The sequence below is a fragment of the Ostrea edulis genome, chromosome 7 (assembly GCF_947568905.1).
Source record: "Ostrea edulis chromosome 7, xbOstEdul1.1, whole genome shotgun sequence".
NCBI lineage: Eukaryota > Metazoa > Mollusca > Bivalvia > Ostreida > Ostreidae > Ostrea > Ostrea edulis.
In genome coordinates, this window is record NC_079170.1 from 36,623,540 (window position 1) to 36,680,990 (window position 57,451).

The 57,451-nt window shown below is 35.9% G+C and overlaps 2 protein-coding genes and 1 long non-coding RNA gene across 6 annotated transcripts; 1 reads left to right on the top strand and 2 right to left on the bottom strand.

Moving 5' to 3' along the window:
* Positions 1 to 10,844: 10,844 nt before the first annotated feature.
* LOC125654184 (cerebellin-2-like) lies at positions 10,845 to 16,187 on the bottom strand. Its single transcript, XM_048883988.2, has 2 exons — positions 12,485 to 16,187; positions 10,845 to 11,353 (listed from the first exon to the last, which is right to left on the bottom strand). The coding sequence occupies exons 1-2, from the start codon at positions 12,657 to 12,659 to the stop codon at positions 10,935 to 10,937; spliced, it is 594 nt and encodes a 197-aa protein (XP_048739945.2). The 5' UTR covers positions 12,660 to 16,187; the 3' UTR covers positions 10,845 to 10,934.
* Positions 16,188 to 18,590: 2,403 nt separating this feature from the next.
* On the top strand, positions 18,591 to 20,493 carry LOC130048076 (uncharacterized). Its single transcript, XR_008796909.1, has 2 exons — positions 18,591 to 18,677; positions 20,287 to 20,493. It is a non-coding gene; the product is annotated as an uncharacterized LOC130048076 (long non-coding RNA).
* A 5,124-nt stretch (positions 20,494 to 25,617) lies between these two features.
* On the bottom strand, positions 25,618 to 51,754 carry LOC130048077 (uncharacterized). 4 transcript variants are annotated; one of them, XM_056144207.1, is made up of 7 exons: positions 51,560 to 51,739; positions 44,730 to 44,817; positions 42,979 to 43,227; positions 41,929 to 42,156; positions 39,287 to 39,522; positions 35,168 to 35,357; positions 31,195 to 34,795 (listed from the first exon to the last, which is right to left on the bottom strand). In XM_056144207.1, exons 3-7 carry the CDS (start codon positions 43,181 to 43,183, stop codon positions 31,620 to 31,622), a joined length of 4,035 nt encoding a protein of 1,344 aa, XP_056000182.1. In that variant the 5' UTR covers positions 43,184 to 43,227; positions 44,730 to 44,817; positions 51,560 to 51,739; the 3' UTR covers positions 31,195 to 31,619. The 4 variants fall into 4 exon arrangements, with proteins under 4 accessions (XP_056000184.1, XP_056000182.1, XP_056000181.1 ...); XM_056144206.1 differs by having other exon boundaries at positions 44,734 to 44,817; positions 51,560 to 51,738; XM_056144209.1 differs by lacking the exons at positions 31,195 to 34,795; positions 35,168 to 35,357 and adding an exon at positions 25,618 to 29,716 and having other exon boundaries at positions 44,734 to 44,817; positions 51,560 to 51,754.
* Positions 51,755 to 57,451: the final 5,697 nt, after the last annotated feature.

The following is a 57,451-nucleotide window of genomic DNA, read 5'->3' on the forward strand; positions in this document are numbered from 1 at the left end:
TTTAAATATATAGCTTTGGATACTGTTTTGTAAATGCTGTAATTTTTTATTTCAAATTATGTAACAGATTTTTTTTTTTAATTTTCTTACCTGTGAAATAATTTTGTAGACTTATATTGTGTACTGCAATCAGCTTTGATTTTTTGTTGGTAAGTAAGTAATCTTATAGAACTATTTACAACAACCCCCCTTAATTCTTAAAAATTAACTAAACAAATTCGGTTATTTTTTTTTAAATTCCTTGATAAAATTTGTGAAAGGTTGTGAGAATGTAAGTCATCAGAGCACAGTATTATCTTTCCCCTGCATTTTATTTCAGGTTTCAATCAATTTAATTAACATTAGTGACATTGACAGACCTAATAGCTGACTTCAGGTTTATAGTTCATTATTCAGACATTGGGTCATCGGTTTATTGTTGGAGGTTTGCACAGTAAGTTTTCAGTGGTCATTGTTGGACATTTGTTTTTCTCAGATTCAGTTTAAACCCCATTTCTTGGTATTTTGAGTACACCCATTTTGTAGCTTGTTGTACATAACACATAAATACGTTGGGATCGCGTCTACGAATTTTACAATCGGGATCGGAATTCGTTTGATCAAAAATAAAACGGAAGTTGATTTGTTTTGAAGTTTCTCAGAAGAAAGTTTGACGGTTTTGATTCAGTTTTTTTTTCAACTATGTAAGTAATACAGGTATACATCATAACTTAAAAAGTTATAGTAGCGTTACCAGAAACACGTCGACCTGTCTGTTTGTGTATGAATAAATAATAAGCCACAGAAACTTCGACATTTTGTACATCTGTCAACTTCGTGTTTGTGTTGTTTATTTCATTCGTCAGAAAAGGGCTGAATATTACTAAATAGATATGTGAAGATAATATAATAAGGTCTCATTGCTATTATATTTCAACTTTGATTTGATTTTAGATATTTCCAGTTTTTGGATTGCATTACTCAGTACTATACATACAATTTACTTCGATTAAAGAAAAAAACAAAAACACCGGAAGTGACCGTTTGTTTACAGGAAAACACATTGTCTACAAGGAATTATTTGTTTACATTGCTCATTCCACTGCTATGATTGATTTTTTTTTTTAGATTGTGCTTGTTTTTCACATTCTAGTGTACATTGTATATAGTATTATGAGTCGCTTGTCATTGTCCTTTGATTTGTGTACATATCTTGTTCCAGTTCATTTTCATTACTATATTCTATATTTTTAATGTCACATCAGATTGTCTTTGTCACTTTGACTGTGATACAGCAAGGATAATGGAGTTGTCCGAGAGTGAGATCAGCAATATTGCTGATGCTTTCAAAGAACTGAATGTAAAACCAAATCTAGAATCATCAGAGAGTTTTATTTCCTGGATGTCAGATTATCATAAATCTGTTTTGCTTCAGCATGTGCCTAAATTATCATTGTTTTCAGGCAGTGCAAATGGTGCAACTTTATTTCAGTTATGGCAATATGAAGTTCAATGCTTACTTCAAGAAAAACATCCTACATCATGTATTCTACAAGCCATAAGACAATCTCTCAAAGGAAAAGCTAGTAGAATTGTGATGAACCTCGGAGTAGGAGCGACAATTGCCGACATTTTGAGAAAATTAGATAGTGTTTACGGATTTGTCGACAGGGTCGAAGATATACTTGCCGAATTTTATTCAGCAAGGCAGTATTCAGACGAGGATATTACTGCTTGGAGTTGTAGACTGGAGGCAATTATGAGCAAGGTGGAACAAATAAAGGAATTACAGATAGGCGAAAAGAATTCTATGCTGCATAATATGTTGTGGGTTGGATTACAGCCTACCCTTAAGAGAATCACAGGATATTTGTACGACAGTATCCATGGTTTTGATGATCTCCGAATAGCTCTTCGTAGGGTAGAACGAGAACATAAGGCAGATAAATTGGTTGATTCAGCAAATAGGAATGACATGAAAGGAAAACGAAAACCACGTGGTAGGAAGAAATATGAGCAAACGAGACAAACAAATAATGAAGTTTTTGTTTGTCAAATGTCAGCTGAATCTACATGTTCTGATCCTATGACAGAAAAAACTCATGGGGCTGATATAATCATGCATCAACATCCTACAACTACTTTGCCATCAGCATCATTAAATCATACTGGGCCTGTATGTTATCGATGTGGTCAACATGGTCATATAGCAGTAGGCTGCAGAGTTCTCATGGACCACAGCAAGAAGCCATTTCACACTACACAGTGTAAAGAGAGAGGGCACATTTACCAACAACATACAACTTCTTCAAAAACTTACAGTACCAAATCATCATTAGTTGGAGAAGGTAAAGAAGTATCTGTAAGGATCTTTGATAATGAAACTAGAGCACTGTTAGATACTGGTTCGACTGTTTCCACTATTAATGAATCATTCTACAAAGAATATTTTCCAGACATTCCATTGCAGTCCCTTGATTTTGCATTGAGTGTAGAATGTGCAGATGGACTTGAGTTACCATACCTTGGGTACATTGCTTTAGATTTACAGATAATAGGAGTTCCAGCTCTTCCTTTGATGAAGGAATGTCTATTTCTGGTGGTACCCGAGAGTTCTTACAACTCAAAAGTTCCAGCTCTTATAGGAACAAACTTGCTTTCTGTGATAATGCAGATGACAAAGGATGTGTATGGTGACCAGTTTTTGCAAAAGGCTAATATGTACACACCATGGAATTTATCCATGCGATGTTTATCTCTGCGGGAACGAGAACTCGTAAGAAATGGAAACAGACTTGCAGTCATTAAATCAGCAGAAAACAGGAAGATCACAATACCTGCAAACAGTGAAGTGGTTATTCAAGGATATTTAGACAAAAAGATTCCGTATGAGCCAGTGTGTGCGATGGTACAAGCCACTATTTCTTCTTTCATTCCAGATGACTTAGACATTTCCCCATTTCTAGTTTCATATGACTACAACAGGACTGGAATTGTTCCTATTCACATTACCAATGTAACAACAAGAACTGTTACAGTTCCACCAAAGGCCTTGTTATGTGAGCTACAACCTGTAACTGTTGAGGATGCTACTCAGCTGAGAGATAAGACATCCAGTGTGAATGTTTTAAATCAAATGAAGATAGAGGACAATATAAATCCATCAGAGTTACGAAAGGGATTACAGCTTATTAAGGCATATAGTGATGTCTTTTCACATAGTGAAGATGATATTGGACATACTACGAGAGTGAAACATCAGATTGAACTCACAAACTCTGTACCATTCAAGCAGCGACACCGAAAGATTCCCCTAAACATGATTGAAGAAGTGAGGAATCACCTACAGCAACTTTTTACCAATGTCGATAATCTTCTTGGGTAACAGTTGACTGTGTGTCACTGTGTTCCCCAGCATGTACATGTAATCTGGTTCTTGGTCTTGGTAGTGGTTTTCTAGTCTTTGGGATTGGTTGTTCTTCTGTCTGACTTGGTCTAAACTCTGAGATGTGTCCAATGGGAAACAAAAGGTTTCTATGAAGAACTCTTATCCTGCCAACACCATCTTCTCTCTTTACTCCATAAACAGGTATTCCTTCATTTGGTTGGCTAACTACAAGATAAGGATCTTCTTCCCATTTGTCAGCAAGTTTGTGTCGTCCATCAAAAGCTACAACTTTCACAAGTACTCTGTCACCTATTTCAAGGACTGCACCTCTGGCTCTTAAATCATAGTTGTCCTTTTGTCTCTGCTGTGATGATTTAGCAGCTTCTGATGCTAACTTGTATGATTTCCTCAGCCTCTCTCTATAATTGTCCACATACTTTGTAAGAGATGTTGCTTTCTGCATTTCTGTGTTTAACCCAAATGCAATGTCTATGGGTAAATGAGGTTCTCGTCCAAACATGAGAAAGTATGGTGATTGTTTCGTTGTCTCTTGCTTCATACAGTTGTATGCATGCACTATGGGTCCTATATGAGATTTCCAATCTGCCTTTCTTGATGGCTCCAAAGTTCCTAACATATTGATTAAAGTTCTGTTGAAGCGTTCACATAATCCGTTTCCCATAGGGTGATATGGAGTAGTACGGGATTTCGAAATACCAGATATAATACATAATTCCTTCAACAGTCTGCTTTCAAAATTTGGACCTTGATGCAAGGTGAAGATAACGAACAGTGATCAATCTCATAACTCCTACAAGCAATACAACATAGATAGTTGGGCAAACACGGACCCCTGGACACACCAGAGGCGGGATCAGGTGCCTAGGAGGAGTAAGCATCCCCTGTTGACCGGTCACACCCGCCGTGAGCCCCATATCCTGATCAGGTAAACGGAGTTATCCGCAGTCTAAATCAGTGTGCCAAGAACGGCTTAACAATCGGTATGAAACACGTCAGACAGCATTTGACCCAATGCGAGGTTGTATTGACGAACTAGATCGTTATAACGACCATAGAATTTGCGAAATGCTGACTTCAATCGAGACTGTTGAAATCCCTGTACCATCAACTTGTTTGTCAGTAGCTTACCTCGATTTAAAAACTGACTATACGCAGAACAAGCTCTTGCATATCGAATCAGTTGAGATATATAAACACCATATGCAGGTGATCTGAATGAATCCGTAGTGGAAGCCCATGGTGTATAACGAAATTATTAAAAAATGCTTCGGTTGTTGTTCTCGCAGTAGAATTTTTCGTTGGTACGGCAATGGCGTAACGAGTGAAATGGTCGGTAATCACCAACACATTTTCGTATCCTCCCTTACTTCTTTCAAGCGTCAGGAAATCCATACAAACTTGTTCTAATGGCTGTGTTGTTTGTATATTAATTAGCTCTGCTCGGTCTTGCGCAGGTGTTTTCCTTAATATGCATCTTCTACACTCCTTTATCCAATTATCCACATCCCGGTATTGTCCTGGCCAGAAGAAACGATCTCTAATCAGACTCAAGGTTTTCTCTCTTCCTGGGTGTCCCATGTTATTATGGACTGATTTCAATACAAATCCAACTAAGCTTGATGGTACTACTAGTTGATTCACTTTTCTCCCATCAACAGTTACTTCTCTGTATAATATGTTATTGATCAACCTCAGTCTGTCAAAATTTCTATGCAGGACTACATCAGCAAATGATCCAGATAAGTCAGTCTTCATAGGCTTATACTTGTCATATACAGACTGTATCCATGGACAAAGTTCTGAATCCTCTTGTTGAACTTTCCTTATATCAATCTCTGATATTGTGGAAATGTCCTCCAATGCTGATAATGGTTGCTCTGACATAGAAATGGTCTCTATGAACGGTGATATCTGTGATTTACTTATGGCCTTGACAGAAGCAGATGATATGGTGGCTAAATCCGAGACTGTTGGTAACAGTGACAGTGCATCCGCCTCAGCGTTGTTTCGGCCTGGTCTATATTTGATGTCGAAATCATATGATGACAATGCTGCCACCCATCTATGTCCTGTTGCATCTAACTTGGCATTACTAAGGATGTATGTTAAGGGGTTGTTATCTGTTAAGACAGTGAACTTCGTTCCATAGAGGTAATCCTTAAATTTCTCTGTAATGGACCATTTGAGCGCCAAAAATTCAAGCTTATGAGCAGGGTAGTTCCTTTCAGCAGGTGTTAAACCTCTGCTTGCATATCCGATGACTCTGTTCATTCCATCTTGTTCTTGATATAGGACAGCTCCTAATCCTCTGGAACTTGCGTCAGTATGAAGGTCGAATGGTAATGCCATGTTTGGATAACCAAGAATGGGAGGTGACATTAGATGTTGTCTCAGAGTGTCAAAAGCCTTTTGCTGTTCACTTTCCCACTTCCAATTAGATGGCTGGTTTTCTTTCCTTCGCTTCTTTGTAGACTGTGGACTTGGTGTCAAATCTGTAAGCGGTCTTGCAATTTTGGAAAAGTTTTTGATGAATTTCCTGTAGTATCCGATAAATCCTAAAAATTTTCTTACTTCTTCAGGTGATGTTGGAATTGGCCATGACTTGACTTTCTCAATTTTCTCAGGATCAGGTTTGATTCCTTGCTCTGAGATTATGTGCCCAACATATTTAACACTTAACTGGAAAAACTGGCATTTAGATGGAGATAATTTAAGTCCTGAATCTCTAATTCTCTGCAAAACCTTTTCTAATCTTTCTAAATGTTCCTCGAATGTTCTGGAAAATACGATGATGTCATCTAAATAAATCAAACAAATGCTAAGGTTTAAATCTGAAAAAATGTCTTCCATCAGTCTCTGATAAGTGGCAGGAGCATTAGCTAATCCAAAAGGCATCCTCTCATATTCATAAAACCCAAGTGGTCCTACTGTAAATGCCGTTCGTTCTTTGTGCTTCTCCTCAATCTCTATCTGGTGGTAGCCACTCTACATATCCAAAACCGTAAAGTATCGGTTTCCGTGTAGAGAATCTAAAATATCGTCAATTCTGGGGAGAGCATACGCATCTTTAACCGTCCTTTTATTCAGCTGTCGGTAGTCAATGCACATTCTTAACTCACCATTCTTCTTTCTTACCAGTACGACATTGCTAGCATGAGATACTGATGATGAAGATTTTGTTTATCTCATGATATGTTTTTAAAATAGAAAAACAAATAGAATCTCTAATCATAAAGCTTGAATTAACGCTTTGGAAATGGCGCGTAGGAATACCTATACATAACGATGAAAACAACAACGAAACTGGCTGTGCGTTCAGGTCAGGTAGGGTTACTGTGCAGAATTAAATGGATTATACACCAAATTAAAGGTGCAACCGTCAAAAGCTGAATTAGATATAAAGAAGAGAACAAGTGCTGGCTGGGTGCATGCTGCATTGCGTTCGAGGAGACGTTGAACACTGGTTGTATCGTAGGAACGGTGATCGAATGCGACTTGGTTCTATTTCATATTCAGAGTAAAAAGCTCAACACCTCTTCATGTAAAACTTCTACAGTACCAATTTTGATGCACCAGATGCGCATTTCGACAAATAATGTCTCTTCAGTGATGCTCAACCCAAATGTTTGAAATCCGAAATAACTATGAAGTTTTAAAGCTAAATATAGCCAAAAACAGCGTGCCAAAAAAGTGGAGCCAAATTCGTCCAAGGATAAGAGCTATGCATGAGGGAGATAATCCTTAATTTTGAAATGAATTTCTAAATTTTATAACAGCAATTAAATATACATCCGTATTTTCAAGCTAGTAACGAAGTACTTAGCTACTGGGCTGTAGAGACCCTTGGGGACTAACAGTCCACCAGCAGAGGCCTCGACCCAGGGGTCATAGTGTAAAACTTCTACGGTACCAATTTTGATGCACCAGATGCGCATTTCGACAAATAATGTCTCTTCAGTGATGCTCAACCCAAATGTTTGAAATCCGAAATAACTATGAAGTTTTAGAGCTAAATATAGCCAAAAACAGCGTGCCAAAAAAGTGGAGCCAAATTCGTCCGAGGATAACAGCTATGCATGAGGGAGATAATCCTTAATTTTGAAATGAATTTCTAAATTTTATAACAGCAATTAAATATGCATCCGTATTTTCAAGCTAGTAACGAAGTACTTAGCTACTGGGTTATAGAGACCCTCGGGGACTAACAGTCCACCAGCAGAGGCCTCGACCCAGGGGTCATAATGTAAAACTTCTACGATACCAATTTTGATGCACCAGATGCGCATTTCGACAAATAATGTCTCTTCAGTGATGCTCAACCCAAATGTTTGAAATCCGAAATAACTATGAAGTTTTAGAGCTAAATATAGCCAAAAACAGCGTGCCAAAAAGTGGAGCCAAATTCGTCCGAGGATAAGAGCTATGCATGAGGGAAATAATCCTTAATTTTGAAATGAATTTCTAAATTTTGTAACAGCAATTAAATATGTATCCGTATATTCAAGCTAGTAACGAAGTACTTAGCTACTGGGCTGTCGAGACCCTCGGGGACTAACAGTCCACCAGCAGAGGTCTCGACCCAGGGGTCATAATGTAAAACTTCTACGGTACCAATTTCATCTAAATTTCCCTCGTTGTACTAAGCCCCATATAACGCAGTTCAATTTTCTTAATATCTCTATGATTAAAAGTCGCTGCTTCCTCCGTCATGTTATCGAACTCGAAAAGCAGACGATACATACCAGGAACTCGTGTTTACCATCTGTCTACTTCTACAGGTCAGTGTCCTTCGCCATCAAGTTGACTAATCAGCCACGTCATCACTAGGCCTATGTGTGTTGTTTCTTTAAATTAATTTGTATCTTATTCATATCTTAGGTTGTGTTTATTTTTGGTAGCATCAAATGAATATATTTTGTTTACAATGCTTGTGTGGAATTTCTGTTCTATAAAAAGCGATAAAATTAGAACGGGGAAGACGCATTCCAGAGAGAAGTAGTCCCGCGTGCTTAGTGCAGATGCACTCCGAACGAATTGGGGTTGTTTTTTTTTACTAAGAAATCAAATTAATTTTTCATCCATTCAGCATCGTTGTTAAGTCATCACTTTAAAATTTATTAAATGAATAGAGTTTCAAAAATGAATGGAATTTGCAAAGTACGTAATAGGGAGAAAACAAAGAAAAGTTCAATAAAACATTGAAGTAAATGTTATAAATACGTAACGTTTCTGCTTTCACTCAAGAAACAAAATTATTCAGATAATTATAACACGTGCGAAACAGAGTTTGAGAATCAAATATGAATTAAAGTCGGAACAAGTCGTTGCATTTCGTACCTTCGTAGAGGCAAGAGACATTGTGCCTACCACCAACTGGGAAAAGTATCATTTCTCAACTGATGCCATTTCTTTCTGATGATCCCATCGCCATCTTAATGCAAAGTAGTTCTCGGGATTTACCTATGTCACAATGCCTGCCTGGAAAAATTTTGTTTGTGTTCAAACAAATTCTGGCGGAAGTTCGAGGGCGGTGATTTTCTAATGTATGAAAGGTGAAGATAACGAACAATAATCAATCTCATAACTCCTATAAGCAATACAAAATAGATAGTTGGGCAAACACGGACCCCTGAACACACCAGAGGTGGGATCAGGAACTTAGGAGGAGTAAGCATCCCCTGTCGACTGGTCACACCCGCCGTGAGCCCTACATGTATATCCTGATCAGGTAAACGGAGTTGTACGTAGTCAAAATCAGTGTGCCAAAAAAGGCCTAACAATCGGTATGAAACACGTCAGAAAACATTTGACTCAACGATAGGTTGTATTGACGAACTAGATCGTTATAAAAGCCATATATTTATTTAGGAATGATGTTAATGGTGGATGTGCGCAAGCGTGAGAGAAATATGATATCAGAAACCTCATTGGATATTAAAGTGTTTAGTCGTACTGAATGGTGATTTTGAGTTAAGCATTACCTTTAACTCCACTTCTATTGCTCTAAGCGGTTCTCCCTTCCCTATTTTCCGTCTGGCTGTCTTTTATCGCTGAATATGTCCCGCCAACAGCTTGTAATCCTGTTTACTTTCGAAATTCCGCGAGCAACGTCTCGTGAACATGAATATTTCAAAATGGGGCGTTCACTATCCGAATCGGAGAACACATTATTAAATAGGGAATTGGCTTCATTACTTTTTTTTTAGTCCGATGGAGTTCAATTGCATAATTTGCGTAAGGTATATAACTTATATAGCTTGATATGAAACAAATGCTTCTTATTCCTACGGTAAGATCCAAAGAATACGGCATATATATCATACCATTAATAAGATTTCTATAGAATAAATCTCTCTCTCTCTCTCTCTCTCTCTCTCTCTCTCTCTCTGTGTGTGTGTGTGTGTGTGTGTGTGTGTGTGTGTGTGTGTGTGTGTGTGTGTGTGTGCATGCTTGCGCGCGTGTGTGCATACGTGCGTTTTATAATTAATATCAAGTATAATTCCATATATCAATACATTTTCAAGGTTATTGCCTTGGATAATTTTACAAATTGTAATGATATTCCTTTCCTCGTGAATGCACTGCAGTCGTGAACAATACAGGTATGAATCTTGTTGCTTATTCTAACGGCTGGGAATTCCTACAGATACTACAGTAGAATGTAATTATCAGATTATATGAACTCCATTGCTGGTCCTGGGGCTCGAATGATTGTATATCATTTAACGTCTCGCTCGATATAGATTATCACTCATATAGAGACATCACCAATGACGGTGAAGGGCTACACAATGTATAGGTCTATGATCGGCTCTTATGAACAGAGAGGGATCTCTATCGTGCTATACCTGCTGTGACACGGTACCTTGGTTTTTTCACTCCCATCAAAAGGACCTCCCCATTAAGTCGTCGCCTATTACGATATGCAAGGGGTACCAAGAACGTATTCTAACTCGGATCCCCAAGGGACCCTGGAGCTCAAGCTTTGAACAGACTTTCATGCATTTTTATTCAAATTAAAGGACTTTTTCTAGTTCAACAGTTCTAGAACCCTTCCTTAGATATCATAAAGGTGACAAACTGCAAATGTTATTTTGTTACAGTTCTTGAGGAAGAATTTTTTTTAATTTTCCCGAATTGTTACTTTGTAACTCCCATTAAAATAAGAAACGATCCTTCATTTTTTGAAGAAAAAATATATTAATCTCATTACTAAGTGATACTTTGTGGCAAATACAATGTAAGTTTCATTGAAATTGGCCAATTGAAGTAAAACTAAAAACTGAGGAATGTGGAAAGCGCCACAAACGACCCCAACAACAACGACGACAGACGAAAAAGAACTTTTGACCAGGAAAGCTTATTTGAGGGTTTTGCTCAGGTAAGCTCAAATAGTTTGATTAGCTCTGTACTAAACAAACAAATCTTGAAGAGGAAGGGTGTAAAAACGAGTCCCTTGGAAAGCAATCTTTTTATTCAAACTTACACCAGAAATCGTTTGCACACAAACCATTACGATAAGGCATCGAAAAGGGAGTGTGTCCTTTTATCCCTCCTCCGAGAGTAAAAATCCGGAAAAATTGTTTCCGCTGTACTGAATTGCTACATTTCGTGAATGCGATGGATGTGATTTGATGTACACGAGGTCATTTTTCTTTAGAACAAGGGCGACCATGTTGCCACCGGTAGTGAAAGCACCGTTAACGGGTCCTGCCAGCGCTTCAGCCACAACAACATCATTCAGAAACAATAAGATACTAAGCCCATTGTTAGGTCGCACTTGAACGGAAAAGAAAAATCCGTATGTTCCAGAAGTAGGTGCAGTGAATATGCCATTGGTAGAATTGTACCCTCCTCCAATGTTAGACAGAACATTCTTCAAAACCATGGTTTGTTTTCCTCCTGTTATGGTTTGTTTAATGTCCGTCCCTGCTGTGACAGAGAAAGCCACATATTTTCTACTCACTGGAAGATAATAATTGTAGATTATTGGTAATATCCATATATAATTTGTCGTCTATGGTGATCAAACAAACATTTAGCATTATATGAATTGTGCAAATACACATAGCGGGGGTTCACATCGGAAATCGCGGCGCGGCCGAGATTAATAATGGTTTTCGAGGGATGAATAGTTTCCAATGTTACACTGAACTACATGCACAAATCGTTTTTTTTATACCATATGTAATACATTTATTATTAGTAATCTAGGACTTACAACGAAGCAAAGTACTGAGGTTTGAGGATTAAACGAAAATTAACGAGACGGAAAGTTATCACTGTGAAGTCATGATCGCGCTCCAATGATTACATATTTGAGACACGTAATTTGCTCTTAATCAGCCGAAAAATGATGGGGCGTACCATAAAGGTTCTGGGAAAATGTATCCGCCATTGCGGTATCTAAATTGATACCCTGTTGACCTCGCTTCTCTTGTGTTCGACAGGTCAGCGCTAATTTTAGATAGCCAGGATTCGGGTTGTATAATTATCTCACGCGTATAACGAGAGTTCATTTCAAATCAACAACTACGCCAAACTTCCGCCAGAGTTCGTTTGCTTACAAATTCATAGATGACGTAATGAGGCTTCGACGGGGAGTTTGCAACTACGCTAGCTATGACGTCACAGTCTACTACACTATATGATTCTATAAAGATACGAGAGGGACTCCAACCCATAACGTCTCAGTCGAGAAGTAAACGTTCTAACCACTGACCCACCGTAACCGTGAGCAACAGATGTACGTTCTTTATAATATAATGAAGACAATATATGCGTTTTAGATATACAGCGGATATTTTAGAACAGACTCAATCCTCGGGATGTTTATTGTTACAAACACGTCATCGGAAGAAAAATAAAAAGTGGGGGATGGGAGGGGTTAGAAATGACAGGTCTCTGGACATTCAACGTCTTATGAAAGTGGGAGAAAAACGAAGCTCTCGGAATCTCCACATTGACTATCATATATAAGCATTAAGTCATGTTTGTTTTTGTCTGCCCAAAAGATATTGAAATCAATAAGATTATGAAAATACATTTCAAGACATGCAAATCAAGTTGTTATAATTAACATTTTCCTGTACTTACTTTCATTTTTATGCCTCATCTGTTCACTTTCCAGTTTCAAAATCCTCTTCTCCAACTCGTAGCATTCTTCACGTAAATTATATAACGACTGAGCCATTGTTTGGGCAATAGATATGCACAACATGATGGCAGCTACATATCTCAAAAGGCCTGAAGAAGAAATCTTTACCAACATTTCTGGTCTCCGTCAGCTGTTTTGACTTGTCAGTGAGGCGTTGTATGCATTCACTGTTTGCCTCTGTTTTATGAATACTTTTGTTGCAAAATACACACAATAGTGTACAGATTATCACACTTTCTTCCTGTTTAACAAGTACATATGTAAGTAGTTCAAGTGTGGCTTTGACCATTTTATTTTTTTTTTCTAACAACATTGCAAAATCACTTCACATCAAAGAAAGTAGAGAAAAGTCTATTGAAAGAGTTAAACTAGCTAGATTTCTTATAGGGCCCCGATAGATTTATAGAAAATCTTTTTTTTTTTAAATTGACAATAAACACATGCCTGACATATTCAATTAATAATGAAAAGGTACCAACAAAGATAGGATAACCATGCTGGTTTTAAAGGAAAATCTTCATAGTTTGCAAAAAAGAGAAAACCAAGTGTAAAAGCCTAAAACAGGCCCCGGTCCTCTGTCTATAACGATATGTAATTGGTAATATGATTTGACTACCAACACGTATACGGTGGTGTTCAATAATTTATTTGCACAGCACATGTACAGTTTTAAAAAATATGCAAATGATGGTTCCGCCCACTGGTGTATCACCAGTTACTGTACACTTTTTATAAAAGGAAAAACGCCACTCCATTTTATTGAATTAAGAAACAATTCAATCACTTACAAGCAAGATAAAGGAGGCAAATTTTTCAATAAGTTTTATAAAAATGCTTATTGTCCTGCAAGCTATGTACAAATCAGCAAGCATGCATAAAAATATATGCATTCATCCATGTAATTACGCAACTATAAGAATCCTTATATATATTTTTCACATTTATACGAGATAGAAAATTAAAACAAACTCTTTTCAGGGTTAGCAGGGCCACACTAAATAATTTCAAAATGCAAATGTTCTTAAGTTCTGTTGATTCATTTTTATGTCCCAATGAATAAAATTGGGGTGGGGCATATTGTTTTTGTCATGTCTGCCTGAAACTTGCTCACGTGAGTAATAGCTAGGGCTTTCATATTTCATAACAAGCACCAGCAACAGTAAGCCACATATTACAATATTCTATTCTGGATGTAATTACTCTGTATAATGTTTAATAAACTTTTATAAGGAGAATATCTCTTAATATGTTGACGGTGCTACCGTTTGAGCGAGCGCAGCTTCATGCTTAGTTTTCTCCCAGGGTTTTATATTAAAAATCATTAAAACATGTATACATTTTAAATGTGATTGAAATATTTGTATGCTTTATATACATTTCATTTCTGCTGCCCTCACTGTGACGCGCGAAATGTTCTGAGCTGTATGCTCTCAGCAGTTGACTGTCTCTACTTTCCTTTTTTCTACTCTCAATCTTTTCAAGTTACTAATTGTATGATAAAAATACCCAAACCTTTCAAGTTTGTAAAATTGTGTAAACAGCACTGCCTTGGAACATAAAATGCATTTTAATATAATGATAATTTTAAATAAATCGATAAATTCAACTATTGGGCATGTAGGAACAAATATATCAAATTGTGTTTGTGAATTATAATTAGTTTCCAAGTACTCGAAAGTTTGAATTAAACTGTATTCGTTTTGTTATAGATAGGTGGTTTTAATATATGATATATAAATATCTTAGATTGCTTCGCACATCGCCAATATGTTTTATCGTCGTTTTTTCTCTTCATCGTGTAAGAAAATCCACAGTTGTCCACCAGCTTAGGCCGCAAACGTGTTGTGGCTCCCTCCACCACAGTGTATCGTGTTGCCACAGACCGAAGTGTCAATTTACTATAATGTTGTGGAAACGCAATAATATGGGTGATGTTAGCAAAATGAAAAATATGGGCCGAAGTGTCTCATACAAAAAAAACAAAAACAAAATAGGGCCGAAATGTCTTGGGCCGAAATGTCTTTGGGCCGAAGTGTCTCAAAAATTTGGGCCGAAGTGTCCAATTTTTGGGGCCGAAACGTCTGGGCAGAAGTGTCCAACTTTTGGGCCGAAACGTTCTACATATATGCGCGAATCACCCCCACCCCCACCCCACCACTATCACCACCATGCGATCCTATCTAATTTAAAAAAAAAATGAAATTCATATGATAATCACCTTGCAGCAATGGTATGCTCCAAAAGAGAAAATTAGAACATTTTTTATAATATTGTACATAATCCTAGTTGTAACACAATGATGAAATATTTCAGCATTCACAAATAATCATTTAATAAAATTGCAACATATTTAAGCCCCTATCCACTGTTGTTGTGAGGATACATTAATTTAGATTGATTCACAAAACTAGAATTAATTAATGGTTTTTAAGTCGTTAATAACAAGTGGCATGGTTGGTCATCATCCTTGGATTCCGGTTACGGAAGAGGACAAGCTCGTGATCCGATTGTGTTAGAGGTTTAGATTTAGCTCGGATTATTTCCCGCGCTCTAGTCATTAAAGCTCGGCTAGCTATAAATAACATACTTATGGTTCCAATGTTGCGTCTCTTTTTGATTATGCCTCGTCAAAAGTCACAACCTAAATACATATCAATCATCTTTACATGGACATGACTTACAAATCATCTACACATAGGTATGACTGACATGTATATCTACAAAATGTATATTATACCGTGGCTCTATCGTGGCCCTGAGGCTTACTGTTTAAACAAACTTGAAACTTTATTTCATAAGAAATTTGACACACAAAGGTGATTCAGAAGTTCTTGAGGAGGAAATTTTCAAGCATCCAACCCAATTGTACCTTCTTTTTTTTATTCATATAGGAAATGCCAATTGAAACAGTTATGACCCTTCATTTGGACATACGTGGATCTTCATTTCTAAAGAATGATTTAATGCAAGTTGGATTACAATACGGGATTTTCGAGATACGGATCCACTCTGACGTTTAACGCGCATTGAACGTAATTTGTAGGGCATGTCACTTCCGGATTACAATAACAACTAAGTAAACATGCATGTAATACTTCAATTGCTGTCAAATTCCTGTATTAAAATGTTATTTTTCAAAGAAAGGAATCACTACAACCATTTATAGGAAAACGCATTTCATTAAATCATGTGAGTAGGCGAGGAATATCTTGAGAATATCGGTAAAACTTCACGCTCTCAATTCAAGGATACGCGTCTAAGGGCACCTTTTTCATTCCATCTAATTTACATCCAGGTACTAAGCACCAATAGTGACTTGGATCGTCATCGTGGGACTGCACATAGCTTTTAACGGACTGTCTGCTAGCAAAACGCCAGCTGTAGCGATGTCAACTTTGCCCTACAATTACTTGCTATCAAGTTACCACGGTGTATAAACCTCAAATCTAATCGGTCGTTCCGGCACATCCCGAAAGTTCCGTATTGGTCCAGAGGTTCTGGAAACGAAATTGTAACAACAACAAACTCATTTAAGCTTCCGGCGAGTTAAAGTTGACTTGGTCAAGGGAAGTCAAACAGGACACATAATAGCTAAAACCTAGCTCTAACCGGCAAAATAGATCCCCTGTAAAGTAATCCCTTCATCCTTGCATGGAAAGTAGAAATCCGGAAAAACTGTTTCCAGTGTATTGAATTGGTACGTCATATGTAGTGAAAACACTGTGTGACTTGATGTACACAAGGTCATTCCTCCTCAGGACAAGGGTGACCATATTGCTACCGGTATTAATGCCATTATTACAGGGCTCCGCCAGCGCTTCAGCTACATTGTCACCATTTAAAATCAGAAAAACCCTAAACCCAGTCTTAGACAAATTTTCGATGGAAAAGAAAAATCCGTATGTTCCAGGAGTAGGTGCCGTGAATATGCCGGTGGTAGAATTGTACCCTCCTCCAATGTTAGACAGAACGTTCCTCAGAATCACTGTCTGTCCTCCCCCTGTTATGACTTGTTCAATCTCCGTCCCTGCTGTGACTGAGAAAGTCACATATTTTCTGTTCACTAAAAGACAAGTGTAAGCATTTTATGATATCTATATAATTCTACATCTTGAACATCATGATAAAACACAGAGTATGGTTTCTTTTAACGACATGTGTTTGCAAAAATTATACGCACAAAACTTTACTCTGTTATCGATTGCATGTATAATTATAAAAAAAAAAAAAAAAACAACAACAAAAAATACCCCCCCCCCCAAAAAAACAGGTCTATACTTGGACTCGTTAACACTACAATACAGACTGAATTCTGTGATTATGGATTTTGCCCATCACAGGCTCTTTGAACATTTAAACCAGTCACCCAACAACTTACTTTGCAGAACCACTCTGATTGTACGTACATATAGAATATATCAAAAGCTGGTTCCTCGTTGAAAAATAAATGTATTGCAGCCTTTGTTGATCAGTTTTAAGTGTGTTTCTACAACAGCTTTGATCTTTTATTTCGAAGTGAAGTACAAAACAATATCATTCTACAAAGTGTGATTACCCCGAGAAGAAGACAGCCAGTAAGTTCATAAAAGTATAGAAAAACAATTCTACTTTAAAGATTTTTTTTTCAATAGCCCTCCTAAGTTGGACTTTGAAAAAAATATGACCATTCGTTTGTGAAAATCAGTGGTATATGGCATTATGCGGGGTTGGCATTATAACAGGGTTGTTAACATGGGAGGAAATCTGTTCTTTAGGATTTTCCGGCAATAAGTAATGGTTATCTTCTAGCATCCGAGTAATATTTACATTATCAAATAGATGGACGGTCCTTCTGTCACGAATGCGCGGAGCGCACGAGTGAGAGAGGGACCGCCCATGTCTTTGATAATGTGAATTTTACGAGGATGCTAGAACATGACCAACTTGTCACATATTTCAAAGCTTCTCATTTTACCTTTATTGAACCATACATTCAATACAATGGTAGATTGCCATATACCATCGTCGGACGATGCATGTGTATATAAAATTTTATACGTTTTACCCGTAAAACATCAAAACTAACTTAACGAAAACTGATTATCTCTGTCAGTATCAATCCATCAATCACATATTGGCGTGCTTTATAAATTATTTTTCAGGAATTCAATTCTATACATGCATTTGTACAAATGTTTTAAGAAAACATGTATAACACAAATACTAAAATAGGAAAAGGATTAAAGACTTGCATTAGCAAACTTTATAAAATGAGAGAGAGAGAGAGAGAGAGAGAGAGAGAGAGAGAGAGAGAGACTATTTAACAATTACTGACTGAAAAAACCGGTCACAGGTATGTGTATATCTGTTACATAACACTTCCTGTCTACTTCAACGCCCCAGATATATATTTGCCAGAAGTGGAGTAAATCAAAAGTTGATTCTAAAAAATTCTAAAGAACGTTTAGTAAATTTGAAATCGCGCAACTTTTTTTCAAATCAACATCAAAACTTACGACTTTTCATCAATTTACACAACCATTCCTCACGAAAGATTAAAGACAAAAATGTTTTACATCATAGGCAGTTGTTTCTTCAACAAAAATAGGAAAGGTAAATATTCATATCTAGTTATCAGTCATCCAAAAACACCACTCTGATTCCACGCACAAGTACTCTGAATACACACATAAAAATATGAATAAAGTATTAAATAAGAAATAGATAAAAAAAAAAAAAGATAGATATTTTAAATAAAAAAAAGAAAAAGAATGAATAAATAAACAATGTGGATTGACTCCAAAATCAAAGAATGAAATGAAAGAATATAACTGTATACAGAAGTGCACTAGCAAACTATTCAAAACACATTCTTCTCAAAAGCTTGCTTCAAATAATTCCAAATTGTCAAAGAATACATAGCGTATGTTCAGTCGTCTGGCTTGCTTCGCATCACGAGACACGACTTAAAACTTCTATCTGTTTTACTTTTGAAGTCCATTCTAACATCATAGTCTGATCAGCAAACATTTTTCTAAGAATTGTTTCAAATAATCACAAGTTGTCAAATATTGAGCAAAAGGCTAAAATTGGAATTTTATTTATTAGACTTTGGTGGTCGACCCGCTAAAATCGGAGCGGTCTGAAGAAATGGTATGGATCTTTTATCCCAAGGTTTTTTAGATGCATGAATCCAGAATTTTTGATCGTACTCACCTTCACTTTCACGACATGGTCCGATCATTCTGCATTTATCGTACTCACCTTCATTCTCACGCCGCAGTCGTATCAGTTCATCTTCCAGTTTCAAAATCCTTTCTTCAAAATTGTAGTAATATTCGTGGGAATGGTATATAGACTGCGTCTTTGCTTTGTGAAAAGATATAGAAACCATGATAACGGTGGAATATATTAAAAAACGAGAAGAATAAATTTTAGCCATTATGTTCCCTGTCTGCTGGTTGTTTCAATCGAAATTGTTTGTCAATAGACAATTCATTTCTGTTTTATTGATATTTATGTTCCGAGAAATAAGAGCAACAGAAGATGGTTTATTGCACGATATCCTATTAGGTAATGAATCACTATATTGTATAAATGAATCACTTTATTGTATAAAAGTTTTTGTCTGTTAACAATTTTGCTGAAGCACTTTACATAGAGGAAAGGAGAACAAACAAATGGTGTACTGAAAACTTATAAAAGCATCCTGTTTATTCGCCCGTCTTTATAAGGAATGCATTATGGTATAGCAATGTCTGCATAGAACATTATTGTGCCAATTTTAGATATTTTTGCATAATATAGTTATCGACTACTTCGGCTTCTTATGTGTAGTCATTATTTGTTAGTTTCGAGTGTAAATTTATCGACTAGTTTTGAATTGTTATTCTTAAATAATCACTAAGTTGTTTTAAATCTATATTTAACAACAGAGCAGGTAAAATGTGGTTGGTTAGTTTGGCCAGGTATATATATATTCCGGGTGTTGGCCGGAATGTCAGGATGCGGATGTTAGGCTCCCCTGTTGAGTCCACCTCTCGGGAGGAGTTGCCTGTGTGGTTATTCTCCCCCATACTAAGTGATCGCTGGAGATGATGCTTGTGTGGATATATTTTTCCTTAGTGCTTTTCTTGTATTGAGACGATACCACTCAGTGTTTTTCATTTTTACAAATTGAAAAACGAAGGAATCAAATTCAGTACTCATGTCTTTGAATTCTATATACATAGAGTATGGGTAAAATATTTATAAAGTTATTCAATATTTTTGGGTTAACAATGGGTATTCATCAAAATTGGTACCGTATAAGTTTTACATTATGACCCCTGGGTCGAGGCCTCTGCTGGTGGACTGTTAGTCCCCGAGGGTCTCTACAGCCCAGTAGCTTAGTACTTCGTTACTAGCTTGAAAATACGGATGTATATTTAATTGCTGTTATAAAATTTTGAAATTCATTTCAAAATTAAGGATTATCTCCCTCGTGCATAGCTCTTATCCTTGGACGAATTTGGCTCCACTTTTTGGCACGCTGTTTTTGGCTATATTTAGCTCTAAAACTTCATAGTGATTTTGGATTTCAAACATTTCGGTTGAGCATCACTGAAGAGACATTATTTGTCGAAAGGCGCATCTGGTGCATTAAAATTGGTACCGTATAAGTTTTACATTCAATAGATTTGATATTTTAGTTACTATAGGAGGTTGTACAGTATTTTAGATAGGTGACCGTAAGATAGTTTTTAGAACATTTACATTGTAGACAATCAGTAGCACCCTATACATGTACAACTGTATATTGGCTGGGGAGACATTGTGGATTGACAGCATTTACTTGGGATTCGTGGATAGGATCTCGTACAACATTGTTGACATTTTAGCAATCAGATATAACCTATCATCGAATATCACGGATCCTTTCTTTCAATTTTATTGTACATTTTTGTAAATAAATTATTATTATGTGAAATGGCTGTGTTGTCCTTGATTAACAAACTTAATCCCTTTACTACAGTGGGGAAAATATGGAAAAAGAACCCAACACAATTGGTGGTTGATTGTGACATTTCGATGGCAGCCGTGGATTGACGTTTTGTTAAATTAATTGGTGGTGTTATAGTACCAGTAATTGTATAATTTTCTTGCACAGCAAAGAAAGCTTTTTAGATTAGATAGGGAAGCCTATGAAGGAATGTTTTGTTCTACCAGTAGCAATTTGTATGTTTCATTTTGTGTGAACTTTGAGCGTTTTTTTTTTTTTTTTTTTTTTTTTGCTCGTTGTTATTGAGATGTGGTTTATTTAGTTAGTAGACAAATGAAGGTTGAGAGACTCTGTAGCTAATGAGGAGAGAGATATATAAGTGAAATGAGCAAGCGGTAGAAAGAGAAGCGAGGAACATAGATAGATAGATAGATAGATAGATAGATAGATAGATAGACAGACAGACAGACAGGCAGGCAGGCAGGCAGGCAGACAGACAGACAGATAGATAGATAGATAGATTGATTGATTAATTGATTAAAATGAGTTAGAGAAGAATAAAAGAGACACAGAGTTACATACATTTCGAAACGCAGAGTTAGCTGTTGAAAATACTAGTTCGACAAATTAAGCTTCATGGCCTCAAGCTAAACTTCCAAAGTTACCTGTATCGGAAGAGAATAAAGATTGCATTGACTCATACTTGCTGAGATTCATGAGGTTTGTAAATGGGTGGATTCTATCTAGGCAATTCATCTCAGTGTTTTGTTGAAAGGTAAAGCACCTGAAATCTAGTCACACTTACCTGTGTCTGACACTATGAATTACGAAGATTTAAAGCTGGGTTTACCCAAGCGGTTCCAGTTGAGAGTGGAATGATTCTTTCTAAATTCCGCTCTTTTAAACCAGATCAAGATGAGAGCCCATCGCAATTGTTTGCCCATTTTTATAACTATGTTGAGAAGTGGTTGAATTTGGCAAAACGTCCAAGGACATATGAACGCCTCAAAGATTTGTTTTTGAGAGAACAATTCATGAAGAGTTGTACTCAATCGATCGTTTGGGATATTTCTAAAAGAAAGATATCCACAAACAATATAAAATATATCTAATCTTGCTGATCAATTTATAAAAACATGAAATTTCTTCCTTCTACAAAAACGTTCAAGATTTTTAGAAAATTAGCTGTACAGAAACCCAGCAAAATTTCAATAACCACTGCCAGATCCCAATATTTAAGCAAAAACATTGTTCAAAGCAGGAGAGAAGGTATAATGAATCGGGACATCTAGTAAAAAACAGTTATTCGAAGCAGACGGTACCACACCAAGGAGGCCTACAGACTTACAGAGGGGCAGTCATGGAGTGTCATGGGGCAATGTGAGTTAAATTGTATCATCTGTAACTTGTACTTTTTAGGCCGAAACAGAGGGTAACACCAAAACAAACAGAACTGTACCAACAGAGTGTTCCACTAACAATAATTTACAAATAGAATCAGCCTGTATTCCACATCACTACTTGACGGAAATGTACTGAGAGTGTCATTTTCTGCTGATATTTGCGGATAATTACTGCTACCGTGCTGTTGGTGCTGATAAGTTCTGATACTTACTGGCAGTGTTGCTGTTGGGACTGATAATTTTTGTTGGTTATCAGAAGTGCTGATATTTACTGTGGTTTGTACTGTGAGTTCTGATATTTACTGATAAGTGCTGAGGAAGGTACTTTCGGAACTGCAAAGTGCTGAAAAATGCTGTGGCTATCGGTGACCCTGCAGGAGGTGTGAAAATATGCCTTAGGCTAACTACACATGATAAGGATGGATTTATAAAAAAAAAATTCAAAACTGTTTTCCTGATGTGTATATTGTTCTTAAGCTTACTGAGACGATTACAACGATACCAAACACTATTTATGCTTATAAAAAACCTGGCTTTGACAATATTCATTTTTGCCCCACGGCTTCCTTAATGTCTTCAATATTTTTAAAGTCACTGTTTAATAATAGTAATGATAATGAGAAATACAGGTGATTTGTGTTTGAATGTGAATTGGTGTGCAGTAAAAAATCATTCTAAATTAATATAGATATTCAATAATTACAGATGTGCTCTCTCTCTCTCTCTCTCTCTCTCTCTCTCTCTCTCTCTCTCTCTCTCTCTCTCTCTGTGCAATGGTTTAGATCCAGTTCCTCGTTCATTATTTTACAATTTTTCTAAATAAAGAATGTTTATCGGGAGTGTCTGGATATTACAATGGTTTGTGTATAACTTACATATTCCATGCAAATTCGAAGGTTTTTCGGCAGAATAAAACAAATGGGGTACAGTACCAACAGTAAAATATCAGTAATAATTATCAGAACTTATTAGCACCACCAGAAATATACCAGTAATTATCATCAAATATCAGCAAAGAATGACACTCTCCGTACATTTTCCGTAAAGGAATGGTTGCTGGAATGTTGAATGCAGAATGGACAGGTAAAGTTAGTCTGTGAATATATCATTCCAGTCTTATTTAGATATGTGATGCTATATCTGTTTTAATGGATTATGTTTTTTTATGAATTTTAATGTAATCATGTGAAAGTGATCAGAGACAGAGGGTTTAGTGGTGTGGATGTGAAACGTTAACTTGTAAAAGACAAAGCACTTACAGGAGTTATCCAGAAATGCGTTTTGATAGGCGGTACTGTTGAACAAGTGGAAGAGGGACTGATTGACATCGACACTCCCTTTTTATACAGGGAAGGTAACTGCATTATGTATGATAGAACAGATATATGATTTAATTATAGAAAACACTCCAGGCGTTAGAAATCAGTCTGATGCAGATCCATTGTGGCAGAGAAAAGAGCATCGAGAGAACATTTGTTTATTCCTCAAGCTGTACAGATGTATAGACGTCAACCAGGTGTCTGTAGAGCAGGAAGGTATAAAGAAGCTAAATGTTACCGACAGACGTCAACCAGGTGTCTGTAGAGCAGGAAGGTATAAAGAAGCTAGATGTTACCGACAGACGTCAACCAGGTGTCTGTAGAGCAGGAAGGTATAAAGAAGCTAGATGTTACCGACAGGGTAGATGTCCATGATAGCGTAGACAAAAAAGAAATGTTCGATGAATCAATGAGATTTCACAGAGACCTTGTATCGTCGTGAAAGAAAACAATGCTTGGTGATGGAAGGTTTTGCCCCCCCCCCCCCCCCCCCCCCCCAAGACTTGTGTACAGACATTTTCAACTCACCGAAGGTTAGATGCAACAAAACAATGAAAAATCTTGTTATTTCAGAAATTCTCGGAACAAAGGTTATGATAATCGCACACGACAGTATTCGTGGTGGACACTTAAATACGAAGAGAACGATTTACCTCAAACCATCAAGTTTCTACTGACCGAGATCCAAAGCAACGTCAAAATATATTGTCAGTCATTCATTCATCAACACTTCATATGACAGAGTTGCTGTTGATCTAGTAGGCCCATTTTCCTGTTATTGACAAAGCAACAAATGTATTTTGACTGTAGTCGACTATAGTACTCAATACTCGGAAGCAATTCTATTGACAAACAGACAGATAGCATGACTGAGGCGTTAATGTGCATCTTCAGCATTATGGAAATACCAACAGAAATTCTTTGCTATATGAATACCCAGTTTACGTCCAGTATTATGAAAGAGAACAGTCAGAGGTCAAAATGACAATATTGAGGAAGTTACATGTATGGTCAAAAGAGGATGTCGAACCTGAAGTAAAGACTACATGCCCGTAGGTCTTATATTTGAAAGAGCGATTATCCAATACATATGAGCTTGTTAAAAAATGGACTGACAAAGTCCAACAAAAAATACAAGAATTATAATAGGAAGGCCAGGAGCAGATCTTTCAAGATTGGTGATCTTGTTTTGAGTTTACTTCGAACAAACAACTATACAATTTTATGCATTAGATAAGACCATTCGAAGTTGTAGAGAGAGAAAAATATATTACAGATTACTGGCTTACTGTCAATGGAAAGACTAGGTTGTTCCACATAAATCGTCTAAAGAAATACAATCTAAGAGATGAGACAAGCTCTGCTGTTTCCACAAAACTTGCATATTGTGTTGTAATTGAGTGCAATGGAAATGATGTCAACGAAAATGAAGTTACTCCACCTTCTTCCAGTTAAAGCGACAATCCTATGAAAACGTCAAGATAAATGAATCACTTAGGGTAGGTAAAAGTTAATCTGTGCTTGTTTTGTTATTTTAATTTCAAGATGAAAGGCGAATATGTTGACAAAATGTTCCGGGCAGAACTGATAGCATCTAACATGAAATCCAATTGACGACTATAAAGGAACCAATCAGGAGCCGACCATTTCTGATTCTATAGGCATTAAGAGATGCAGTACGCGAGAAAATCAAAGGATGATTAATATGAACATCATGGAGTATTCAGAATCGCCTTATGATAGTTCTGTAGAAGTAGCTATAAAATCGGACAGCAACAACATGATCTGCGCTTATTTCCAAATATTGAACAAGGTAACAGTTTTTGATGTAGACTCTATGCCAGATTCAGAGGAAATAATGACAAAGATCAGCCAGAATAGATACTTTTCGAAAATTGATCTCTGTAGAGACTATTGACAATTACCCACGATATCTCAAGATCTTGATTTAATGTATTTTTTGTCTACAGGCGGATTTTGCTGGTTCACAGTTATACCATTCGGGATACCCAACAACTTTGCAACATTCAACAGACTAAAGTCCAAGGTATGGACAGGTTTACAGCACAGTGTTTGCTTTATGGATGATATTTTAATTCATACAGAATATTTTCATTTATTTGAGCTGAAATAAGTGTAGGAAAGACTGAGACAAACACACTTATCCACAAAACCAAAACAGTGGAGATGAGTAAAACTCAGTTGGTGTACTAGGGGCATAATATTGGCGAGGGCGTTATGAAAGCCACGAACGAAAAGATAAAGACAATACAAGAAGCTTCGAGACAACACATTTAAAAGAGGTGAGATCTTTACGTAGTGTACCTGGATATTATCGAAAACTACCACGGTAAGAAATTGAATGATAACACTATGAAACCAACTTGAACAACCAGACATTTATTCTTTGAATTAAAAAAAAAAGCATTAGTCCCACACGATTCCCGATTTATCAAAAGAGCTACAGGAGTTTTAATTAGCTCCATAAACTTGACAAAAAGAGAAAATATCATCAAAATAGATTAATTCAATTGGGGTGCTATCTCCAGCCCCACTCCTACTAAAAGAAGAAAAATATATATCATACATGATATTCTTATTCGTTTTACAGTATAATATATAGGAATATGTTCAAAATACAAAGACCGCCGCGGTGTTCTAGAGGTAGAGCGTTCTGCATGCTGAAGGTCGGGGTTCGAATCCCGATAAATGGGGCACGCTAGAAAAAAACTCACTGCTCAATGCTGCGTAAGTGCCGAGCATAGGCCTAAATTTGAAGCCCTTCAATGGTATTGGTGACGTCTCCATATGAGTGAAGAATTCGTGAGAGGGACGGTAAGCAAAATACAATCAATTGAAATACAAGAATTAAGATATTACAAGTAACTAATTCGAACCCCAACCTCATGCGTGCAGGACGAACGCTTTATCTCTAGACTACTGTGGCGGTTTACAAGTAACTAAAATTAAATTTTACAGTCCGAAAAAACATATTTTCTGCTTTGATATTTGAATTAAGTTTCTAAACTAAAAGCAGAAAAATAAATAGATAACACGATACACTCTAAATCAAGTATTCACAAAACACAAACGAAACAAAATACATGTATATTCGGGTTTGGAAGATAAAAAGAGAATGCTCCACGAATAGCCAAGCACCTCAGATTCCTTTTTATGTGTAAGATTTCGGTGGTGTCGAACGAGATATATGATTTATCAGTTTTAACAGTTTATCAATTAGCTGCTAATCCGCAATCACCAGGAGCCTATTTGAACATCTGTTGTACACAGATTCTTCAAATAGTAAAAAGTGAGCAAATCTTCCAAATTCTTACGTTATTTATGAAAAGGTGAAGATAACGAAGAATGATCAATCTTATAACTCCTATAAGGACTACAAAATAGAGAGTTGGGCAAACACAGACCCCTAGATATACCTGATTTGAGATCAAGTGCCAAGAGGAGTAAATATTCCCTGTTACTGGTCAAGCTTGCCGTAAGCCCTACCGCTTTATCGGGTAAAAGGAGTAGTTCGCAGTCATATTCAGAGTTTAACGAACGGCTTATCAATGATATATACATACAGTGAATGATAAGTAAACTTTTAAAACTCTGTATTAAACATGTAAAAGTACAATTCATTTGTAAACATTACAGGATGTACTGCACGTGACAGAGTTATATAGCACAATATGCAATAGGGGATTTTCGAGTTCTTCCATGTCTGTGTTTATTCTGCATTTAGTCACTATTACGTCATACTTTGTTTAGGCATGATCATTTCCGGTTTATCGTAGTTAACGTAAATACACTAACTTTTGTGTAAGTGCATAGCCTATTAAAATGGACGTTGATTCTATGCAAGTATAATCGAAGTGAAGAAATTTTTGCTACAGATAAGTGGTTTGTGTTCCTTTTACCGTAAAAGTAACATACAAAGGCTAAAAGGCTATTTAAGCTTGTGATTGGTATGAATTTGGAAGTCCTTTTTTAAAATGTTGGTGTCCATACATAAAAAAATGTTCTCAAGTTTATGAAAGTCAATCGCCGATCGGTAAAGAAAAATGACTAAATTGTCGGAAATCATCAATAAAAATGGGGTCAAAAAATGAAAACATACCAGCTAATGAAAGTTATTATGTCATGATTTATTTTTACAAATATTGGGCACCATATTGGAATGAACTGCGACTTCAGCATTGCTAATCCGTAAATGGAAATATTGATACTTCTGAGACATGCACGTAGAATGAGGGAGGGGGGGGGACTGGTCCCCATTTTAACAACCATAATTTTCGATTATATATATATACAAATAAATATATATTTCGTGACACAACCACCAAGCCCCCATCTGACTTTTTATGGCGGCATAAGTGAATGGTACGAATGTAATTTATGAAGTGAATCCATATGTTCTCCCCATGATTCAAATAATAAGTTTGGGATATGCTACTATCCTACCCCCCCCCCCCTGGTGTTGGCACGATAAAGAATCCTCACTGCTACGGCCCTGGGGCCAGTTTCACAAAACTAAATTACGACTAAGATCTAACTTAAGACATAAATTTTTCCTAAGTTCATTCCTTATCCGTTTCACAAAAAGTGTCGTATCTTAGGATTTTCATAAGTTCTGTCGTAACTTTACGAAAGGTAAGTAGGTGTCTTAAGTTCAAACTAAATATGGCGGCGGCCTTTATTTTGCTGTGTCGTCGTCAACTTAGACGAGAAAGGCAGTTCAGAGATGGAAACAATCCTTTAGATTATATGAAAGACATGGAGATTGTTTTAAAATTTAAACTACCACTTCATTTGATCATCGACTTATGCCAAATGATGGAAAACGATTTAAAAAAGACCCACTCGTAGGTCCCAATCATTGCCAACATCGTTACAAGTCATGGCTGCCCTCAGGTTTTATGCCACGGGGAATTTCCATTTGGTGACTGCTGCTCTTCACGGCATCAGTAAGTCCAACGTTTCCAGAATAGTTAGAGACGTTTCTTCTTTACTTTCAAACATGATCCCTAACTGCATCAAGATGCCAGAAGGAGATGTAGAGGGCTTAGTGGAACTTGAAGGTTCCTTATCTCGAGTATCAACCCCACCCGAAATCCCAGAAACGCACGTGTTTCCAATTATAGCTTGTCCTCTATTGGAGTGATTTCTACTTCTCTGGGCAGGGGGTCATCGCCAGTTTTTCGTTGTTCTCGTCTATTCAACGCTATATTCCTTTTCGTATCGCTCGTTAAGCAGCTCCATGTATAATATACACTTCTGTGAATGCAATCCTTTTGCATACAAGACAACCAAACACAACTTTGGTGTAAGTCAGGCAAGCTTGTCGGGCAGCCGACGTTTAATAACTTTACAACAAATTTACTGCATGTTAACTGACGTGAACAAGATTTATGCAAGTACTGAATCAAATAACAAAATGTCAAGAAACCCCCATCATTGACGTTAAAAACCGCCCAGCAAAAACCATAGATAAAATATTTGAAAAAAAAACCTATGGAAACCTGTGTCCGAAAGCAAGTGTTACATGTATGTAACGTCTAAGGGTGAATATCGGACCTTATCCATAATTAAATATAATAATAAAAAATTGTGCTACGTGCACTTGGTGAGACTGGCTTAGAATGACCTTACTCATGATATCGACACTTTATATAGGCCTTCCTATGGCCACGCCTTGTATTACTACGCATAGGCATTCGAACACGTTCCTATCATACAACGTTTTCCCGCTATTCTTCGAAACGCGGGAAAACTACATTCTTTTTAGCTCATCAACTGTCCTTTCATGGGAGATATTAACTGCGTTTACGTTTGCTGTAATTTCTTCCCATTGTATTTGTTTAGCTGAATTTGTAACGCTGGAGTTCTGTTTGGAAATAACACTTCTTTTCTTTATTCTACCTCCTCAGTTAAATCTATTTCTGCCGTTGAGATATTAGGATTTCTTTCTGACTGCGTCATGTTTACATTTCGAGCACGGCATGGGTTGTGTGGCTCGATTTATTCGTTGAATTGGATAGTGAGTTGAACAATAAAATCATTGAAACATGACAGACCGTCGGTTATTGGAAATGTGTTGAATTTCTATTAAGGTTTTCTATCAATTATCTTTTTCAATGATTAATTTACACAAGCCGTTCATTCACTACCGGTATTTAAACTGTAAATGCAAAATCTGAAAACACTGATTTAAGATATATCTTAGGAAAAGAGATTTCTTATGAACGTTTCGTGAAACAGTTGTAGATATTCTTAGGAAATTCGTAAGTTAGAACTTAAGAATATCTTACGACATATCTTAAGATATATCTTAGGAAAGTTTTATGAAACTGGGCCCGAGGTTATGCATATGTCTAAATTTGCGGTACTTCACCTAAATATGTTGGTGTCTCAAGATGAGTGAAAACTTCTCGACAAGTCGTAAAAACAATCAATCAATCACCACCACCATCACCACCCTCCTGAATTCTAAAAGGTGTGAAAAAAAAACATATATTGAGGTATAAATCGTATGTCATTACTTAACCTTAACCCATGCATTTTAAATTTGACAGATTTTGAATATTAGTCAAACGAACATGTTAGTTTATATATATCTATATCAACAGGGGATGCTTACTCCTCCTAGGCACCTGATCCCACCTCTGGTGTGTCCAGGGGTCCGTGTTAGCCCAACTATCTATTTTGTATTGCTTGTAGGAGTTATGAGATTGATCACTGTTCGTTATCTTCACCTTGCATATATATATATATATATATATATATATATATATATATATATATATATATATTCTTGCCAAGAATCTTAGACAAAATAGTGTGAAGGCATCTTCTCTTACTACCCCCCCCCCCCCCCCCTGAAAAACGGTGCTACGTGCCTGTTTTCCTCTCTTACGTAAATACGTATTATATCCCTCTGTCACACACCAATGAGACTGGTTCCTAAATTCGGTATCAAAACCAGAGAGTAAAATGAAGGAACGAAATCGTCTGATTGTTAGCTATTTAACCGGAAGAAAGCATGCCTTAAAAATTGCCAAATCACATGACTTAGGTCGATTCTAAAACACAAAATACGCACGGAATGGAAGAACTCGAAAATCCCCTATTTAGGGAGAATTACATTGCAATACTACTTTTCAATGATGTGAAAACATTTGATAATCTCAGTTTTATTTTTGGAGTCCATGGTTATATTTCATTACAAAAAATCGAGGGGGTATATTTTGCTTTTATCCGGCCGCGACAGATACAAGTAGTTAAAACAGGTAGCGACAGTTTAATCGCCAAGCGCTCGGCATCAGGTGTGAACGTCACGGGTCCTCGGGGATTACCTTAAAAACGGATGTCTCGTGTCACAGCAAGTAGGGCACGCTAAAAATCCCTCACTGCTCAATAATCCGTAAGCGACGAGTGTACATGTAGGCCTAGATTTAAGCACTTCACCGGTATTGTTGACGTCTCCATATGAGTGAAAAATTCAATCAAATTTACAAATGTTCTGTGCATCATTTCTGCATTATTATTCTGATAAATTTGCTATATTATCTGCGTATAATGCATGCCGTGCTTTTTCACTTCACTTCCCATAAACTGTGACTTTTGAAAGTATCATGTATTTTCGAAACACATACAATTCAATGATACGCTATTATGTAATGTTTATAACGATCGCATACTGTGCGTTTCGTAAAGTTATACGTGTAGACTATTGGCAAATATTTCATTCATGGTTTTCACTTTCACTTTTGTATGCATTACACGAAGCATAACACATTAAGGAAAAGCACATCGTGTATTGTTACACCGAGTCATTTTTATTACCACAGCGTGGCGAACGTATATTTCATAGGGTAAATGAGTAAGTGACACAAAGTACGAAAAACAAACGGTTTCTGCATTATTTTCTTTTTCAAAATTCATATTGATTACAGATAAAAACCAACACCAGTTTTGTTTTCTTTTTAATTTGCGACCACATTTTTAACAAATGAATATAATATGGAATTGGCTGTTGTATGTAAAACTTATACGGTATCAATTTTGATGCACCAGATGCGCATTTCGACAAATAATGTCTCTTCAGTGATGCTAAACCGTATGTAACAGGTTCGAATTTCAAAAACAGAAAGTCATAATGCAATTTAAAGTAACATTCTCTGTTAACTGGTCCATGTTTGGCGCGTATTTGTAATGCTATAGATGAAAATCACGTCACTTTTCTTGTAGTGGGGTTTAGCCGATATCAAAGTAGTCTTAATTTATATGATTCACGCACGAAAGACAGACGATAGAAATTCCGTAGATTTAGCAGCCAAATACCGCCAATACCGTACCTTCTTCTTTATAACAGCAATTTGATATGTCTCATTCAAATTGAATATCTGCGAGTGTGCTTTTTCAGTTCCGTGACCAGGTCTGTTCTTTCAGATTGTCGTAAACATTCTAGTAGGGATACACATTTTCTATTGCCAACAAAATCTAATTTCATATCTGGGAAAAAATCCTTCCACCTGAAATTTCTCTCTTGGGTTTCTATGCCGTTTTGTAAAAGAATTCGAAATTTTTCTCGAGTTTGGACACATTCTTCTGTACATGCTATGATGTAGAGCAGACTCATTTTGTCATCATAATCAGATCCATCAGTTACTTCTCCATACACACTTACATGTTGGTTTGCATTCAGACCTATTTGTAAAAGATGACTTAATTTGTCACTGTTTTCTGACTTGATGATTTTCCACAGACTGTAAAATTTCTCTTTAGAGTATGTCCGAATTTTGGTGATTATTGGGACATCTCTTGCGTCCAGTGCAACTTGGACATGCTGAAGGTTAACAAGAATGCTGAACAAAAGACGATTTCCTTGACAGCTACTGCGTCCATTCTCATATTTCAAAAGTACCTTTGTAACATCCGTGTTACCCATCCATAGTGAGTAATGCAACGGTATAGATCCCCTGATATCAACTAAACTACAATTTGGATTTTTCTTTAACAGCAATTCTAAAACGATTGGTACGCCAAGGCGACAAGCGGCATGTACTGGTGTTTGCCCATATATATTTTGTAGGTTAATGTCAATATCTCTGCCTATGATCATTTGCACAATTGATTGATTCCCTTCCTTAATACCCATATCTAAGATATTCTGCGCCATGTTCTTGCTCATATATATAGATGGACAGTTTTCTAGAAGCATTGCAATAATTTTCTGGTCATGATTTTCGTACGCAACATGTAGAGGAGTTTTTCTTTCATAATCTCTTCTGTTGCAATCAGCCCCATTACTAATGAGTAACATTACAGCATTTGAATGACCCATCCTGCACGCCAAATGCAAAGAGGTTTGTGAATATCGATCTTTGACATTCACATCCGCACCATGTTCAATCAACATTTCCACAACACAATAATGACCAGTTTTACTTGCCATATGAATAGGATATTTATGATCTTTCATTTCTGGTATGTTAACATCTGCATGATTGGTCAATAAAAGCTCAACAACATATTTATGACCATATCGGGAAGCTTCAAAGATAGGTGTTCTTCCTTGGTTATCTTTCAGGTTAATATTGATTTCTTCTAGTAAACGTTTGACAATACCTGAATGTCCATTTCTACATGCTTCATGGAGCGGGGACACCCCCTCTAATGTCGTTATAGAGCAATTGCCATTGTGTTTTAATAAAGTCTCTAAAACGTCATCTTGACCAAACCGAGATGCAGTTAATATGGGGGATCTCGAATGATTGTCACTTTTGTTGCAATCTGCCCCATATTTCAGGAGTATCTCGGCAACGAAGTTGTTGCCCACTGTAGCCGCTATTAGCAAAGGACTGTCATTGTTTCCATCGAAGTGGTTCACGTTCACCTTAGCTTGTAAAAGTGTTTCAATAACGTCAAGATGTCCATATTCACATGCTGCTGTTAACGGTGTTCTTAAAGAGTAATGCATATTCCTGCAACTGTTTGGAACATGTTCCATGACAGTGCGAACTAGGTTTTTATTTCCACTGTAACATGCAAGAACCAACATTCTTGTCTGTTCCTCAGCATCGTTTGTCAGCAGATCTAATGACATACATTTTGAAGCTAAGATATCAAATAATTTCTGCATAATACGATGATGTCCATAATTTAGTACCCAATTCACTGGACGTATTGGGGTCATTTTAAGAACCTTTTGTCTTTCCATTTCTCTCCAGTGGTGGCGATCAGTTTCTACTTTCCATATGTTACGACTCCTTTCAAGAATATCTTTGCAAGAATTCGAAGGTGTCCTTTTAAAAAATACCATCAAATCATCATTCGGAAGATTGTCAATGGTTTCCAGGAACGCTGTGCAAAATCTTTCATGATGCAAAGATTCATTCATAAAAACATCATAGAGTACGAGTGCTTTGATATCTCGAAAAAGCCTTGCAGCTAATACTGGATAGAATTTATCTTTCAGGAACACTTTTAATTCAGCTCGGGCCTTGCTCTCGTATAGTGTAACGTTATTTGCAACATAACTGCTGCTCTGATACAGAACAATCTGATCAGGAAACATTCTGCCATAGTGGTACGCAACCACTTCCCATAGTGAATCATGCATGAATGAAAACACATTGCCACTTTTTGTAATATAAGTTCCTTCCATTGCATCAAGAGCATCTGAAAATTCCCAACTTGAAAAACTTTTAATTTTGCACTTCTTGCATATTTCGTTTCTCATTATTTCGTACTCTTTGTTGTCGAGAACATTTTCCAATAATTCATTCCTTTGCAGCATACATAAAACTAAAGCAGCATATTTTACTCTACAGTGGGGAATCGATTGCATTGATGGAATTTCAAGAACATTTTCTTCGGAAACCATTAAACTATCAATTTCTTTCAACAAACATTCATGAGAATTAGTGAACAATTTTGTGCCATATTTTCGAAATTTTTCGTCTTTTGAAAAGAGTCTGCACATAAATGGAAACATTGGAAGATTTTTGCCTAATGGCAAAGTTTCTCTGTATGCAGTACTCTCCACACCTTCCACAAAACAATGACTCGCGAATATTTTTCTTCTTTCGTCATCATTCATTTCATATGATTTGTCACTAATGTCACACACGGCTTCATATTTAGCAAGCCTGGGGTACATATCTGATAACTCGTTATACACCAATTTTCGGCATGTGGAAACTATTTTAAGATCATTTCTTTTTGATGTAAAATGATGAAAAATGTTATCAAGTTCGTTTTTATGTGTAGATTGATGTACACCAAAAATGCCAAAAATGTCATCGGATACAAAGATTTGTTTCATTCCTGATTTTCTGTATGTAAAAATCTCCTCAGACTTGGTAAAGGGGATAACTTCATAATTTTTTTGCTCAAACTGCAGCGCAATGTGTCTTGCGATAGCAGATTTTCCTTCGCCTGGTCGTCCGATAATGAAGATCAGTGTATACTGATCAACAATATCTATTATTTTTAAGTACGCCTGTGTCTGAATAAATGGCTTATCTTCTGTCTTCCATCTGGAAAGAATCTCTAGGTGAAGATCTGAAAGATATTGAAATGAAATAAATTGCTACAAAAATACCATTCCAAATAGAGGAAATGAATTGAAGCAGTTTTGACTTGAATTGTACATACTATCTATTTAGATGTATTGCGTCAACGAAAATAAAGTTCGGGGAGGTACAACCCATGAAAATTCCCCAAAAAGTCAAAATGTCACCTTAGTAGACCAAGCCATGATTACATAAAGTAGCATTATCTTTTAGGCTTGGACTCTGTTATCTTACACGAGTCAACTACCTTGCATAAAGAAGTATATGTGAGGAACTGTGTACTAACAGCCTGCAAAATGCCTACAAAATATGTGTGCTGTGGCCTGTAATCATTAATTACTTGCATCTGTCTTCCCTTTACCTTTAATGTTTGGCGGGATTCGGTCGCTTTGCTTCAGTTGAATGTTCTTTATTTCTCTTTGCTGCCTTTGCAGCGTTTTCTCTTGATACAATAAGTGATGCAATATCTCTTTGTTTTTGTCGTCTAAAGCAGCACATTTCTGGGCTTCTATTTCACTATTCAGTCGACCACCAGATAAACGGGATCCGGCCTGTAAACAAAACACATGCCAACTAATACGAATACACCAGGTTTATCTTGTTCAAACGTATCATTCACCCAGGAAAACTTATCCAAAAAACGTATAGCTATCGCTCTATACATTGGAGAATTTGAGCAGTAACAGGGGCACATCATTTAATGCATTAGGACATTTTGACTACCAGCTCTTGAGCCCTAAAGTTGTTGCCAAATTGATGATTGCTAACTCCAAATTCGCTGTATTATCCAAACTAATTAATTATAAAAACAATATATATTCAAATGAATTAATGCAATTGTTACCGTTAGTGGTTGACTTTGTGTGTCAGTATATATAAAAGCAGGATACATTCATTTTCAATTACACAAAAAAAATTCAACCAATGAATTCGTAAATATTGGTCAGTTTATATACAGATCTGTAGCTCTATAGGGAAACATAAAGATCAGGCCCTAACGGTTACCTGAATAAAACAACCCTATAATGTACATATAGCGTTGCGAGTATGTATTTTCAAACACTGATAGCAGTTTTGTATTTCTCGATCATATGAGATGGACAAAAATTTGTAACGTTTTATACCAGTTTCGTTGATTCGGCAAACGATCATGTAACTCGTAAAGGGGTACAACCTTATGTTTGGTCATAAGCACGTCTATATCAACTATTACCGGTAGATGTTTCTCATATCATATATTTATGATATGATCGTAGATGGGTATTTCAAAGATGTGTACCGGAAATTTGTTTTCGGCTAGTAGATATGGACAAGACACATTGTCTGGTCATAATTCATCCCCATGAGTAGTGTAAGCTTTTGATATTCATCTGATATAAAAGTAATTCCCACACAAATATTATGACTTGTTTTATCGAAGGTTATAAGAGAGTTGTAGGTTAAGCAATCATCTTTACCTTTATTAATTCCAAAGACATCGACCTGCCAATGGCAAAATGTCATATGAAAAGGTGTAAATAACAAACATCGATCAATCCCATAACTCATATAAGGAATGCAAAATTCCATGTTGTGCAAAAACGGACCCCTGGATATACCAGAAGTGGGATGAGGGAGGAGTAAGCATTCCCTGGCGACTAGTCACACCCACCATGAACCCTATCTCTTGATCAGGTAAACGGAGTAACCCATAGTCAAAAGCAGTGGTAGCAGGTGCCTAGGAGGATGTATAGATCTACTCATTAGCAACGTATGTGCGAAATCTGAAGCAATGTTTATCTATTATAAAATTTCAAGGGTCATTAAAATACGTAGACTTTTGCTATAACTTTTTTTTCTGAACGTCATATTGCATCTAAAGTTGGTAAACGTAATCAGACAATAAATAATTTCAATTATATTGAAGAAAACTCAAAATATGTTACGACATATCAAAACATATTTCAAAAATTAAAACCGAAAAACGAGTTCACGGCGCATGGTAAAGGTTTGTTATTTACAAAAATGCATCATATTTTATATGTGTCATTACAGAAGACAGGTAGTTCTCTTTCGTGATGGTAAAAAATTCATGACGTCGCGGGTAATCAAGGAGCAGCGAATTACCATAAAAGTTTGTGTCGCACTCCGGAAATCGTCAATATAAACTGTTGAATTGCTGGAAGAAGCGGATGATATGTCAAAAGTGAATAGTGCTTCGGTGTAAAAATGACATAAACTATTTTCTTGTAGTAGGGACTCTATATCGGATGACGGTTGTCCTGGTAGTAAAACGAATTATTTGTGAAGAACTTGTCAAAATGATAAGTAATGCTATGGGAAATGATGGCGGTCTCAATGTCGCGGAATTAACAAATATATTTTATGTTAGTTCTGGCACCGTCTTCATTATTCTTACTGAACATTTGGAAATGAGAAAAGTTGCAGCCCGCTAGATACATGGACGATAAAGCTAGAGGGCACCACAGGCTGTGTGTGAAATGTAGAGGAGACTATTTTGAGAAACTGTAAAACGGGACGCTGTGACGATGTGTTTTTGACTTGACGATGTTCCGCAGCGAAAGACATACTGCTTTTAAAATCAAATATCACGGATACTAAATGATCAAATAGAATGAAACATACCAGGTCAATAAAATATATGATTTTAAATCCCATAATGTGTTGAATTTTATATTTCAATATACATACATACGAGAGAGAATTTATCCACGTATTTTTTATGACCCTCGTATGTAGAGGACAATGAATTATTTTGTTTACTTGTACACAAATTTTGGCTAAAGTATTGGTTCAGAGTCACTACACACCATCTGGTCAGAAGCAAGTTGGAGCTTCTATTGGTTCTGTATTACGAGGATGTGGCCTATATGCAAAGTAGGATGTGGAAAATATAATACGGACACATACATCGTTTGCTTGCTGTTTGCTTATGAGTAAAGGAGTATACCTTTGAAGATTTAATGCATATGACATAGTATATATTGCCCAATCGAGTTGCCCAACTTTTGTTTTTCCCTGGAACCAGAAATATTATATTTAAAGCAAAGTTTTCCCACTCATTCCATAAGATTATGTTTATCATTTCACCAATAAGTTGACTTATTTGGTGTTCAGGATATGAAGCAGAGCTCCGTCTTACATTAAAGAATCTAACCCAGGTACCATGGATTTCACTAATTTGGAAGAAGCCTCTCTTTTCATTATTACATTGTACTCAGATTGGTTGTTAGGTGTCCAAGTCTATAAAAATAATTCATATTCACTATATGTGCAATAGAACCCTGTTCCAGTACCACAGAAACCATGACTTTAAGGTCAGAGATTTCTCAATTTGGGAAAGAACTGTGATCAGCCACAATAAAAAAAAAACTAGGAGCAGAACAAACATGTAAGCTTAAAGTACGTAAAATACTTACCTTACTCTTAAAGCCTCCCCCAGAGAGCTACAACTCTGTAACTACGGTAATCATGTGCGAATATAGAATTGTATCTAGCATAAAGATTATGTCACATATATAAAAAAAAAAAAAAACACACAATACATTGTAGTTTCTTTGTTTCTAGTTTGTTTCTAGTTTCTCAGATGAAAGGTGAAGATAACGAACAGTGATCAATCTCACAACTCATAAAAGGAATATGAAATAGAGAGTTGGGCAAACACGGACCCCTGGTTATACCAGAAGTGGGATCTAGCTTTTTTTTTTAAATTAGACTATAGAATGTGTCTATTGATAATAAAACTTGCATACTTTCATCTGATGTGTATTTCATTACGAGGTAGATATATTTTTTTCATTTTCATCGTAAGATTTTATTTGGGAAAAGAGTCTCTGGAATTTAGCATTTTGATACTGAAAATACATAAGAATAATTACAAATACAGTGATTCCCCGCTATATTGCCCCCCTTAAAATGCCACCCCCGCATATCGCCAAAAAAGTTCAGAGTCCCGTTTTCCTTGCTATGTAAAACCCCGTTATAACGCCATCCCCCGCATACCGACATCCGCCAACCTATTTACAGGTACGATTTGGTCAATTACCGTTATAATCACCCCCTCTAATTATCGCTAATTAGCGGCAGGAAAATTTCAGTGAGTAGGCTTAATCAATTTTCCGTCGTTAGTCCTCCAGGTATCAAAGTTTGGAGCAGATAATAAGTTATGTAAACGATAATCATATGCATCTGAGCACAACTATGCAGTATTTTTTTTTTAAATCTAAGTATGGCGGACACACCGAAATCTAATAGCACATTGACGTAGTAGATAAAATTTGTTTGATTTCTAATGACAGCTGCACACACACACACCCTCCCCCGATATAATGCCACCCCCGTTATAATGCCAAAATTGCCGAGGTACAAATGTTGGCGTTATAAGGGGGGGGGTCACTGTATCTATTTTTGACCATTACCATCTTTATTTGGATCCCGACCCCCTACTCTATCATCATATCATTAATGTAATTATAATTACATCTTTCAATTCGTTCCACATATCGTGGAATTCTTTGTTTGATAAGGTGGCATTGGTATTGTGTGCCAATGCATTCCGATGAAATCGTATCCTGACTAAATCAGCTCCCTCACTCGTGTCAGCTTGTTTTGGCATCTTATTCCACGTTGTGACAGGTTCTTTAATTTTCGTGAAATTTCTCAGAAGAGCCATTAAAAGGGTCAAGTCGAAGTTCTCAGATTTGACCATGGTACAACCTGTAAAATATGTAGAATGAAATCACATATAGTCTCATGTGATCTGATAAAATGGCCCCGAGACTGACTTCAATCGAGACTGTTGAAAACCCTGTACCATCATCGTGTCAGTAGCTTGCCTCGATTTAAAAACTGACTATATGCAGAACAAACTCTTGCGTATCGAATCAGTTGAGAGATGTAAATACCATATGCAGGTGATAATGGAATATGCTTGTTTCATACCGATTGTTATTTCGTTCTTGGCACACTGGTTTTGACTACGGATAACTCCGTTTACCTTATCAGGATATGGGGCTCACAGGGAGTGTGACCGATCGACAGGGATGTTTACTGTTCCTAGGCACCTGCTCCCAACTCTGGTAGATTCAGGTTGCATGTTTGCCAAACTGTCTACTTTGTATTGCTTATAGGAGTTATGCGATTGATCACTGTTCGATATATTCACCTTTCAATGATGTATGTCATGTGTTTATGACTGATTGTGTGTGATCTAATTTAAAGCTTTTTTGAATTGACTGAAAAAATTACTTTATATCTGATGCAAAAAGTATTTTAGGATCCTATAACCTTAAAGTAGAATACACTATGTTTACTGATAACACAATAAGCAAGCCTATTAAAGGCTACACATATCTGTAATTTTAATTACACAATTCACTAAATTATTCACTATAAGTATTCGGTATCGTAGACGTAAATTTAGAATTTGTTTTACCTGCCTACCCTATGTATCAGCATAATTTGCAAAAATTATCAAAACCATTGGTTGCTCCTGTCTTAAATTAATCTCCATTGAAGGAAATAACATGATTTTGATAATATCAGTCTCAGCATGCTCTGCAGGAAGTGTGCGGAAATCTTTAACAGGAACAGATTAACCCGGAAGATATTGGACCAGCTGATGTTGATTTCAATGATAATAGAGCGAGTGACTGTAATCTAGAGAAAGTATCGCCAATGAAAGTAGCGAGCAGACATACATGTACATCATAGACACGTACAATCAACTCCACAAGATCAAATTGAATAAACATTAATGAAACATTGTCATCTGTAACTGTTGAATAGTGGTAACATTACTATGTATTTTTACCACTGATATAATTTCATCATATCACATGCTCAAACAAATGTGAAAGACGTTCTTGACCAACTGTTGTCATGTGCTTTTTGACATTGATTAAGAACCCGGATGTACGTTTTCCCCTATGATCTTTTGACCCAGCATGGCGTTTTTATGTGCAAAACATCTGTTTTATAGGAGATAAATAAACAATTCCATTGACTAATGCTGCATGTATTTTTTGCTTTCATTTGAAAAATTATATTAAAATCAATACAAGTATTACATTTACACTTTGTAGATTGTGAAAGAGGGTAATCCGATTTCTTGTTGTCATTTGCAAGAAAGTAAAGAGCCAGTTGAGAAACATACTCAGAAAAAAGATTTTAAACTGTTTGATGCTGGTTTCCACCCAAGGACCAGATCCTGATGAGTTCCTTTTTTAAGAATAGCTTAAGACCAAGATTGATTAGTGTTTAATTTTTGCACCATACATGTATAAGCTGTTGGCATGTTTAATCCATTGTTGTTTTTTATGTTATAGACTATTTATTACACATCATCAGTCTTTTCATGCTTCACAGTCTATAGGAACACATCGCAACTTGAAATGATGGAGAACCCTAAATTATATATTTAAACATGTGTAGTAATTACATATTGAAATGATGGAGAACCCTGAATTCTATATTTAAACATGTGTAGTAATTACATATTGCTCAACATCAATAGATATTCAAATTTAATTTGTTTAGTACTAGTAATATTATCAATGAAGATAACGAACAGTGATTTCGAAGGATAATTCGATGGACACTAACCATTCTGTAAGAGGCTGTGTCCATCATATACTCACACATAGACACCATTTTATACTGGGTGACGTGTCATGCAGTATTGTCTCGTTATTGTTTATAAGATTATTATTATTTGAAAGAACATGCATCGAGTGACAAGTATCATCGGGGACAGACTGTCCACCAGCAGAAATACATGCTCGATTGTTAAATGAAAATGCTTAATTTGTTTTCATGTCTCGCTATATACTCCAAGGTTAAGTTTTAAACTATGGGGAACCCTGTCGGTCTCATACGTTTAACATAGGGTACCGTGTACATATATGTATCACTTATAATGTTTAAAATCATATGATACATGGTACCAGTACACAGAAAATTTATGATAAATGTACAGATCTATAATGTGTTTTTATACCGGTTACATACGTACAAGCATGTAGGTCACATACGGTTAATGTATGTGAAGTGTACGTTCAAAATTTTCCTGTCTACTTCAGAGCAATTGCGAATAGTCCTGAGTTTCAAATGTGAAAAAATTACCGTCTGACGAAAAAAGTATTGGGTAATTTTCCTGATACACTGCTTTGCATGACTTTAATTCTCCTTCTTTGGAATCAAGCTGTTTAATCAGGTTTATTGGAGGATGCCGGGAATCAAAGAAAATCCGTATAGCCCTTGGTATAATGGCGTAGGCTAGGTGGGTGGCACGCAGAAAATTGCTTTCCAATTCTGACAGTGGGGAAGGTGTGCAACCTTTCGATACATTTCCTGCAAAATGATATGTTTCAAAATGCATTGCATTATATTGACTTATAACAATTGTATAAATATTGAGCAGATCACCCTAATTCTTACTTTATTTATAGAGCACAATATGCAATTCCGTAATTCTGGGAGATTTACATCGCAGCATGTATCCTTTTTAAGGATGTTAGAATATTTTGATCGTTTCCGTTTTATCTATTTGGAGTCCAGAATTATTTTTCATAACAAAAAGGAAGTATCTTTTGTTTTTAGCATCGTTTTTCACCGTTAAAGTTCACCGTGAGACATTCTTTCTCGTGCATTCGTTAGTTAATGCCGTTTTGTCAGTTATTTGCCAAAACTCGCCTCTGACGAATTATTGAATAAAGCAGAGTCCAATGTTTTGTGATATTTGAACGAAAAAGTTTTACTCCAAAAATTCAATTTCCCTCAAATTATACCCGGTAATTTAGTACAGTTTTAACATGTTATTTGTACAAAAAAATGCCTTTATTTTAAGTAGTGATTAACTTTGTGCCAATTAGTTTGAGGTTTGTACTAAATTTTGACAGATGAACTAGACTACAAAGAAATACATGTCATTTCAATCTACCGTCTTTCAGGGCAGTACTTAATTGTGATTCGTCATACAAATGATTCCAGACAGGAAATTCAGGAGGGGGGGGGGTCGTGTTCAATACCGGGTGTGCTCCGTTGTGTATTAACAATTAAGATTTTCTCTACCATTTACCCCTAAATCCCCTCTATCAAATTATCCATACCAAAAATGCCTGTGGTATAATCAACATTGTTTCATATAGATTGTATTGAACAGGTTTGATATACCTTCATGATCTGTCACTGCTTTGAACAAATTGATCCTATCCACCAGCAGATTCATCCCAATGCTTTTGAGGTCTTCGTGGGTTAATTTGGGCAGAAGTTCAAACGTTACTCCACTGGACTTAAAGACTGTCAGAAAATGTGGCAATTCAGCTTTGGTGAGAACTTCCTTCAACTCGTTCTCTTCTTCTGTGGTAGGATTCTCCATCACGGATAACTTTGTTCTACTACACTCCTCGCACAGACTAAACTCTGAAAAACACCGTAAAGCATTCCTCTAATGTTCATGATATACCGAATAGACAACATATATATGAAAGAAGTGACTGGACTAAAAGCAGGGGAGGGACTGTCACCATTAAATGTTCAGTTTATGAATAACAAATGATAATGATGCGTGAAAGCACGGTCAGTTTCATATCTAGTTCACAATGTGGTTCTGAAAACATATATACATGTAGCAGTATTCTTCAGATAAAATACAAATTAGTATATAAGGTTAAGTTACATACAAACGCTATATACATATCACATAAAATTGTAAACAAAAACAAATGTATATGTTTTCAATTTCCACCTCAATTTCTAGAATTAGCTTATACAAAAGTTTCTAATGTTGGGTTGTTCTTTTTTAAATTCCAGCATATCATTTGTCAACTGTGAACAGTAAATCGTAAAAAAAAAAAATATTTTATGTTATTGTGTCTTTGCTTTCTGGATATAATTATATAGATTTACTTTGAATTAATATGGCAGATTTATGGCTGTTTTCATATTCTTATGAAGCAGAGTTTATTTAAAACCTTGAAATTTGAGGAAATATTCTTATGCTGTAGCCTTCAACTCGACTAGACTTTAATGGAAAGCAGAAATATTCATATCTGGTGATTAGTTATCCAAAACATTACTTCGCTAACCACCACTCTGTCCCACGCACAAGTACTCTGAAGTTGAAATAAAAAAATATATACTGGAGTTCTCCATTGACAATATCTTCGTAGTCTTTGGTGATCAGGTCTATCAACATTCTGTTAGAACTGCCATGGGCACGAATTCTGCTCCTTTGTTGGCTGACTTGTTTTTATATTCATATGAAGCAGAATTTTTTTTTTTTTTTAAAAACGTCTACATGAGAAGAAACAATATCTTGCTGTGGCCACAAATGCGACCTTTAGATATATCGATGACGTCTATTAACAATAATACCTTTCATTCATATGTCGATTTGATATATCCCTGTGAACTCGAAATAAAAGACACCACAGAGTCATCCATTTCTGCTTCATACTTAGATATTTTATTGAAAATTGATATTAACGGCAAACTAACAACGCTTTATATCAAACGGGATGATTGCAGCTTCTTCATCGTCAACTTGTCATATTTATATGGCAATATTCCATTATTACCTGCACATATTGTTTATATCTCTCGACTGATTTTATACGCAAAAGGTTATATGGAGAAAGTCATTCATAATCCTTTAAGAGTTATTGTTCTTAGCTTACAAAAAGTGTAAGTTTCTTCTTCCGTATACTGGCCATCTTCGTTTAATGATCAATACTCTGCCAGTTGTATGTCTCTATAGATTTTAAGTTCTATGATGGGGTCAAGGTACCGTTATGAATAGTTCTTAATGCATAACATGTTCTTAAAATAAACTTACTCGTCGTAGTTTCTAGTACGATTCCCCATTTAGGCAAGGAGTAGGACATTTAATATGACTGTGCTTGGGTAAGAAATATTTTACTTACCTACCTTTTAATCTCTAAGGTGATGTTCCCGGCATGGTTCCGCAGAGATGACCAAATACTTCAGAGTTCTATACAATAGGACAACTCCCTAAAAGATATTATGGGGAAATGTCTACTTACAAAATGTGTCAATGTTAAAACTAGTTCCTGGATGATAGGGCTACTCATGTTCCGTGAGATTTAACGAGATTTCGGTTCTGGCGATAATCTTGTAAACCAGATGCTCGGCTATTTTCGTAAACTCCAACGAAAACAACCGAGCATCTGATTGGTAAACAAACGTGTCAGTTGACTTATGATAACAGTAATAATAACTTCTTTGATCTTATACTGGGTAAATTTCTGCTGGAACCAGAATCCTAAGTAGAAAAATTTGATATGGAGAGAATACACGGATTTCGGCTGTCCCTAACTTTTATGCATTTAATGCAGTTCTATCAATTTGTTTTGTCACAACTAGCGGCACAATATTAAAACTTAACTGAAAATGAATTCACATACGAGATGCATACAAACCAAGACGATTAACATGATCTTGCTGTTCTGGTTAAAACCAAGGTCACAAGGTCATTGATCTTGATATGATATAAAGAATTTGCTTTAAGAAATATACCTTTCAGAATATGAAAGCTCCATCTTAAATACTTCGGGAGATATAGTTCTGAAGATATTCAACAGATTATGTGTTCTTAAAAGGAAGTCAAATTTTAAGGTCACAGGGTCAAAGTCATAGCATGAATTCGAAATCAAAGGTCTTGCCATACGAAATTTAAATTATATACAAAATATGAAAGATCTGCCTTGAATAGTTCAGAAGATATTTAAAATGTAGGTCCAGCTCTACGGTCAAGGTCACAAGGTCAAACTTAACAAAATAAGGTTTTCTCATAAAGAACTATATACAAAATATGAAAGCCCTACCTTGGATAATTCAGGAGAAATCGAATGGGTCAGGGACCTTTTTTAAAATAGGTCAAACTCCAAGGGCAAAAGATTAAACACCATTGTTCACAAGGTCTTGCCATAAAGAATCTATATACAGAATACGAAAGTACCGCCTAAGATAGTTCCGGATATATTTGATGCAAGGTGAAGATAACGAATAGTGATCAATCTCATAACTCCTACAAGCAATACAAAATATATAGTTGGGCAAACACGGATCCCTGGACACACCAGAGGTGGGATCAGGTGCCTAGGAGGAGTAAGCATCCCCTGTTGACCGGTCACACCCGCCGTGAGCCCTATATCCTGATCAGGTAAACGGAGTTATCCGCAGTCAAAATCAGTGTGTCAAGAACGGCTTAACAATGGGTATGAAACACGTCAGAGAGCATTTGACCCAATGCGAGGTTGTATTGACGAACTAGATCATTATAACGACCATAGAATTTGCGAAATGCTGACTTCAATCGAGACTGTTGAAATCCCTGTATCATCAACTTGTTTGTCAGTAGCTTACCTCGATTTAAAAACTGACTATCTAAGTATGAAGCAGAAGTGGACGACTCTGTGGTGTCCTTTATTTCGAGCTCACAGGGATATATCAAATCGACATATGAATGAAAGATATCATTGTTAATAGACAAAACGTCATCGATATATCTAAAAGTCGAATTGAAGGTCACAGCGAGAGAGTTTTTCTTCTCATGTAGAAGTTTTTGAATAAATTCTGCTTCATATGAATATAAAAACAGGTCAGCTAACAAAGAAGCACAATTCGTGCCCATGGGAATTCCAGCAGACTGTTGGAAGACCTGATCACCAAAGACCACGAAGATATTGTCAATGAGGAACTTTAGCATATTTTTTATTTCAACTTCAGAGTACTTGTGCGTGGAATCAGAGTGGTGTTTAACAAAGTCAGTTTTTGAATGACTGATCACTAGATATGAATATTTCCGTTTTCCGTTTTTGTTGAAGAAGCAACTGTCTATGATGTCAAAAAGTCTAGTCTTTAATTTATCGTGAGGAATGGTCTTGTATAGTGTTTAAAAATCATAGGTTTTAATGCTATTGATTTGGAAAAAATTCTGTGATTTCAAGTTTACTAAATGTTTTTTAGAATTGTTTAGAATCCACATCTGATATGTTATGTTTTCTTATAATGGCTATTGGTACTTTGCGAAACGGAACGGAACGAAACAGAACCGATTGTGGGGTACCCTAAGGGGGAATCCACTGTAAAAAGAAGTTGGTTGTAAAAATAAACTACTGGACATTAAACTCTAGTTATCTACATAATTATGTCCACTGATGCTGGCCTATGAAAAGTAGAGAGTTGTAAAAGAGAATACCGGGCTTTAAAGTTTAATTTCTTTAAATATAAAATTTTGTTCAATCATCTGAGCTTTACTTCTGCGTTGATATCTGTAGTTAATGTATAAACTATGTTTAATTTTAGATTTGCATTTATTACTGATATAAAATGGATATTTTCTGCGCTGGTTCCGTTCCGCAAAATACCAATATCTGTGTGGATATTGGTATTTAGCGAAACGGAACGAAACATCGAAATTGAAGTGTTATTATATAAGTGCAATTAGTCTTTTGTTACTCAATTGTTCTCATTCCTTTTAATCCCATCTTAAGACACCGAATTCTCTATTTTCTTTTTCTTTTGTGTTTTTTTTTTTATTTTCGGGGTTGGGTTTTTCTTTTTTTGGAAATTTATTTTCTCCTGTTTTTGTTGAAGCTTTCTTTTTCATCGGTTTATTATTTGATCACTCTGAAAGTAAGAGGGCTATTGGTCATTTCAAAAATCAATATACATATAAATAAATATATGAATAGATAATCGGAGTCTATATAAAATTTTCTGCATTCCAATAATGATGGCAAATAAAAAGCTCACAAGAAAGGGACTGAACATTTTTGAGGATACACACAAGTTGAAATAGTTGCTAGAATTATAGGATTCCGTTTCGTTTTGCTAAATACCAATATCCGTTTGGATATCAATATTTAACGGAACGGAACGAATCGTAGAAATTCAAGTGTTATTCTACCAGTGCAAGTAATCTGTTATTACTCAAGTGTTCTCATTTTTTTTACTCGCATCTTAAGACACCGAATTCCCTCTTTTCTATTTCTTTTGTGTGTGTTTTCGGGGGGGGGGGGGTTGTAAATCAATACCACGTTATTTTCTCCCGTTTTTGTTGAAGATTTCTTTTTCATCGGTTTATTATTTGATCACTCTCAAAGTCAGAGGAATTGTTTATTTCAAAAATCATTATACATATAGATAGATATAGGATTCCGTTCCGTTCTGCTAAATACCAATATCCGTGTGGATATTAGTACTTAACGGAATGGAGCGAAACATCGAAATGGAAGTGTTATTCTACACCTACAATTAGTCTCTTGTTATTCAATTATGCTCGTTCTTTTTAATAGTATAGAATCTGAAGACACCGAATCATCGCTTTTCCTACGGGGGTGGGGGTGGAAATAACTGCTTTCACACACATGCATGTGTTTTTGAACATGCCTGAAATTTTTGATTACAATTTGTTTCGGTTTTGACGACGCATTTTCACACGTGTTCAAGACACCGAATTCACCGCTTCTTTTTTTTTTGCGGGGGGGGGGATGTCGATGAAAACTATGTGATTTTTTTGTCAGGCATTAACCCTTAGGAAGAATCGTTTTAAATTCGTTTGTCATTTTAAATTCCGTTTTTAAAGAGTGTTTTAAGTGGTAGCAATGCTTCTTAATCATAATGTTCATCTCTCCTTTATTTTGTTACTGAATTTTATATATTAGTATCAGGGGCGGATCCAGGAATTGCAGTTGGGGGGGCGTAACTTTATGAGACAGGAGGCTGGGACCCCCTTGGGGCCCCCAGTGGGTCCATGGTAAATCCCTGGTGAGAATTTTTCTCTTTATACAGTGATGTTCCACAAGTTATACATATTACAGAACAAGATATTTTATATAATTTTATTTCTACACGTTACCAAACAAAAGGTCCCGACTATCAAAAAATGTTAAAGAGTACTACATATTCAATCAATTGTAAGACTTATTATCTAATAAGTTCTTCGATTATTGTACTTTTCTAAACGGTTGCAAAATTTATCACTTTTTGTACAAAAGAGATGATCCATCAATTATGTCAGGAGAAAATAATGTGGCCTTAATTTACAACACCCCCCCCCCCCCCAAAGAAAAGAAAAGAGGGAATTCGGTGTCTTAAACACTTGAACACGTGTGAAAATGCGTCTTTAAAACCGAAACAAACTGCAATCAAAAATTTCAGGCATGTTCAAAAACACATGCATGTGTGTGAAAGCAGTTATTTCCACCCCCAACCCCACAGGAAAAAAGAGATAATTTAGTGTCTTCAGATTTTATACGATTAGAAAGAATGAGCATAATTGAATAACAAGAGACTAATTGTAGGAGTAGAATAACACTTCTATTTCGATGTTTCGTTCCGTTCCGTTAAGTACTAATATCCACACGGATATTGGTATTTAGCAGAACGGAACGGAATCCTATATATATATATATATATATATATATATATATATATATATATATATATATGTATATTGATTTTTGAAATAAACAATTCCTCTGACTCTCAGAGTGATCAAATAATAAACCGATGAAAAAGAAAGCTTCAACAAAAACATGACAAAATAACGTGGCATTAATTTACAAAAACAAAAAAACCCACCCACCCCCGAAAAAAATAACCATAAAAGAAAACGAAAAGAGGGAATTCGGTGTTTTAAGATGTGATTGAACACGTGTGAAAATGCGTCTTCAAACCCGAAACAAATTGCAGTCAAAAATTTCAGACATGTTCAAAAACATGTTCACTAACAAATATAAACTTTGTTTCTTAAAATTCGCCACAATAAAGAAATTTAGTGACAGAAATAAAGAATCGCTGTTATCGGTATATAAATGTTTCTTTATTTGGTGTTCAGACAATTATATTTCTGCACTATAGATAAGTTTTCCGCGAATACCTACAGTTTTTGCCCCCGCGCGGCATATCTGATGTGGTTTCAATTTTCATTTAAAGGGACTGGATCACGTTTTTCAAAAGAAATGTTTTTCATTTTGGATGTTAAAAGTTAAAGATATACCTCATTTACAATTGTACCGTTGACAACAACAATTTGGAATGTCTGAATGTAAGGATAAGATCATAGATTCTGTGTTATGTAAACAAAGGCTAGAGTCTTTTTACGCAAACAAACCAGTGAAACGTTACTTTTGTAATTTATAGCATTTTCATTTTGTGCAATCACAAATTTAAAATTTAAATGACACATTTTACCTAAAGTATACGTGAGGTGTGATATAAATACATGTAATAAATTTGGATCAATATTCATTTATTTTGAAAACCTCGTAAACTATACACACCTCAATCTTTGTTTACAAAACAATTAATAAACTTTCTATAAAGAGCTTCTGTCATAATGAATTGTCTAAATTTTTGTGAAAACTTCTAAACATATTAGACTGTAGATTTTGATCATTTAAAGTGAAAAACAAAATCGGGGGGGGGGGGGGGGGGGGGGGTCATGAATCAGTCCCTTTAATACCTATTCAAATCAGTACAAAAACCAATAATTTCGTATTTATTAAACATTAATACTTCCATATGTGATACATTATTTTATTTTCCTACTAAGAACATCGCTTTCGGAGAACTCTCTTATATATATTATTTCAAAATTAACGCCAAAGTTGGTGACGTCGTCAGTTTAATATAAAGTTTTCTGTTGAATATATTACAGCTGCTATGGTAAATAAAGAATAGCAATGATCATTTTCATCAATTGCACATTCTCAAATACCAGATTTAGTATTTTGGTGAATTTTCTTGATAGGACAGATTTTGGCTAAAAACTAAAGGTACCGCGATATCATAAAGGTGTATCCTTCTGTCAGTGCTGTATATATGGGATGTTGACGATGGGGAAGCTGAAATCATTATAGGAAATATTCATATCTAGTGATCAGTCATCCAAAAACTTACTTTGTTAAACACTACTCTTATTCCACGCGCACGTACTCTGAAGTTAAGATCAAAGAGATGCTGGAGTTCCTCATTGACAATATCTTCCTGGTATTTGGTGATCAGATCTTCCAACAGTCTGTTGGAATTCCTATAGGCACTAATTATGCCCATTTGTTAGTTGACCTGTTTTGATATTCATATGAAGCAAAATTTATTCAAAACCTCTTCACAAAATGAGAAAAATATCTTTCTGTGGCCATCAATGCGACATTTAGATATATCGACGATGTTTTATCTATTAAGAATGCTAATTGTTATTCATACATGTATGTTGATTCAATGTATCCCTGTGAATTCGAAATTAAAGACACCACAGAGTCATCCACTTCTTGAAAATTGATATTAACGGCAAACTATCAACTCAGCTTTATAACAAACGGGATGATTTCATCTTCTCCATCGTCAACTCCCCATATCTATGTAGCAATATTTCATTATAACCTGCATATATTGTTTATATCTCTCAATTGATTCTATACACAAGATGTTGTATGGAGAAAAGCATTCCTAGTCCTTTAAGAGTTATTCTTCTTTGCTTACAAAAAGTGTAAGTTTCTTCTTCCGTATACTGGTCATCTCCGTTTAATGAATTTTCTGCCAGTTTTAAGTCTCTATAGATTTAAAGTTTTGTGATAGGGGTCAGGATACCGTTGTGAATAGTTCTTAATGCGTATCACGTTATTAAAATAAACTTACTCGTCGTAATTTCTAGTAAGATTCCCCATTTAGGCAAGGAGTGTGACATTTATCATGGCTGTGCTTGAATGAGAAATATTTTACTTACCTCTTAATCTCTATGATGATGTTCCCGGCATGATTCCGCAGAGATGAACAAATACTTCAGAGTTCTTTACACTAAGACAACTCCCTAAAACATGTTATGGCAATATGTCTACTTACAGAATGTGTCAACCTTTGAAATACTTAAAATAGTGTCTGGATAATAGGGCTATACAATTTTCCGCGAGACTTGGCGAGATTTCGATTCTGATAGTATTGTTTCGTTCAACGAGATTCTCGGCTATTTCCGTAAAATCCAACGAGCTAGAAATGTATGAAAACAACCGAGCATCTGGTTGGTAAACAAGCATGCCAGTTGACGTATGATAAATTTTTCACTCTGGTTAAATTACACTGCTGGAACCAGAAACCTAAGTAGAAAAATTTGATATGGCTGGAATACGTGGATTTTGGCTGTCCCTATTAATGCAGTTTTATCAGTTTAAATGTTTTGTCACAGCTAGCGGCTACGTATTAAAAGGACTGATTCACGGTTTTCCCCAATCTCTTTTTTCACTTAGAATGATCACAATCTACAGTATGATGTGTTTAAAAGGCTTCACAAAAAATTAATGTTACACATTATGACAGAAGCTCAAGATAGAGATTGAGGTCTGTCATTGTTTACGAAGTTATGAAATAAATGGATATCAATACAGAGAGAGAGAGAGAGAGAGAGAGAGAGAGAGAGAGAGAGAGAGAGAGAGAGAATAATTAATTAAAAAAGCAGGAAAATGTGAAGTTCCAAAATATATTCAAATTACTAGCGCTTTCTGGATTTTAACATCCATCCTCAGGCGAATACAACAACTAAATACAAAGTTGTTTATCTTAGAGACATCTATTTTGACCTTATGATAGTCTTTGCGAGGAGGGAATAGATACATGATGTCATAATACAAAAGTTCGGGAAAGATGACTGGAACAAAATAATAAGCATGAAATTTTACAAAATTAAAAGGTTTAACAATCAGAATTTTTCATATATGCATTGATTAAAGTTTGCTTAGTCTAGGAGGAAACAGTTTAATTAATTTTCTTTAGCAAGTCGCATGGACGTAACTTGATTCTGTTTTAAGTTTTAAAAATGGGCACAGGTGTCAAAATGTTCGCTGCACGGGGTATAGACCATGGGTTAGTAAAGGTCATGGTGGAGCCCCCTGGGATTTTTGCAAACAAGTATTTTTTTAAAGTATATAGTTCCTTGATTATAAATCAGGTTGTTTGACATTTCTACGTAGGGGGGCGTTTACGAGTTTTGGGGGCAAAAAACCCCATGAAATTTGTAAAAATGATAGCCGAAAACTGGAAAAACTCTTCAGATTGGATACAGATCTCGTTGACCTTTGAAAACAAGTATTTTGTAAACGTATGTAAGCCTTTGATTATATATAGAGTTGTTTGACATTAATATGCGGGGGCATTTGCGCGTTTTGGGGCTAAATGGTTTTTTTCTTTAAAACTCGTCGTAAAATGGAAAACTTCTTCAGATCATACAAAGATGACATGCACCTTTGAAAATAATTATTTTCTGAAAGGATGTAACCCTCTAACTAAAAATTAGATTTTTTGTATGGAGACCTTTTTCGACTTTGGAGGCAAAAACCTAAATTTTGTCATAATAATAGCCGGAAACTGAAAAAACCCAATTTAGATCCGATATAGATGCCATTGACACTTGCATGCAAGTATTATGTGAACTTATGTAACCTTTATTACCCTTTGATTGACAAAAAGTTTGATATACATATTTGGGGACATTTACGACTTCTGATGCTTAAACATGATTTTTCCCTAAAAATCCTTAAAACTGTATTGCAAATTGCAATTTCAAGCTCCAGCGTCTTTCATTAACTTCTACAGTTCTACAGTGACGTAACCATGCTTGATAGTGTAATTAACTCAGTACTTCTTGTCAGATGGTACAAATTCATTTTAAACGTGAGGTGCTTAGGTAATATCCATTTACCATTCACAGCTGAGGCACATATGTCCTGAGAGTACGATTTACCAAACCTTTTTGCCTTTGAAAAGAAAAGATAGGTTATCTGATACGACTTGAGAGAGAAATTATGCAATAACATATTATATACACATGTATTCAGAGATGATGGAAAGGTGACTGTAATGTTCATTAATCTGGAATCCGGAATTCAGACCGTAACGCTTTGTTGCCATGTAATGCAAGCACGTTTTCCTTAGTATGTGTATTGGCGAGAAGCCATGTTTTATATGTTTTGTATGTTTGAATAAAGCAAACATAACAATTGGCGACGAGTATGGCCGTCTATGGAAAGATCGACATCTATGAGTTGGATACAAATTGGGACGAATATATCGAAAAGTTAGAGCATTTTTACACTGCCAATGAAGATGAAGTCTATATTGTTGACAGTGTGTGGCCAGAAGATGTACAATCTAATTAAAATCAGATCCTGGGACACGCTCACAATCGCTATGATAGAGTATACGGCGCGGATCTAAAAGGTCTGATTTTAATTAGATTAGAAAATGTACCGACTTATTCGTAATTTGACGTCCCCGCAAAAGCCATCTGATAAATCATATGCCGATTTGAAAGCATTGATTCCACAACACTTGAAACCTAAACCACTGGCGATCGCAGAACGATTTAGATTTAACCAGAGAAATCAGGGCAAACAGGAAACTGTTAGTCAGTATATGGCTGAACTTGGAAAGCTAAGTGAACACTGATTTTGGTGATTGCTTGAATCAAGCTCTACGTGACCGTTTAGTGTGTGGTCTTTCATCGGTGGCAACCCAGCGAAAATTACTGGTGGAAGACAAGCTTGACTTGAAAAAAGCCATGTAGGTACCAATTTCTAGGAAACTCGGTGAGAATTAAGCCCGTAAATTAAACATTGACGCGCAGTAAATGCCATACGTACAATGAAATTGGACATATACACAAAATGTGCTCAAAAAATAAATCAGGTCAACATAAGAAACAAAAATCGAAGTCCAAGTTAAAGTGTGTGTCCAAGAATCAAGAAGAGGATTACAGTGGAAATGAACATTGGCCTATTTTCGCACTGTCAGAGGAGCATGGAAGGGTCAAGGAGATAAAGATATCATTGACACTGGAAGATGAACCCATAGAAATAGACTTGGACACTGGCGCTTCTATATAAGTGGTATCAGAACAACAGTACAAGGCCAAGTTAGAGAAAAAAGTGGCATTGCGTCCAAGTACTGCTATTCAGAAACAATTACTCAGGAGAAATGTTAGGAGTTTTGGGTGAAGTGAATGTACGTGTGAAATATCAGACACAAAATAAATTCTTACCTGTTGTCATGGTGAAAGGAAATGGACCAGCATTATTTGGTACGAATTGGATGGGAGCTATATAACTGGACTGGCAGTCAATTCATTTTGTGCCTGGTGATTTGAAAAAGTATTCAGTGTTTGATAACAAACCAGGATGTATCAAAGGTGTAACAGCAACCTTAAAAGTCAAGGAGGATGTTCAACCGAAATTCTTCAAGCCACGACCAGTACCATTTGTTCTGCGTGATAAGAACTCTGCTGAGTTAGACAGACTTGAGCAGACAGGCATCCTTAAGAACTTGTATGTTCAGACTGGGCAGCGCCAATAGTTCCAGCAATGAAAGGGATGGATCTGTGCGAATATGTGGATACTTTAAAGTTACTGTAAATCCATACCTGGATATTCCGGAATACCCTTTTCCGACAAGTGAAGAGTTGTTCACTAAGCGAAATGGTGGAGAAAAGTTTTCTAAGCTGGATTTATCGCAAGCTTGTAACCTTGTAGTTTTGGAGGAAGAGTCTAAGAAGTATGTAACGATAAACACACAAGCAAGTATTTTTCGAAAGTTTATAGTCCCTTGATTATAAATCAAATTGTTAGACATTTTTACGTTGGGTCGTTTACGATTATTGGGAAAAAAACATAAAATCTCTATGAAATATTTAATATGGCTAAGATACCGCATACCCCATTTTTGAGAATAATTTCTAAGAATAGAGATAAAGGTGATGAGTGAATAAGAAATTACGAATTATCTCCGTTCCTAACATTCTGATTTTGACTAAGGACTACTCCGTTTACCTGATCAAGATATAGGGCTCACGGCAGGGGATGCTTACTCCTCCTAGGCACCTGCTCAAATCTCTGGTATATCTAGGGGTCTGTGTTTGCCCAACTCTTTATTTGTATTGCTTATGGGAGTCATGAGATTGATCACTGTTCGTTATCTTCACTTTTCATCTTAAAAACCACACACAATAAAGGGGGGGGGGTCACGTATACACACATATATCTAGAGCAAGATCTTCCCTTCTACGTCCACAAGTGAAACACATAAAACGAATAAAATACAAACGCAAACAAATCCTTAGCGTGACAAAACCTCTAATTACATGCATTTACTCGCACATTGCATCAGATCAAGCATATTTACTTGCACTACATATACGACCATGTAAACACACTATGACCGAGAAAAAGATCTGCGCATTTAGGCTTTTTGTTCAAGTAGACTCCGAGTCACGTGTTAAACTCGAGACATGTGATGGGTTGATAATTTGCATACAATTTTATTTATATAATCAATTTACAAGCATCAAATAACCTTCAAGTGTTCAACAATTAATTTAATGATGTGATCATCATCTGACGATGATACACGCGGTCTATTATTGGCATACTATTGTCAAATCAGACACTTTATCGGACTCACAATGTTTAAAACATTGTTCTGACGTCATTCTAAACTGTCTGATAGAACTGTATTCGGTATATCCAATTTTCATCAACGGCCCCGATAGCCTAATAGTATCGATAATGACATCGTGTCAACCCTTAGACGTTTTAAAGGAAACTCATACTTGCATTATTATTTGATAAAAGTTTAAAATGTTCCATACGGTATTTACACAAATGTTGAAATTTCAGGGTAACTCGAATCAAATTGTAAAAGCAGCTGATATCTCAGAATGGATGGTGTATGAAATGAATGAAGGCATGAATTCAATCCGTCTCGTTTTCAAAGTAAACACTCGACTGGAAAAGTTTATTCGTATTTTGCATTGCAGTTATGTAATTAGGGAAAATTGAGCATGAAATTTCATACAACTCCTCGGCAACTTTAAAAATATCCCGATAGATAATAATTTTCAAACTCAGTAACCTTTATCTGGTAGCTGGCTATCAGTAATTATAACTTTTATATTTCATGGTAGCTAGCTACGAGTAGCTAACTTTTCTGACTTTTAATAGCTGGCTACTAGTAACTGGCTACTGACTAGTAGCTGACTTTTCCTGGTTCAAGTCGCTGGCTACTAGTAGCCAACTTTACCAGATCTTATACTAACTATTGATAAGGAAACAAACTTTGAAATGAAATTTATTGTAGTTATTGTTTCTTATAACTTGTTTTCTCATTCTTTATATATTATAAAAGAAAAAAGTACAAAAAGATTATCGCATACCCATTTCATCGCATTTAGCAAAAGAGAATATTGTAAAGTCCTGATAATTAATGTAATGAAGTATTTTATCAATCTGATCTGTAATATGTTACGTGTGTATATTTTTGTAGTGATTATTTTGTTTGAATGGCTTATTGGTTATATTTGATATGTTGTAAAACATAATCATCAAACGTTGCTTAAACGAGTGTTATAATGAGTTTTCTTCGTTTTGAAATTGGATATCAATTTTCAATTTTTATTAAAGATATTACATAGATGCAATAAATCAAGGTGGTATCTGATATAGAATCACTTTTCATAGAGGTTGCAGACAGGGTGGGGGGGGTCCTTTTATCACCCTATATACATGTATTATTAATATACATGCAGAAATATTAGTTAGTCAAATTAGAATGATTACGAATTTTAAAGGCATTATTG

Bases quoted from the DNA above. Each gene is read 5' to 3' on its own strand.
- LOC125654184 (XM_048883988.2), bottom strand. From the start codon at position 12,659: ATGTTGGTAAAGATTTCTTCTTCAGGCCTTTTGAGATATGTAGCTGCC. The intron at 11,354-12,484 runs GTAAGTACAGGA...ATTATCTTCCAG, and splicing joins GATGAGGCATAAAAATGAAA to TGAGTAGAAAATATGTGGCT.
- LOC130048077 (XM_056144208.1), bottom strand. From the start codon at position 43,183: ATGGAGAATCCTACCACAGAAGAAGAGAACGAGTTGAAGGAAGTTCTC. The intron at 39,523-41,928 runs GTAATTTTTTCA...CATATTTTACAG, and splicing joins AATACTTTTTTCGTCAGACG to GTTGTACCATGGTCAAATCT. The intron at 35,358-39,286 runs GTAATTATAATT...TTTTGTTTACAG, and splicing joins TGTGGAACGAATTGAAAGAT to GCCGGATCCCGTTTATCTGG.